Here is a 56,462-nt window from a genome sequence, read left to right on the forward strand (position 1 = left end):
GTTATTATCAGACCTGAGCCATGTGTTAAAGATATACCCAATGGGATGGTGATGTGTGTATGCACATTAAGCACTGCATACGATTACTGTGTGTGAAACTGTGTGTGTATGTGGCACGTGTGAGTGTATTACTAACCGCGGATGCTCTCCAGCGTCTTGGCTGCCGACTCCCTGACCTGATTGATCAGCTCCTGGCGTGCCTGCTCCGTGCGCAGGGCCTAACAAAAGACAGACAAGAGATCGTCATTAACAAAGATCTATCTGCCTGCCCTGTGGCTCACCTCTCCTCCTCCGCCACTTACAGTCAGCACTGCTGGCGGCACACAGAATATAGGCCACACAATGTGGACTATTACACTACATCATACGGCGCACAAGCCTCAGACGATAGTGCATCATTTTAATGATTGGCTGCTGAAAAGCTCTGCACTTGAGGCGTAGAGTCACAATCATTGATCATGTTATGTGAGAAACTTTCTCTATTTTTTTTAAATTTCAGAAATATTTCAGAATATTTTCATATAGAAAAAAAGCTCTCTATTAATATAAAAGATAGAAAGATTCATGCTTTATAGCTAGTCATGAAAGTTTTTACATTTGCTGTTCCAAACACCGAATGGTTGGTAGGTCTTTCCTGGGAAAAATCCTCTGCCGCACAGTAAGTGATGCGTTTTATGTTTGCAGCAGCAGCAACAGTGGTTTATTTGGAATAAATAAAAGAAGAACATAGTAGTTAGCATGAGCAGCCATAGCTACCACGGCTGAACAGGAGCGGTACCTACGGACCCTCACACTTCATCAACAATCTGTGCGAGTCTCAGTACCTGCTCCTCCCTGCTGATGGCGCTGTGCTTGGCAATCCTCTCCATGCGTCCGCGGTACACTGCGCAGTCCCTCTCGATCTCCTCCACCTCCTGCAGGGAGAAGGTGACAGAGATGCGAGGCACCGGCAGCTCCGACCAGCAGATGTAGTGCTGTGGACACACAGTTCACAGAAAGTTAGCTTGGCAGACAGAAACAGACAGGAGGTAGTTTACCTCACCACCAAAATGTCCCAGAATGTATTGACTTAAAGTGCCTTTCCTTACCCCAGGTCATACTAAAGAAGCCCATATGAACGCAAATCTTTATCTGTTACATGTGCAAAACAAACCTGTGGGCAGCAGATCTTGAGCAGGTTAATGGTCTTGCCGCAGACGTACACATCATTGGCAATGTGTCTCAGGAAAACAGGAACACAGTCCTCCACATCCTTCGAGATCAGGGTGTAGCCTTGAACCCAGAAGTGTTTGTCTGCAGAGATACAAAGGAGAGACCAATAGCGTGCTGTTCTATAATTTAGACCACGTAGTTTTGCTGTTCCCTTATGACTGATAACTAGCAATATTCAAAGTAAAACAAATAATAGTGGTGGAGTGATACTCGGCCTTTGCTGGGCCAAAAACTTTTCCTTATTAGTATGACTTACGGGGCATGGCAAAACTCTGGCCGCTTGAATTAACACTTGGAAATTGTTAGCGCTTAGCTCAGTGATCCTAAGCAAAAAGCAGAGGAGGACATGAATGCACCGGGCTTCCAGAGCTCTTTACAGAAAGCCTGCGGCTTGCCAAGAAAGCTTAGCCACTGATTGCTTCCCAGGCTGACAGACTTGGAGGAGAACAATGACATTTGTGTGTCCTCCAAAAAGCAGGAGCGAGGAGCGCATAGGGTCACTGCAGGAGTTGATGAGGTGTAGCCGATGAGCAAATGAACCTCTAAGCCAGACAAAGCTGAGGTGACGCTCTGACCTTGAATGGGGTGTTGCATGATGTACAATATTTGGACAGGCTATAATAATGGCTCAAATAAATACATATTTATGGAGGGCTGTCATTGTAAAGCAGACAGTTACACTGTATACTAGGGTCGGGAATCGGTAAGGTTTTATCAAGTTGATTCTTTAACAATTCACTCCTAATGATCCGGTGGTTCCTTAGCAGTTCCCTAATTGGTTCCTTTCTTGTATATCCCTTTATAGCACCCCAGAAATACTAAATTTGTAACTGAATTAATTGAAATTCTGCTACCAATTCCAAATGAAATTAATAAAAAACAATAAAACATTATTATTGACTGTTCATACCATACTGTTTTATTATGAGGACAGTTGTGGGAGTGTACACGCATCACACAACCAACTGTCCTCATGTAACACAACTGTGGGCGAGGTCAAGTCCACAGTTGGATTTATATTCACAGGACAAATTATCAGAGTTCTGACAGCAGTCATTACAAATGTGTGTGTTCGTATATTAAACAGAGTTTTAGTAACTATAAAATCTTAGTTAAAATCTTGTAACTATTCTAAAAATCAAATAGGAAATGCCCTACACAGCAGGATGAACTGGACAAAAGGAAAGATAACCCCCACACACAAAATCAGTCAACCAGTTCCTGAGGGTCAGAGAAGGGTCTGTATTCAGCCCTGCAACCCTCATCTCCTCCCGTCTCAACACTCCTTTCCTCCCTTCTTTTAAGAGTCAAGTCATTAATTACACTAAAAAAAGTTATTTCAGCCAAGTTTTGCAAAGAGCAATTATAAGAGGAAATTATAAGAGAAAACTTAGAAAATAGAGAAAATTTATTTTAGAAAACATTTTGTTTTAGCCATCATGGCGAACCAGCTCAAGAGTGTAAACTAACATTGATTTGGCGACAGAGCAAAGCAATGTCTGCTCAATCATTTTCGCTTGTCTATGGCTTACAGAGGGGAGATACCAAGGGAGATACGCTTTAGCCTACTTAGCTGCGACAGCTGAGGCTTTTCATTCAAAGACTTGCTGGCTAAAGCAAAAGCGTGTGTGTGTGTGTGTGTGTGTGTGTGTGTGTGTGTGTGTGTATGTGTGTGTGTGTGTGTGTATTCACCTCTGAAGCTGAGGTACTCCTCATTGACCTGGATCATGAATTCCCCGTAAACATCTCGAAACACGCCGCTATATACCCAGTCAGACACAAACCTATGCGTGGCACAATGAAAAAAAACATTATACTAAATGACCAACTATATTAATAAATAAAGTTCTGTCCTCAGGTTATACTGGTTTGTTTTCAAGACACATTTCTGCATGAGGAGGGCAGTGACTGACCGTGTGTAGGGCTCACAGCTGCTCTTGAGCAGCGACAGTAGCACCGGATAGTTCTCATTGCTGCAGTTACTCTGGGCTTCATTGTACAGGTAGGACAGCAGCTTCACACCCTGAGGAGAGCCACATTGCACTGAGCTGACATCCCATCTGATAGGCTAAACACAGCCGTGATGGAGGACATATTGCAGTCTGCAGATAAAATGAATACTCACCACAGGGAAGGTAGCCTGGCCGACACCTGAGGGTCCATCGACACAGCACAGTTCTGACAGGTACCTTAGATTAAACAGAATACAGATATTTAGATCTGATGAATCTGCATCAATGCACCGTCTGCAGACAACTATACAATGAGCTGGTTAAGGGACTGGTTCCAGAGTGTGAAATTAACACGAGCCACCAGCCAATTGCTAGTGAAGTTTTTGCTGTAGCTGGAAAGTTTGTCTACCATCAGTGGAGGGAACATCCGTGCTCCAGCAACAAGAGAAGAGGTGCAGCTTTAAATGTAAAAACGCATTCTAGGATAGGAAGGCGTGACACTCAGGTCTGATGAAGGTCTATTGACCGAAAGCTTAGCTGAATAAATAGTACTCTCTGTCAGAAGTGTGCGGATAGCATTTTTCTCTCTCTAGTGTTATGCCATAGCTTCCAGTACCTTCACGTTTGGGTGTGCGGTTGATTTTGTTTCATTATTGTATTTTTAAAAAAAAAATCATATTTGGCTGGCTGGCAAAATAGTGAAAGTGGTAAATTTTGGAATGTATTAGTCACTGAGGCCAGTCAGTAAAAAAAGTCAGTTTCCTGCCCTGATTGACTGGTTCCAATAGCTATCTGTACTTAGTCAATATGACTAGTGTGCAGTGACAGCTTGAATAGAGGTGTGATCTCACCTGAGCTGCCGGCCCACTTTGCGGAAGAGGAAGCCAATAGTCAGCAGGCTGAGGGTGGGCGGTGTGCTGAGAACACAAGCCCGGTAGTAATGCAGGTACTTCCGCAGACCGCCTGTAAAAGCCTTGGAGAGATACACTATTTTTTTAAATTTCATTGTCTATGCTGGTTTACTTTACAACCATCAATGATAGCAAAATTGGTAACACTTTTACTGTGCAGAACATGAGTGGAGAAGGGAGGGACAAAAACTAGTCTCTGCAGTATTAATGCTGATTACCCATATACAAACATACCTGAAAGACTAGGCCTCTCTTGTTGGCACTCTGCAAAGAAAAGCGGCTAAGCCTCAAGTAATGGGTGCCGTACTGGGCCAGCTCCCCCAGGAGACGAGACACACTCTCTGGGGAGGCTCCCGACACACACACACCAGGTCTGACGTCAAACTGCACACACTGTGAAGGAGAGCACATAATTACCAGCCCAAGTGTTAATGATAAAATTCAGCTGGAGAGAGCGTGAGAGGTAGTGCGAGAGAGAACCGGGATTCAATTCAGACTGTAAAAACTACAATAACAATCTTTATAGAAAATATAAGAAACTTTACAAGAGAAAGGCATCCTTGTCTCCCCTGTGATTTTATGTTCTGCCTCAGGTCTATTTTAATTTATTTCTCTTGTCTTTTATTGCATCTTGTTAGACAATTCAGTTGAGTTTTTGCCTGAAATTGTGACCTTTTATGGTCTTTTTTTCTTTTGATTGTTTTGAGGCGAGATATTTTTATAAGCCTTTTTTTTTTTTTTATTTCACACATGCACAAACTGATTGTTGCAATTGTTTGTCTTCTGTGTTTTTTATCATTGTATGCCTCCACCGTGTTTTAATCACTTCACCTATACTATATTTTATTACTGTGGTAATAAGTAAAACTAAAAATATAAACTGTAAAGTATGGCACACACCTCAGACTACAGATCAATTATATTTCATTACATTTTAGAGACTGATAAATGAATACAATGGAATGTACCTGGTTGAGAGGGAAGGTAGTGGATGCCACTCCGATCAGTACGTTGAGGAGGTCAGTTACCAGTTGGGTCTGGGAGTCCAGAGGTAGAGGCAGGAGGGGAGAGGGAGTAGTAGTGTTCACCACCCTCATCTCCCCCTCCCACAGCCGATAGAGCTGGTCAAAGGCCTCCCTGCCCCCCTCTGTTAGATAGGGAAACTCCCTTTTTCCTGGAGGACTAGTGGGGGAAACAGAGTGGCATTTGGTGTTGTGTTGGGGAGAGAAAGGAAGAAAGAAAGAAAGAAAGAAAGAAAGAAAGAAAGAAAGAAAGAAAGAAAGAAAGAAAGAAAGAAAGAGAGTGTTATAAGCAGCTCTTTCCAATACATTTTTAGACTTTGAACCCATTATAAAAATTAGGAACATCTTATTATGAGCTCCCCACTACCAACAAGCCATGTACCACCTCTAAGTATGTTGTATAATGATGAATGAAATTTCTACGGCACAACTGACACATCACCTACCAGCCAACAGACTCCCAGCAGCGGCGTCTCCCAGGCTCAAAAGTGCGGAGGGCCTCCCAGATATCGAGCTCTGGACTGGGGCTGGGCTCTGACTGGGAGTCTGGGGTCAAGTTGGAGGATGACTGGAAGCCCTCATCCTCAGACTGGTCAAAACAGTGGGGGACCTGCACAGAGAACCAATATGACTGATGATATATACATAACCACTGAGCCTTGAACATAAATCAAATGCTGAATGACAAATATGAACCCGTGTCCAATTGCTTGGTAAGTTCAAATTGAAAAATGAACTTGCGCCGACCTGGCTGTATAAAACTTAAACTCGACAACAGGCATTAACTTTGATACTAGCTGTAGCAGTGTAAGTCAGTCTCCTACCCTGATGGCCAGCCCCGTTACATCGACATTACTAGGAACAGGAGGTAGGTCCAGCCTGATGTCTATGTCTGAGGTACGAGTGTGCTGCAGAGCTCCAAACAGCGACAGCCTGGTCTCCTTCTCAAACCTCTCCTCCACTTCCAACCTAGTCCTTAGAGCCAGCAGCCCTGTGCCTGGAGGGGCATCCATCAGCCCCAGAGTGCCACACAGACTCCCCAGGGACCCCCATTCCTCCCCACACACTAGCCCCCATGCCCGGGCCTCCAGCCTCTGCAGCTCCTCACTCTGGTAGCCCCAGGGAGGAGGCCTCCGCAGCACAGGCCTCTCTCGTCTCATGTAGTCCCTGCTAAATGAGGTGGGTGGAGGGGGTGCTGAACCAGCTAGCTGTACCAGGAGCTCCAGGACTGAGTCCACTTCCTTCAGGCCAGAGGATGCCTCCTCAGGCAGCCTTCCCAGCTGCTCCTCCAATCTCTCCGCTTCCTCCTGGCACCCTGCCACCCTGAGGTCAAAAGAGATCATCAGGACTTTGTTTCTGGGTGGGGTGGTGGCTGTGGCACTTGGTCCTGCGGCAGGGCCTTTAGAGGTGCCATCTTGAAAGAGCTTGGAGAGCAGGGCACCATAGGCACGTTTTTTGAGGGCTCTGCGGACACCTTCTCTTGACACTCCCCCCAGGGCACAGCGTTTAAATGACACCCCAGAGAGGCTGCAGTCACACAGAGCACCCAGCAGCTCAGTGATGCTGCTGCTGTTGCAGTTGGATGTGATGGGGTTATTGGGGCTCCAGTACATGGTGGGAAGCTGTGCCACTTGCCTCCGCCTGTGTGAGTGAAACAAAATGACGTTAGATATTTCAGCAGAAACTGGACGAACTCACACTCCAACCAAACGTCTTAAGACAGAGTTCTTCTTTTACAGGGTAACGTTAGCTCTACTTCGTAAATTAACCATACGGCAGCACTAGCTAACGTCAACAGTCAGCTAACTAAGCTAACGTTAACAACCTACTCCTAGGCTACGGTATCAAATTGCACAGCGAGTCAGCAAGGTCCATGTCTCTGGCTAATATTTACCCTCACGAGGCGGTGTGTTACCAATGTTATCAATCAGTTGACAGTTTGAATCTTGTATCCACCCCAAGTGACTCCTTTCCTTGCATGCCAACGTTAGTTAGCGAGCTACTGCTAACGATAACTAGCGGTCCTGCTTGGTTTAGGTGCCTAGCAAGTGCAACCCAGTCAATCGACCATCGAAAGCAGCTCCAATGATGTTTGTAAACGCATCTGTGGTATCATGTTCCAGCATATTAATACCAGTTATACTATAATTTTTCACTCGCTAGCAAGGTAGCTAGTTGCTTCTTTCATCTTCTATTTCCCATCTGCCTAGGCTACAACAAAATAAAAACCCGCCCCCTTGGATATGATTGGACAACAGACTGAACTGTCTCCGATGATTGGCTGAGTATGCCACAGAGACCCCGATAATAGGCTGAACACGCTGATCAATCAGGGGACGATAATTGTCATTTGCCAGCGCGTTTTTTATGACATGCTGCATTCAAGCGCTATGGGAAAACACGGCACATACGAAGCTCCTGCTGGAAAATACAGTTTATTCACTTTTTAGATCGTGTATACTACTCGGGATTTGGCATGGAAATATTATATTATATTTGGCGGTGGACTTCTCCGACTTCCTGAGTTCACCAACAAGGATATACCTGTATCAATCACATAAGCAGTTTTGTGAACTCTTAAAATGCCATGGCAGGACCCTATGGGCAGGACACAACTTGCTGGAGTTTTCGTTTGTGGTCGACATTGCAATGTTTGGTTTGTTTTAAAACATAACAAATGTATCACTCTGAAGTGCATATATCTTAGCTGTGAAAAGGGCCGGCAACAACTGTTAAAAAGAACATGTTCGAAAGCGGGAACACTTTAAAGGCGTTGCTTTCAACTGTCAATCTGTCAACACGTTCCAATTTCCAACGGCAATTCCCATTGGACCTAAATGCAGCATAATTTCCGGCAACAATGATTGCGCGGGATTACCTACGCACAAACAGAGAAACAAGCACGCGGGCTCATGAACGCGCCAAGGCTGTCAGGGCTGTTCAGTGTGCTAGACCGAGGAGACACTTTAAAGGCTTTTGGTCGTTGGTGATTGTCCAATAATGAAAGTTTTTAGAGCAGTGGTTCCCAAATGGGTCCTTGAGGGGGTTTAAGGGAGTCCCAAGCAAAATGAGGAATAGTCAAATTTCATGGTTACTTCACTATCTAGAAGTTAGCACAAGAAGAGAATGTATAAGGATGACTTTTTATCCACGGTTTCACTCTCCCCACTCTTACCACCTACAACAAAAATCAAGTGTGTAACGCCATACATCTTCTCTCCTTGGGGCAATTCTTCTCAAATGGGGGTCATTTGTATAATGTAGATCTATCTGGGGATCTTGACCTGAAAAGGTTTGGGAACCTCTGGTTTGGAGGACTTTAAAATCTACTCTGAAATCATATTCTGTTAGGCTAACCCAACAGGATGTCAAATTTTACAGGTGAATGCAAGGTTTCCAAAGATTAAAAGTAGACCCAATAAAAAACTCTTATTTTCATTTGCTCTCAGGTTATCCTGGGACCTACGCTCTACAATCAATTCTTGTCAGCTTTTAAATTATTCATCAGAACAACTGTTTAAAATGACACCACACCGTTATTGTTTTTATTTTCACCAAGTTCTCCTCCTCTTCTTCCCCGAGGCAGAGGAAATCAAAGCCAAATCTCATTAGAAGGTTTGAAACATGTGGAGGTGCAACACAACCTGCTGGTAAACACAACCATCTCCTGCTGATGGAGAGGCTGGCTGCTGTGTGTGGGGCCTCCCAGGCAGGGAAACGGAGGCCAGGAGCATGCAGATTTTAACCCAATTTCTGCTAAGAAACCCTGCAAAGAGGCTTACTTGAAATAATTGTACTTGGTGTGCCATGTTGTATCATTGATTTGCTGGAGGTGGAAGTGCATGATAATTCGAAGTCTTACCATCAGAGCAATGCATGGCCAATATAGTGTTCACTCCCCTCCAAATTATGTAGGCCTAAGCTAAACATTTCATCAGAAAGATAATGCACGTTATTGCCTTTGATTTTCCATCAGTGATCAAGGATAGTGTGTACAGTATGTGTATAAGATGCAGGGCTTGCGATAATATAGTGTAATCACTCTTGCTTTGGCAGCAGCCCTTGAAGTTACTCTCGGGGTGCATATCTGGGGCTGCATCACTCTGCTTAGTTAGAAGTCGGCCTCCACGGGCCTCTGGTCTGTCTTTGATATCTCCACCCCTGCGTCGAGGTTTGTTAAGCAGCCAGATGAGGCAATTTTGCCTTTCATCTTTCTTTTTTTCAATTTCATTCTTAGCTGTCGGTACTTAATGTTTTCGCAGCAATTTTCAGCCTTCACTGGGGACCACGGAGATGCTCTGTGACTGTTTACATTATAATTCATTTCATGCAGACCTTGGTTTTCAGTATGTATTGTAAGTCTTGTGACAGGCACATGATGCTGGGTATTGGAAAAATAGATTTATCCAGCAACCATAAGATGCTGGAAATGAAGACTGATACTATCACACAATGGGTAGTACAAGATAATGTACAAGAACATCTGTTGTCAAAGTGAAGAAAAACTCATGTTGCAAGTGCTTGGGCATCTCCTACATGGTTGGTTTGTGTGAGAGAGTGATTATGCTTTTCATAAATCCAGCATTTATTACTCCTGCTTGTGTGTAAGCTCTTCAGTGAATCTAAGGTGGAGTTCAGTATCATGTTACTGAGCTGTACAGATGCCAAAGACCTATAGATTCAGTTCCTTAGACAAGCTGGTTGCTTGTGGTGAAGCAGAGATACTTTGTTGCCCGAGGTGGTTGTAAGTCATGCAATATGCATGAGAGGTGAGCGTGTCCAATTGAAACAAATCAAGGTTATGAAAGTGAAAGAAACACAGCAGATACAAAGGGCATATGTCTCTGAGTTTATTCACGGAGGAGTGTATGATGAAACCTGTGAGTAACTGCTCCGTCCACACACAACCTTTGGAGGAGTAAGTTCATCCAGTATAACCAGATCAGGTACAAGATCAACTTCTTCTGAGCTGCCTTGGATGGGGAGGAAAATGTTGGCTTCCATTAATGGTCCTGTACTGAATATGGAGTGTCCCAGTTTCTTTTGTCATCACGGCACATTCACAAGTTTCAAAATGGAAAAAAGGTCTCGACAACTGCACAAACAGGATTTTTTTCCCAGGACTCAATGCATAGGATTATACAGTTAGAATACAGTATTTCAACATTTTTTACAAAGGTTTATATGGTATAGGAAACAAGAAATAAAAATAATAACTGCACAGCAGTAAGAAAGGTAATTTGTCGAGTATAGATAGTCATTTATCATACACACTGTGGAATAGCTTAGAAACACAGGGCAAAAAATAAACACCATTAGAACAATTTTGCGCTTTACTCAATAATCTACATAAGGATACCCTTTTGACTTCAGACTAATTTAGGAATGCCAGACATTTTCATGGGAAACCCAAATCACATTGGCCACTGTTTTACATTTATTCATTTGGGCTTTTTGCCTTAGCCACCAAAGTCCTACTACTGTAAGCACACGCCACAGACACCCAAAGGAAATGCACACATCAAAACTGCAACCATAAAATAAATCATACTGAAATGTCTTCAGCCTATTGGCACGCAAATGGCTGCAGCAGGGCATCTAGCATTTTTGACAGCACACAAAATATCACAAGTCCAAATACATTGCTGTGTCTATAGCACTATCATCATCATAATCACCTAGGTTACCAATAGAATAATTTAGAAACAATATATATGTATCATCCTATCCAATAAGGCACATTTTTGGTTAAAGAAAGGCTCTGAAAGAAGCGTCTTGCATCACTCTGTCAGTGAGAGGAGTCAGTGGTAAACAACAGCGGCGACAAGGATGGAGTCTGCAGTCGGCATGCAATTAAGATCAAAAGCCTCCCCTGCTGATTCCATTATACAGAGTGCCACTCTGCACTGTGCTGAGTGGGCAGTGCCAAGTGCTGTTGGTCGGGATGCCAGGACGCCATGCTGAGAAAGCAGGCAGGGAGACAGACAGGCAGGCAGGCTCAGGCTCTGTGCAAACCTCACTTTAGCCAAGGCAGGAATCGCTAACATTCTGGGGTCATTATGTTCTGTCACTACACACATCCATGATCAGATACAGGGAGCACAATTAAATCATTTGTCAACAGGAGTATAATCTACAATTTGCAGATGAAATGTAGTGGCACTGAATAGCCCAAGAAATATCAAACAAACCATCCCCGCCCTGTTGACCCTTGGCGCTGACATTGACATATCAATATTCCAATTACTATAACAATTATGTACATGATTGAACCCGACCTCCACAACATCATACCAAGGCTAAAACAATTATTACTCGTTCAAAACGTACCATTTAAGTACCAACTGCATCTCTGGCAAATTATTAACATCAGCAATATTTCATAACAGAGGAGGCAGAATGCTTGTTGATTATTTGGAACATTACAAGGGTAATACTATAAAATGGCACTACATAAATCATAACACTGCAAATACATGAATCATTAAGACGGAAAATTTCAATGCAATGTATTGCTGAATTGCTACCGTAGTTGAATGTGTTTAGTAAGATAATGTCGCTGTCTAATGTACTGGCACTACAGCGTTGTGGCTTATGGTACATTGACATTATTGCAGGGCTAATATGAGTGACGTGGCTCCATGACAGAATATAATTGTTCTTGACACAGCGAGACTTACATAACTAGTTTTAAAACTTTTTTAGCAAATAAAAATCTTTGAAAACAATCATTTGACAACTGAACTGTCTTTAAAAACTTTTGAAATGTATTTCTGTGCTTTAGTTGGAGTGGAATGTATCGTGGCACTGTACAATAAAGGGAGACAGACTGTGCTATTATCGATTTCCACAAGCACAAACCGCAATCAAGCTTGAAGCAAAAGTGAGTAAAAAAAAAAACACAATTGAAACATTTTTGAAACTATTGGTGACCTGTCATTCATAAGAGCCTGTGCATTGCTAGATTGGCCAATGTCCCTGTCAGGACCCTTTGGTCTCTGTCATATAGCTCAGTGAGAGCGCAGGCTCCTGTGTGTCACTGGGTATGGGGGATTAAAATGACAGAAAGCGGGCGTCCCTTCGCCCTCAAGCCTGACAGTAGGCATCCTGTGTGTGCACATACATCCACATACACACACACACACACACACACGCATACAAGTGCATGTAAACACGCACTTAGGTTTAGGAGCGCACGCGCTTGCTCACATGTTGTACTTCACATGCACACATACATACACGCACACACAGGCTAATAGAAACACTATCCGCACCACAAGGCGATCCATTTAAAAAGATAATTTTTTCCTTATAAAGCTTTCCGCATAAAGACTGCACGATAAAAAAAATATATAATACAATTCTTAAAACCATTTCTACACAGAAGAAATTGAACATCTGATTATCTCCTGTGCCAGTGCTGCACACAGGGGCTTAATTCTCAGAGACTTCTCACTGCACTGCATTCTGGGAACAATATTCAGTGAAGCATGAGTGAGCGCACAGACCTTCAAGGTTTGGCAAGTGAGCTTTAAGGCGTACCTATGACAGCGTAACCCATCATTTTCTCCCCCTTTCACTCTCTATCTGCATTTCATTAGTCCCTGTTACTCCACTGTGCAGACACTTAATTGTCCCAGGGTTAAGTTGTACAATATATGTGCCCGCGTCAGTCCCTTCTCTCCTTTCCTTATTCCCTTGTTTCCTTCTCTAACAGAAGAAATAAGCCCCTGTGGACACTGGCGGTATCCTACATTTCCCCTCCCTCCCTCTGTCCCTCCCTCCCTCTATCCAGTGGGTTAGAGATCAGTCACTTTGTTTTCCAGGGCGGCTGCTATCTGCTGGAGCCGCAGGGTCAGCTGTTTACTCTGGGCAGCTGGGTCGTCGTCTAGGGATGCGATGATCTGGAAGGGGAGGTGGGAGTGGGTAAGAGCGGGGATAGGAGGACAGAGAGAATGTAGGAGAACGAGGGAGAAGGAGGAATTAATGAGGAAAGAGGGAGAAGGGGAAGAGGAGGGTAAAAGAAGAACGCCGGAAAAGCAGAGAAATAGGGAGAGAGGGGTAGATAAGAGAAGGCACATAGGACGAACAGAGAGAGAAAAAAGGGTGGGGAGTGGGAGGAGAGGATGCCGTTATTTGACATCAACAGTCATGTCATATAAGCTGTTATTGTTTGTGAGCCCCACTCAGGGAGACTGACAGCCCTATTTGTTTATCCAACTCGTTCATTAGGTTTTGTTTATCCCCTTTTTTTGACCTCAAGTGGCAATGCACAATGGACGCTTAAAAATCAATTCCCAGAGCAATTTTCCAATTCATGTACCACAGAAATGCTTTCAATTAAAATTTCATACAATCACTCTTCTGGCATATCAAGAGTGGAGGGAGAAAAAAAGGAAACCAATAATATGGTGGGCAGTAGTGCATTCAGTGGAATAGCCTCCTTTGGGTGCGATAGGGAAGAGAAGGGCCTCTTACCCCATCATAGTATTTGCTGGCATACTGGTAGAGCTGATGGAGGGCCACTTGTGTGTTGAGTTTGTCTGTGTGAGACTGGAGAACATGGAACGCAATTTAAAGTTAGGTTAGAGAAAACTTAAACTACTTTTTATTACTATGTTTAAAAATAAAAACATAATATCCAAACAGTGAATAGACACACTAGCCTCTGCAAAAAAAATAACATTTTCGTTTTCATTATTTACCATCAGGCATCAACAGCAGTGTACAGTAACTGACAGTGAGAGCACAGAAAGTGACAGCTGTGTTTCTTACCCGCGACACCTCAGCCAGATGAGTGTTCATGTCCTGGTCACTGACCGATACCATCTGCCTGATGCCCTTGTAGTAACTACAAACACACACACACACACACACACACACACACAGACAGAGGAGAGAAAGAGGTTAGATGATTATCACTATACAATTGATATTGACAAACCTTTCACAAGGTATCAGCATTTTAAGCAGGGACGCAAACAAGAGATGAGATACTGATTTGTGCAGTGCTGGCAGGACTTACTCATCCACCATCTTCTTATAGGTGGAGATCTCCTTTGCATAGAGTAGTTTGTTACTTGGAGAGTCCTGGGGACACAAAGAAGAGACTGTGAGAACAATGACACTTCAGATGCGTTGACCTCTGACCTTCCTCTTCCCACTCCTCTTAACTTCTCATATGACCTGGTTCTCCTCATCCTCCTCTTTTCTCCCCCTCTCCCCTCTTGCTCTTTAGCCCCGTATCTCCTCTTTCCTCCTCTCCTCCGCCGCTCCCTCCTGCTCCCACTCACCCGGCTGAGTTTGTGCTCGCTCTTGGTGCAGGCATCCATGAAGGTCTGGGCGATGACGGAGAGCGAGGCGTCCACCACTTCCGTCACGTGGACGTCGAAGATGAAGTGGGGGTTCTTGAGGATGTTTACCCAGAATCGCAGAGGCAGGCTGGATGGAAAAGGGCGAGAGACGAGTCTATCATTATGGTTGTTATTATTACTACTATCGCTGCCGAATGGGAGGAAATGTCATCAACCACATCACAGCTATAAATTTAATTATATCATGCGGCATGGGTCCGGGAGGCATTTCATGTGTGAGAGCGCTTGCCTGAGGCGCAATTGAGTGCAGTACAAGATAATAGCGAAGATGTAGAAAAGCCTTTCCTGATGGTGTCAGCGTATTTACAGCAATTCCCCTCAACTGGCAATTACATTATTATTTCATATTATACTGACCTCTTATCCGACGAGAAATGCTGTTCAATGTAAATTAAACATTGCACACCAAAAGATTTTTTTTTTTCCTGATTCAAAAGGCATGTAGTAACAAAAAGGGATCTATGCTAAACACTCTTAATGGATTCTTGTCTAGTCTAATGAATGGCGATTAGAAATGCTTAAGTACCGGCAAAACTTTGACCTTTCAAGTCCTCCGTAGCCTGTAACAACCTAAAGCACTGACTACATAATGTATGCTTGAGTACTCGCACTAATTTCCATTCTGAACGCATAAACACAGGCTCCATACAATTCTTCCCAATACCATGTGAACCGTGAATTCCAAAGAGCTCCTAAATAGATTCCGGAAAATTCTCTTCCCTGATCGGTGCGAATGCCATGCCATCTGAGACACGGAATATACACTGTATAAATTCATACTGGTTTGGTACCATCTCCGGGGATGGTTGCAGTGAGAATACAATAGAAGTGTAAAAAAAAAATAAAAAAACGCGATGTTGCTATAATCACAGAATTAAATTAGCTAGGGACATAATTACCATGTTTGTTTGTTGTTATGGCTGATACACACACATTCATATTTAATACATGGCTCTCAGTTGATTTGATAAACAGAGCGGGTGGACGGAGACTGTGGTGTGGAGTATAGTAAGTAATTAAATCGCTCATCTCCTGTCCTCCTTGTGCGAGGTGCTCTCTTGCCAGCCTTACGTCAATCACTGGCATCTACATGCAACACGTCGTCTTGTATGCTTGAGCCTTAGCCAACGTGACACTAATTTATGCACTTAAATGTCACACGGGAGCATGGGGATTGCAAATGCAAACTAAGTGAGCTGAAATTGTGCATTTGTATTCAGCTGTTTCTTGGATAAGTAAGTTTTATTTCTTGGAGAGTTATCTCAGGGAGTGGGATTTGTGCGCGGGTCTGCCAGTGTCGGAGTCAGACAGCTGTGCGTATGCGCTTGTGTGTGTGTGTGTGTGTCTGAGTGTGTGTGAGAGAGTAATAAAGAGTAGAGAACTTCTCAAATGCAGTATGCAATACATACAAATGCGTGCATACTTTACCTATTAGTCTTCCAGATGTGGATAGTCTCCTCATCCACATTGTCGTGTTTCAGCGCCTGCTCGTCTAGGAAGTCAAAGAAATATTTGACGGCCGGTGGCACGACTGCCCCGGAGCACAGCACGCTGCGGAAGAAGTCATCCACAAACTGCTGCAGCGTTCCCTGAAAGGAGCCACAAATAATATGAGACAGAGCAGAGCAGAGCAGGAGAGCAACGGAAAAAGCCTCAAGACTCCCAAGACATTGCCATTTTGCACGCAATATGAAGGTAGATTTGTGGCCCGCCAAGGAAAAAGGCATGTTACTCCTAATTGCAGCAGAGGAAAGGCTTTTCTAAAGGTATGTTAGCATTTGCCGCACCATCCAAATCTGGGCATAATTAATTAAACATGGCTTTTCCGACTTCAAACCCTCGCTAGAAAAGCAAAAATTGCCGTATCTGCCAGAATCAGAGAAATTAGCTGTCAATGACTTCCGTGGCTGAATGAAATATTTAATAAATGTCTGTATGATAAACTCTGTGTACCTTGACAGAGAGGAGTCGTGTCAGATAGATCTCTGTGATGGCTTTGGTCATCGACTTGTCCTTCATGCTGCCTCGCTTAGACTTGATCTCATCCAGTTCATCTGCCGGCCTCACCAAGTGGAACACCTTGTCGTCATCCAGCAGGGCATTCCCTGTGGGGGGGAAAACACCATTTAAAACTTTCCTTTAATAATTCTATTTTGCTAATTTATTCATGCACAGTTGAGCAATCCACACAAAATATTCAAAGGATAAAAAATAGCAAGGTGTTTGTACACTGAATTTGAATGCAGAGAGAATATCTAAGTGGAAATGTTGAAAACAAAAGACTATTTTCAAATGTACACAAAGCAAGGCGGAAGATAAAAGTGCATCTTATTAAAGGCGGAATCTCAAAGTGTGATGCTATACATAAAACAACACATATTAGCATGTTAAATGAGTGTGGGGATGTTAACAAAAGCCCTGGGGAAAGACGACGGAGACGGGCATTATATTTCCGAGTTTACATCTGATGTACGCTTGTTTTGCTTCAGTGAGAGCGCAGTGTGTGTGTGTGTGTGTGTGTGTAAGTTTGTGTATGTGTGGAAAGAAACTTACTCTCTTCATGGTTTTCCTGGTTCTGGTCATAGTTCTGCTGAGTGTGAAGCACTTTGGACAGGACCAGCGTGGCGTTGTCTCGCACCTGGAACGCACAACATGCAATAGTGTAATTTGTTTGCGGTGTTTTTTTGTTGTTGTTGCAGAAAACACACACAGATGCACTCCCACAAACACTGCTTTTCAAAAAGTCTCCATCTTGGCCCAATTCACATATGCATGCATGCACACATCCATGCCTGTGCACAAGTACACTTGCATACAACACACTCCTACCTCATCACACACACACCTTCATTTTAATAGGCACTGTCACTGAGGTCAGCCTCTTTTAACTAATTCATAATCAATGCCATTGAGTGAATAGCAGCATTGGGTCTTTATGGGGCATTTACTGGCCATTTTCTTTGGCATTCACTCATTATTGACTCCACAAATACTGTGATTAGCACTACTCTGACCCAGCCTGAATCTACAGTAGCAAGGCTTTGATCCAAGAACAACTGCAAGGAGATCAACGGAGAGGATGAAAGGAAGAGGGAAGAGAACCTTAGAAAGAAGTGGATCTAAGTGGACAAAAAGGAGGACAATTAGGTGATATTTGTGGGTGACCTCTACTCCCCAAGAATCAATATGATGTAAAGTAGATTTAGTGGTGTGGTGACACTATGAGAGCTGAAGAGGGCAAACCAAGACCTTGCACATCCTATTGTCTAGTCTAGTGCTGGAGTGGCGGGTAAGGAGGTTACTAAGTTGAGGCGGGCAAATGGTGAAGGAAGACAGCTATAATGTGCTATCTTATATTTTTCATTTGTAATTAGACTGATAGGTGGAGACACTACCAGTCAAAAGTTTGGACACAAGCCATTTTGATCTAAAGGCTTATGCTTTAATGTTTGAAATTTGTTTCTTAGACAAATATAAATAGTGAAGTTGATGCCCATGTATGATTTTTTTTCCAAAGCCTTTGTCTTTCCATCAAGGCAAAGGGAGGCTGTAAAGAATCTAAAATATAAGATAGTTTTGATTTGTTTAACACTTTTTTGGTCACTGCATAATTTCATTTGTGTTATTTCATAGTTTTGATGACTTTACTATTATTCTAAATAATAATAATAATAATAATAATATGGAAAATAGTAAAAATAAAGAAAAATGTGTAGTGTCCAAACTTTTGACTGATAGTTTATACCCTCGACTACACAACTGCTATTATCTTGTTTTTGTGAATGCTCCATCTTGCATCACACACACACACACACATGCCATAATACACATACATATAGCAGCACTTATTCCAATAAAATGTAAAGTTTTAGAACTGGTTTAGCGGTGGTGATAGGCATACAAGAGTAACAATCAAAAATCATAATTGTAACCTCTGACTAATTGGAGTCTGCTAGCAGGGTTGAGTTTGAGTGTGAGAACATGCAGACATGCAGACATGGATCATGCACGCGCCACCCAGTGTGACACAAGACCAGACGCACCGCCCCTGGGCGAAATGGTGCCAGAAGAGGGAATCCTTTTTCTTTTCTTTGATGTGAGTTGAATCAGGACGCTCAGTGGTGTCAATACTCACATTGTAGTGTGCCAGGGTGTTGATGCGTTTCCACCTGCCCTCCTTCTGGGAGGTCAAGTCCAGGTCTGACAAGATCTGCCCTGTTGAGCCGGGGCGCCACTCTGTGGTGGAGGCAGGAACAGCAACTCAATCAAAGTTGAAACCGTCTCTTATTTATTACAGTGAAAGCAGGAAGTGTGCTGCAATGTTGGGCAAGTTATCAGCATACTTCTGTTTTTTGTTTTTCTATTCAATATTATTTGCATTTCCTTCATCACAGATCAATGTTACGGTTACCCACGGTGTGTGTTCTGAAATGAATCCATTTATCCATCCTACTGTCTGCCCTGCTCTTTCCTGGATTTTAACAACACACCTCGGTTGCCTTTGGGTAGGAAAGTGGCAGAACAGTCCATTATGGCAATTCTGAATAAAATGAGTGGTTTCACCATGTTCAGCTGGTAATCACCATGACATTACCACAATTTGGAAAAAATCTACACCATTGCAGACCTAAGCTCGACACCATCTGCCATATTATTAATTTACAAGTACCACCAAATGTAAGGGGGTTATCTTTCTTATTCATCATGAAAGAAGATGGATCTCTCCTTATCTAAAATGTATAAAGGAATGAGATCTACAGCATGCGTGGGAATAAAAAAAGTCTTTGATGTTGGAAAATGTCTATAGAGCTTTAGCCTTTCAAGTGAGTCCCCAAGGTTTCTGACTACAGTAGCGAGCAAAACTTTGTTTAGGGATGAAGGCTTTCTTCATGTTGCTGACACTGAATAACTCTCAGAAATGCCTTTTGCATTCCACAGAGAGAGAGAGCAAGAAAGAGTGAGAAATAGAGAGATCGTCTTTAAATTCATCAATTAAATGAAATAAATAATTAACCAATTATGTTTATTTATTTAAATAAAGACATTCTAAATAAATTAAAAATGTATTTCACTCAGTACTGAAATAACTCTATCCCATTTGACATCCTCCACACTCCCTGTAACATTACATTATTCATCATTATTACATTTTGCTGCTTCAGCTGCTTGTTCCACTGAGGAGCCCCCCCCCACTCACCCAGTGTAACACTGTCCACTTTGGGCCGGAGGGAGTAGGGAAGGTTCCTGTACACCTGCTCTATGATCTTCTCCTTCACCTGGGAGATGGTGTCGCAGTTCAGCACCTTGACTGGCGTCACGTCTGGACCCTCGCCGTGCACCAGCACTTGAAGGGTCTGGCAAACACACATACACACACATGCGGTAAGGACACAAGGTAAGAGCGTGTACAGTACATGTGCACCTATACATATGTGCAAACACACAGATATTCATACATGAGCCAGAGCACCCAATACACACATCAACCCACCCACCCATGCACACACACACACACACACACACCAAGTCCTTCTGTGGGCATGTTGTCATGGCAACCAGACTTTGTAAGCACACACAGACACTCTGTGGTGACACCTGACAGGACTCCAGTCACCTTGGCCAGCTAATGACCAAGGCTCGGTGGGATCGAACTCTGACCCAAGTGACACAGCTCGCCTCTCACACTCTGTCACTCTGTCATAAATAACTCACTGACCACTCCACAGCCGGAAACAGGAGACAAGCAATGCAACCCTAATGGCGACCGCCTAAGTCTGTCTCCATGTGACGTGAATGGGAAGAAGCCTGCTGTGAGAGAAAGTGAATAGGAAACATTGGGTCTGCCTGTGAAGTCTAGCTCGTCGCGTTCTCTCCCTCTGTAACTCAATCACAGAAGGCGATCTATCACAGTGGGAGACGTGTAATTCAGCCTAATTTGATAATTGTCCTCGACAACGCCATTACCCATGGGTCTCTTTATTTGTGCTGACTTTAACAGAAAACAGCTGTGTTCACATTAGCTTCCATTACTGAAACATGACACTGAGCGAAACACAGGCTATTCTGACTCCCAACAGTGGTGTAGCGCCCAAATGGATACAGCGCAGGGGAGGTCTGGAAGGTCGAAAAGGGGTCGTGGAGGCAGCTTGTACACTATACTTGTACTAACTTGTCCTACTGGCACCTAAGCAATGCATTTTCAGTGCTATATTGGAATGTGTCGCCTGTGTCGTTTCCTAGCTGAGAACATTGACACTGAAAATGGATGTCACACAAAAGCGGGCAGTCGCCTGGGGGGTTGTCGGTGGTTACCATGGCAACTGCACAGTGTGTGTGTGTGTGTGTGTCTAAGTGTGTGTTGCTTACCAGGCACAATATACCGTGCAATCTCGAAGCAGTGTGTGCAGTGTTTTTGACTGTGGGTTTTTGTGTGTGTGTGTCTGTTTGTGTGTGTGTTTGTGTGTGTGTGTGTGTCCATCTCACCAGGACACAGTACTCTACGTCGTCGCCCAGCAGGCCCGTGTCGTTGAGGGTGTACTTGGCTTTCTTCACTCTGGCGTCCACGGGCCCTTTCTCGATCTGGTGCTTGATGGCTCGGAACAGTTTGTACAGCGGCTCGCCTGCAGAGTCCTGATACACACACACACACGCACACACACACACACACACACACACACACACACACACACACACACACAGCCATAGCCATTCAGAAGTTGTCTCAGAACTTTGTCAAATATCTAAGTGCAGTTTAGATGACAGATGAATGACCATAATTAATACCAAGCACTAATGGACGAAGTGGAGAGTTTTAGTACGTTTTATAGCCTACATTAGCATGTCCTTTAATATACATTAGGCACAGATATACTGTGTTGCTAGTGAAGTGCATCAAAAATACAAGATGAATCGCCACCGAATTAATTCACCTGTTCAAAAAGTATGTACGTATGTGAAAATAGCCTTGTAGTTATGATTAGTACAATATATTATCAAATGTAAATTTCTGATACATTACATTAGACCCAAAACCGATGTGTTACCTTCAAGAACTGGTAGAGGCAGATAGACATCCAGTTACACAGCATCCTCTCCACCACCGTCTCCGACCTGGAAAACACATCAAGCACACACTTTAACGTCAGCGGTTATGACCCCTACCCTTATTTTAACACTAGGAGAGCCAGCTGATTTGGGGCTATAGGTGGGGAATAGTAGGATAGTATAGCAGGGATTCTCAACCTTTTTCATATCAAGGACCCCTAATTTAGTCCACATTAGAGCCACAGACCCCCATTTGATGAGATGTTGTCTCTCGAACCCAAATCTGAGAATATTTTTATTGTCAGATATGATTTTGTCCAGAATTCCATGACTATCTGTATTTTAGGTAGAGAGATGACAGTGAAACTATGATCAAAATAATCGTTCTTCTACATTCTCAAATTGTGTTAACTTCTTGTAAATTAAATAATGGTGAAGTTTAACAATTTATCTATTAATTTATATTATTTGCTGGGGACCCCCTGGAACCCCCTCAAGGACCCCTGGTGGTCCCCGGACCCCACGTTGAGGACCACTGTAGTATAGGATAGTAACCAACAGTCACACAGAAACCACTGTTCATATAAACAAGTTTTGCAAATGTAATGACTTTATTAAACTGTTTTTTTCGTTTGTTGCTAGGCTATGTTGCCTGTGTATCAGTCTTGCGTGTCCTAGATCACTTCACCTATTCAAATCAGTGTTAAAACCAACATTCCAGATATGGGTAGCTTTTCAAATACAAAAGTGCACAGGTTATATCCGAGAAAGATAAAAGGACTGACAAAACGGGATGCGTTTGATCATTTATTCCAAGTGCAGAAAAAATTTAGTGAGTACAAAAATGCAGGCAAGCAGCAATAGGACAAACTTACAAAATCCATAGATGTGAGCTATTGAGCTATGAGCTTCTGTAAGGATATATTCATTTTTAAAGCTCTCCCAAGTTGTTAGCACTTAGAGAAGTAAGACCCGCTGCAGGTGGATATCTCTGTAATGTTCCTATAGGGACTTATAGCTTGTCTGTGATACTAAATAATACGTTTATAATGGCCTTTTATCTCCTATGCTATCACTATAATATTCCAATAGTGACTTATAGTTTTGCTGTGATGTTCATCTAGTATCCTTCTAAAACGTATCAAGGGATTACTACATTTGTTATTCGCAACCAGGGTCTTATTCAAACTTTCAAAATTAATATTAGATAGTTTATATGGGAGCATCCTCTTTCATATCAACAATGATGGTGATAATTGCCTCACTGATGACTTATTACCGGCAGTTTCGATGGCTGGGGGAGGGTATGTTTGGGGTATAGAAATTATAATCAGTTTTATAATGGCACCACTTTGCTCAAATAATCAACACAATTACAAGCCATTAGCCTAGCTTTCATTGTGGGCAAAACAAGACACATGAACAAGAGCACCTGATTAGAAATAGACAAATAGGCCTTCCTGTGGATCTCCCTCCCCAACACACATCTGAGACTCTACTTCACTCCCCACTTTCAAAATAAATGTCCCTCAAAACCCACCTGTTCAAAATTGCTTTTAATATCCGACTTACTTTCTTCATGTTTCTATCTCCTCCCTTTTTGTTTTGACTGCTGCTTTCTTATTGTTTGTGCTGTGTAATTTTTGTGCCTTGCTTTATTTGTCCCTTGTTTTTGTTTGTTTTTATAGTTTTACATAGCTGTTTTTTATAGTATAGATGCTATGTATTGTACTCTTTTTTTATGCAAATACTATTTCTTGTAAAGTGACTTTGAGCATCTTGAAAAGCACTACACAAATAACATGTATTATTATTATTATTATTAATATTATTATTATTATTATTATTATTGTTGAATAAATAAATTACACCCACACAAATGTATCAGTTTGTTTTCATTATTACTGAGCAGGAATTAAAAACTGAGCAGGAATGTTTGATAACTAAATCTAAGAAAAATTTATAGAAATCAATGTGTGAAATGTTTCATTAGTATTTTCCATACCATACCATACCATTTTCATAATTCAGAAGCCAGAAGCTAAGCCTTTAGGTTGCTATGAAAATCCTGAGAATCAGTCTGGCTCGCTGAGCATCAGAGTCCGTCTCTATGGAAACTGTCTGTCAAAACGGAGCCATCAACAGCTGCTTGGACATTTTCCTTGTATGAGTTTAAAAATTAAAGACAGTGCTTCTTAGAAAAGTGAAGAAGGGAAATTTCTGCACAGCTTATGAATGTCAAGATATTTCAATTCAAAAATGAAAAAAAGAGAAAAGAAAAAAAACGTCACCTGGCGGGTTGGCCTTCCTAATGTTAAGTTATCCATTGGTGGGGCCTATTGTTAGCTGTTAGCATGCCTAATTAGCAGTCTTGTATATAGGAGGCCTGTGTTGGCACAATGGCCTAATCAGCATAATGAGCCTCTCCACTGGGGGATAATTAGAGATGTGTACTTGCATAACAGCCAGTCGCAGCCTGCCTGGGCACAGTTGACAGTTCAGATTGCATAACCCTGCCAGCATTGATGAGCAACTGTACTGTAAGGCAACAGAGTCCTGCTGAAGGTGTGTGTGTGTGTATGTGTGTGTGTGTGGGTGTGTGTGTGTGTGTGTGTATGTGTATGAGGGGGATTATGGCCTCAACATAATCATTACAGTGAAGAAAGTAGTAAAGAAAAAAAATGACTCTGAAGTTGGAGCGAGTTACTTTTCTCAAGGCTACTCAGACTTCGACCCATTTAATTATCTGAATGTCCGAGGACACAAGACTACTTTGGAATTACTAGATATGGCAAAGGGAGAAAACACTGAGCAATGAGCATCAGGTAACCTCAGTAAAAAACTGTCAACAATAAAACTGATTAATCAAGTCACCAATGAAACAATCAAAACTGTCTCTTTGACAAGCAAAGATCTTAAAATAACCAATAACTGGATATCTCATTTTGGAATGCAACTCTATAATTCTCCTCTTGGTCAAATGGGTAATTACTGAATTGGAACTTGGGTCGTCATACCATAGCATGGTTAGAAATTACTGTAATGCTGTAATTAAAGTAATGCTATGAACTAGCTGTTAGCCTAAGTACTGTAGATGAGAATAGTTCTGATCAATGTTGAACATGGGACTTGTTTATGCCATAAACAAGACCCAACAGTAAATTGGACATCGTTTTTCATTAGGGATCTCCACTGAAAAATCATCTTGATCAAGGATTAGTCTTATTATTCCAAGTGTGAGAAACCGGCCCATAGATAAACACAAGCCATACGGCTATGTGTGGGTAAAGCCAGCTAGCTTGCAACGCAACCAGTCTATTTTTATGGCTGTCAGCATTACAACATTATTAGCCCTTTTGCAGTCTGTTGAGATAGGAGACAAATATAAAGGTCAACATGACTAACATGACAGGCTATCTGACATGCAAATCAGGTTTGGCTCACCAGTGATCTAAAACATTGGTTTCTATAATGGAGAATCAGCATGTACTTTGCAGGTGCATGTGTGTTAGTGTTGTTATGATAACCAAACTTTCAGCACTACTTCAGCACTGTTGCAAAAGATTCAATTCAATCATTTTATAAACAACGTTCAATATTTTCTGCAAGCTGATTTTCCATTTCAGCGTTGTATATGTGCAGATGGAACATGGATTGGAATAGTTTAAAGGAGGAGGAGGAGGATTGGAATAGACAGAGCTGCAGTCTGGCTCTTGACGACAGACCGCAGCAGTCAGAGTCAAACAGCTGAAAACATGGCAACAGCGTCAAACAGTCCAGCACATCTTGAACTGAATCCCAGTCCACCTACTGGTTGACAAAACTGGTGCCAGGAGTGAAATATGGAACTATTTTGCTTACAGAGCAAACAATCAAGGACATCCAAACACCCTGTCACAACCCCTGGGCAACTGTTGCTAAAAACTGTCCAAGTGTACATTGCTGGATGGTTTTTCTTGTTTGCTGTGGTATCGTAGTAGTATCGAAATCTTAGATATTAAAGTCCCCATGACATTAACTCCCATTACTTTTACTTCCCAGAAAACAGAGTATCTTTCATGGTGACCTCATGCTGCACTAGTAGGATTAAATATAAATTTCTAACCAATAAAACCATCAGATTTTTGAACAATTTCGCCCCTCCGCACCCCTCCCATTAAATAAAATTGCCTTTCTCTCCCTGACTCATATTCCACTGGTTTAGACTTTTGAATGATTTTTAAACTTAGTGCTGGTATTGAAGTCATAATTCTGGCATCATTGGTATTATATGACAACACTAGTATGTGTCGAGCGGTACCGTGCTGCTGCTGACTCACCTGCGCAGCATGAGTTTGGGGTTCTTGCTGTGGACGTACTCCTCCATCAGCTCCAGCAGCAGCGTTCTCATGATGTCGGTGTAGTACTCCAGCTTGCCATGCAGAGCCACCGTCAGCAGGGAGGCAAAGTACACCTTGGCCCTGGCGTTGAAGTCTGGACGGCCTTCCAGGGTGCGGATAAACTATAGACACACACACACACACACACACACACACAGGTGACGAAACACAAAGAAACAGAAATGACACGTGAGAAATGGATCAGCCAGACAGAAACAGACACGCAGACAAACACATCCAGTATAATATGCTTTTAAATAAATCATAAGACTAATTCTAATCCCAACGATAATCTAGGGCTGCAACTTTATTTTCATTATCGGTTAATGTATCATTTTTTTGATTAATCGTTTAGTCTATAAAATGTAAAAAATAATGACAAATGCCCATCAGCAAGTTACCAGAGCCCAAAGTGATGTCTTATAATTGCCAAAAAACCCCAAAGTATTCATTTTATGAAATGAAACGGAGAAAAGCAAGCAAATCTTAGCATTTGTGAAGCTGTTACCAGTACACGTTTGGCATTGTTATAATTATTATCCCTTTATTTTCTATTGATCAACTAATTGATTAATTGACTAATTGTTTCAGCCCTACAATAACCACCAAGGTAAATTTAAGTGTGCCCTTTTAAAATATTATGGCTTATAACAGATACGAATGAGTGGAAGAGGAATCAGCCACACATATGTAGCCAACACCTTTCTGCAAGAGCAATCCTGTCTTATTAGGAAAGTTCACACTTCTCCTTCTGCTATTTCTTCTTTTTCTCACTTCCGATATTGTACTCCACTCTGCCAGCAAGATCTCAGTTTAAATGAAGAGAGACTGGATCTAAAATAGATACTGAAAAAGGGACTGATAAATCTGTGTTTAAGGTACATTTTGAAACATGCTCAAAGAGAGTGGGAGAGTGTGGATCATGGCTGTGGTGAAGGCTAAACGCAGAATTATCCAACTTTTTGATTTCTGAAATAAGAGTTTACTCACCTATTCTAAGTCTTCAGGATATACTGTATACTATATTGCATACTGTAATGTATAATGAAACTATGATCAAAATACTCATTCTTCTACATTCTCTAATTGTGCTAACTTCTTGTAAATGAAATAATGGTGAACTTTAACAATTGATCAATTTGCTGGAACCCCCTCGAGGACCCCTGGTGGTCCCCCGGGCCCCACGTTGAGAACCACTGCCTTACGTTAATGAGGAAGGTCTTGGAGTTCAGAAGGTTGGAGAACTGGTTGAGTGCCTGGGTCACGGTGGCCCGTCGGGACTCGGGGATGTCCAGCTTGCCGGTGATCATCACGTCGTTGGCTCCGTCCTTGGAGGGCAGGAAAAAGACGCGGTCGGTGTAGGTCTTGTAGTCCAAGAAGGGGATTCGTCCCTCGCTCAGGTCGTTGGTGTGGTCCTCCATCTCAATCATCAAGTCTGGGAGAGGGAAACAAGTAAATAGCACCTCGTTCCTTTTTAATAAGAAGCTTTTGTCATTTGCGCGCTCCTCGTCCGTCTCAATCATTACGTCTGCGAGAGGCAGAGAAGGGAGCGCACTGCCGGAAAATAATGTCAACTGTGAAAGATTGTTTTTTATTACTCTTACCGCAATACTGCTCCTCATAATGATGATAACATGATGTTAAGCGGGAAATTTATTCAATACACTGCAGCACAATACATCAAAGAAATGTAATCGGAGCTATGAAGCACTTCATTATGTTATGGCTTCTTAGAGCCATGGATCCTTGGCGGGGCATTAGCGGTATTGCTGTGCTGCTGCACTGGTGCTACCTGTGAATTCCTTCTTGCAGCGGTCGCGTACGCTCTCCTCCAGATTCTCCAGCTGGTGTTTCACCTTCTCGTACTCCCTCTCCGCCTGTTGACTCTTCCTCCTGTGCAGATGCCGTATCACACACACACACACACACAAACATCACACACACATCACAAACACATCACAAACACATCACTGGTGTCATGAAAACAAAGATGGTGGAATGATAGCCTGGGGAGGACTTTTATTCTCTTTGAAGAGGAAATTAGTTCTGTGAAATCATTCAAAGACTGGGTCAGGATCTATTGGCGATTCATGAGACAATTAAAATAGGCCACAAAACAATTCTCAAGACACAGATATCTAAAGCTATTGGCTATGCTATACTATACTATGCTATACTAGCAATGTAATCTAGACTGGTATAATTTGGGAATATATGAGATATGTAGGGCTGAGCAAATAGGTTGACTTGTATGTTCGGATGTATATTTAGTAATGTTGGTGTCTTGCTTGTATGTTCTGTTGGCAGGTGAGTAGATATCAACTACCGTACTCTGCTTTAGTGATTTTGTATTTGTCTTTTCTAATCTATGTTTGGCTGTTTTGTTTGTGATCAACGTATGAGATGTCATGGTTTGTGTCTACATTGAAACTAAAATAAAATCTTATAAAAAAAAAAAAAGCTATGTAATCTAGACTGCATAAAACACTGAAGGTTTGTAAGTTATCAGTCTATCTGGGTGAATTTGGTTCACCCAGCTTCAGCTGCAAGAAAAAAAACCAATTTGGAAAATGTAAGCCTCCCGGAAAACAGTTTAAAAAGCAATGGGTGGGTTAAATGACCCAAAAAGCACCGAACCAGCGAGGCTGCAGTGTTATAATGTGATATCATCTGACTGCCTGTCAAACTGGCTGGGACTACTGAGAACAGAAGACACAGAGCTTCCGAGAAAGGCAGGTTTGTCTTCTCCTCTACTGTCGAAAGTAGTAGTCCTACTTTATTGTCACGAAATTGCAGCTCTTTACAGTGAAGTAAACTAAAATAAACTAGTTTTGCATGACAGCAGCGTACCTGTAGCAGTAGACAGAGATGGCGATGATGAGGAGCATGGGCACGATGACAGCGGGGATGATGATGTAGAGCGGCACCTCGTACTTCCTCTCGTATCGCACCGAGCCCACCACCCACTCCCCTCTCCCAAACTTGATCTGTGGGGAAACGCAGACAGGGAATTACACCATCTGGAGAAGTAAGCCACAGATCTATTCAGGTGTAAAGTAAAGTGTGGACAGTGTTGGACAGGAGAAAGAGAGGGGGGGGAGAAGCTTCATAATTGGCCACGATTCGACTCTCCCTTGCAGTTGCAGGACATTTCAGTGTTTTTAAAGCGGTGGAGCTACCTGCAAGATGATAAGGCCACATCAACTGAGTGAATGAATAAATGTTATGAGCCTGACACTTAATGATCAAGCACTTTTTGTACGCAGGTATCCTGTGCTATTGATGCTATTGTCTGCTGGTGCCTTTTCTTTTTTTTTTTACGCCGCACACAGTAATTTCAGCCAGACAAATGAAACAATAGCTCACTTAGAGGGATTAGCAGGGTAGTGTATTCATCAAAATTGTGGCTGGGCTGTAATTAAATGTAATTATGGGCCTGTAGCTACATGAAAGTTGTCCAAGCAGTGAAAAACGGGGTCTCAAGATGTACAGTGGACACGCCCCCAAACGCACGGTACAGATTCACAATGTGTGTTCTAATCCGTAAATCTGTGTGTGTGCTTTGTCTTTGTGTGTCTGCGTCTGTTCTGACCAGCAGGTCCAGTGGCTCGGAGCTGGTGTCCCGGCGGTGGCGTTTGGAGCGAGCGCGGGGCTGGGTGGAGGGGGGGTCCAGGAACAGCTTGTCGTCCTGCAGGGTGTTGACCAGACAGGGAACGTCGCCCACGTACGCCTGGGCCTCCTTGGCCGTCATCGCCCTGGTGAAGCCTCGACCCTACGAGAGGGAGACACGCTGTAATGTGATCGGAGTAGCGAGCAGTGAGAGTGAATTGTATCACGATGCTCCACTCAGCGGGCTGTAGCCCCGTATTTGTCATGATTGAACTATATGGATGTTAAATTAATTGTTGCGTTTATACACTATCAAGATGATGCTCTTGCTCGACTTAGGAGAATTGTAATATGATCATACGCAGAGAGAAATATTAGGTTAGTGTCTTGTTTAATGTTTTGCACTGCTCATCACTTTGGATGCCATATCGTTATTATGAACACACACAGCATCAATTTTCAAGGCATTTTCATTTGTACTGTATGGGAAGGTAGAAAAAACTGGCAGCACTTTTGTAGATGTTCCCCCCAGATTAAGATTATGTTAAACAGTCATTTTTAGAATTGTAAGTATTTTTTTAAATGCAATTATTTTCTCAGTTTGCTACCCTGAAATCACAAAACAAGATCTTTTTTCAGGTAAACTTCCAGTTAATGCTAGTCTTGGCATTGTAATACACCTCTTGAAATACTGCTGTACACTGCACTGCTCTAGATTATTCTGGTGCAGCATCAAACACATGAAAGGTGAAATGAATGCAAGTAAACCAGGGTCTGAGTAATCAAACAGCCCACAAACCATTATGCTCCTGCTACAGAACAGAACAATAGACATGGACCGATTTGGCAGATGCTTTTCCCAACTAATTTCCCCAAAGAGTCTTACGGGAAAATTTAAGAGGAAAAGCCAACTGCTACCCTGGCCCATGTCTTCAGTCCTGCAGCGGGAGCCTGACATGTTCAAGCTGGTTTCATATCTCAGACTCTTGTTTACTTGTCATCGGTAGGGTAATTTGCAACAGAAAATTAATAAGATGACATTAAACAGAAAAAGATGTAAGCAATGACTGGAAGAAAACCTGAAAATAAAATCTGAAGAGCATGGTGGTGTTGCTTGGTTGTATATTTCTAGAAGTCATTGCATATTAAGGATTTTTGAGGACACACTTGAGTGGTCACTGTATTTAATGTATTTTTTATCTGTTCATTCAATATGGATAGAAATTTAAAAAAAAAAAAAAGTGTCCTAATTGCAAATCATGCCTCAGTTATGTAATTTGACATCCAAAACAATAAGAGCACAGAGCCAAAATATGAAATGTGTTGCTATTCACATATTTTTTCAGCTCATTGTGTGTGTGTAGTGAAGCCTATCATAATATAAGCAGCTGAAGTGTGAAAATCTTGTAACTGCAAGTCTGCATTTTCTCAGTTTCTTTATTCTTAAGTCAGAAAATAACAGCGTTTATCTTAATTCCTTTACATGGAGAGGCTGACATTTCGGAAACACAAGGCTTTCATGCTTGACGGGAACCTGGGCAGCCTGTACTCACGGTGACGATGATGATGCTGGTCTCGGTGATGAACTTCTTGCGCAGCTCGTTGAAGAAGGGGTTGGGGTGGTAGACGAAGTTCTTCAGGTCCTTCGGCCAGTTGTCCAGCTGGATGTAGGTTCTGAAGAGCTGGCTCTCGTAGGAGCGGTTCACCGTTGGCGTCAGGAACTGGATGACCGTGTCGTTCTTGCTGTGGGCCTCCTGGCGGTACTGGAGGAAGAATAAAACCACAACAACTGGACATAAACAACACAACAAGGTCTACAGCAGAGTATAAAACACACACAAAAGTAAAACAAGATATATCAACAAAGAATAAAACCACACAGGACAGTGTTTTCAGCGTTCATAATATAGAGCAGGATTAGAGATAGAAAGCAAACAGTGGGCTTTGAGAGCTTTTTTGAAAGAGGCAGTGAATTACTGTTTTTATTGTGTGAGAGGAGAGAGGATCCAGGGAGTGGGGTGGGAAAAAAAAGCCCTGTTTGGTAAGAGGGGGAAGGAGGTCAGACGGTGGAAACAAGTGTCTGTCTTTTTAATCACTGTATTAAAACACCAATCTGCCATTGCAGAATGGTTGAATCACAACCTCTGTTGAATCATCCCACGACTGGCTTTGTTTATTATGTCTTTGATTCACTGGACTAAGGATATTTTTGCCACTCTGAAATTGTTTGACAGAGCTTTTGATACAGCGCTGACAACATGTGACAGCTGAACCTAAGTCCTACACGCGTATTGAAGCTTCAAAAAGACTTGCTTACATCCGGAGTGTTTTGAAAAAGTAAAGCTGACCTATATTTTGAGTTAGGCTGGTTTGAGTTGACCATCTTTTGTCATTCAGTGGAACAGCAATAACACTTTGTTGTTGTCCTTGTTAATTTCTTTACACACCACCTTCACTATCACAGTTCCAGCAGCTATGACATGGATTTGTACCCAGCTCTGTGCAGTGCGGTCACGTTTAGCTTGATTTTAGCATGAAACACTGTTGTGTGTTTCCATAAGTGAGTGTAAATAGTGTACGCGGGTGTATGTGTATTTAGGTGTATACCTAGCTGTGTGTAGTGCTCCAGTTTGGCTTGATCTGAGCATGAAACACTCTTTATTGTGTACTCACAAAAGTAAGCGTAAATAATGTACATGGGTGTGTGTGTGTGTTAAAATCAAAGTTAAGTGCTAGAGGGCTTCTGCAGCAAAAAGTACATGTGAGATTCTTTGGTGTGAGCCGCTAAACTGACCTGCAATATAATTAACGTGCCCTTACCACGGACCAGCAGCCATAATGACTCCAAATATTTGAGTCTAGTTCAGCGGATAGACTCCCACCAAGAGAAGCTTATGAAGTTGACCTGCCAAGGCCTTTGAGATAACATTTTGCATCCGCTGCTAGTTTGTGGGAGCTACAAGTCTTTCCAAATCTCTCCTGTCCCTGGGTGGCAGGGACTGGGGACTTGGACGGGAGTTCAGCAGAGTAGAGCAGAGCGGTGCAGAGCAGCCTAGTCACATAATCTTCTGCAACCTTAATGCCTGTATTAAATTTAGCCGTTAAATGAAATGAACAAAATGTCTACAGCTTAGACTGCCCAGTACACTGGAGGGCAGGCGTCGGCAAGCGGCGTGCAGCTCATTCAAGTTCCCTGGCAGAATCAAGCCGAGTTGATTAAGCTGGACGAGCAACATGGTTCTTTTTTTGGTGAGGGGGAAACGGTGTTGCTGCTATCTGCAATCTTACAGGTTTAAGGATTTATGGTTTAAGAAGTGAGATGAAGTAATGTTGGCTTATGGAATCTCACTGATCAGTGGAAGGAAGGAGGAGTGGAGATGTGTGTGTGTGTGTGTGTGTGTGTGTGTGTGTGTGTGTATGTTGGGGGGTGGGGGGGTAGGACTGAGTTTGAATGAATCTCCACTGAAGTAGTAGCAGCGGTCTCATGAGATGCAGGGAGATCGATGGACAGCGCTGGTGCTGCTATTAGGGGAATAGGTACAACGGATGGAAAGGAAGAAATCATCAGGGACAAAGAGAAGATCATGGGAAAGAGACAGAAAGGGAAAGAATGAGTGAGAGCAAAAAATGATGTTTGAGAGAGAGAGAGATGGATGATCAACAGGCAGGAATGTAGAAAGAGAAGGCGGTGCACACACACACACACACACACACACACACCTCAACGGAAGCTGGTTCTCCAGTCAAGTCGTCTACCAAGGGCTTGACCGTCATGATGGCAGCCTGGATGAGGTCAAAGCCGGAGCCGGTCACCACAATGGTCCTCCCTCCACTGAAATATGCAGAAACACACACACACACACACACACACACACACACACACACACACACACACAGAGAGAAACAAATGTATGAGCATAGGCGTACATACACAGAGAGACAGAGACAAGCACATAGGGAGTTTTAAAGGATGACAGACACAGTTCTTAAATTGCACCTGGGGTAATTTTCACTGGAGATGAAAACAAATTAGTTTAGCCTGCAAGCAGCCTATTTCAAAGTTGTCTGTTGTTCCAGTCTGTATGCCTAATCACACACCATAGTGCTTTCAATTGCAGAGAAAAGCAAGGTAACCGTCTGATGCATCCATTTTCAACAGTCATCAAGCAGTTTGTTACAACATCAAAGACTAGCATTCACACCCCTTTCAGCCAATCAGAAGTAACTGTTCAAAATATTCTGCGCACACACACACACACACACACACACACACACACACACACACACACACACACAGGCATACTCAGCAACTCTTGGAGGACAAATAATAAAAAAAACCAAAAAGGTTCTTGCCATTAAAGACCTTTATCAAGGTTGCCGACAAGTATAAACTTTCAGTGCTCAGACACAACGACATGATGGGGCTTTTCTGAAGTGTTCCATTCCCCCCCAGTTGATCGACCTTGTGATCAATGTCACATATCAGTTTCTTTTTATTTTTTTTTTACTTTTCTACGATCAAAACAGTGGCACAGCATACTATGAAATGTTTCTTGAGAAAGCACAGCAGTAAAAACACAAAACGGGAACAGAAGCTAAACAGCTAGCATGTTGCTGAATTAAACTGACCAGTCGAAGCTGCCTTTGGGTTCGTAGTCCAGCAAAGTGGGGTTTTCCAAGAACTGAAAGGCACTGGGGATGGACGTTGTGGTCCTCTTTCCATACTTTACTGTGACGGCGAGGAGACCGGAGGGCACCTTCTCGTCCCGGTAGTCTCCCGTCCTGCAGGTGATCTCCGCTCCAAACCGCTCCCTGCCAACACAAGGACATAACTCAGCGCTGGCTGGGGTCGCACAAGGTCACCGTGCAGCGGAAGCCAACATGGCAGCGCCCTGACAGCTTGTTAAATCCTGGCTTTGCTGCTTCTATAGCTCGTTATTTTCCTGTTACCTCAGCCTAAAATGTCACCACGGACTGGTTTCGACAGAATACTCGTGGTCACCACTGCAAGGGAAAATGGGCAGGGAAAAAAATCCTGCTTCTGACACTGAAGTTAAGGTCAATTCCATTTTCACTTCAGGAATGACGGGAAAAAAATCAATTTGTGGGCTTCAAAGTCTGCGTACAGTAGAATTTGCATAGAGTACAATGTCTGAATAACAAGTAGTACTTATCAACTGAAGAGAGTGAATTGAAACGGTCTTCGGCATGAATGACAATTATTCAGGCAAGAAATCCTTACACAGTGCAGTCCACCCTTCCGACGGTAACCTGGACATCATCCTTAGTGCCGGTGTCCAGGTTGGTGCCAGAGATGGTGATGAGGGTGCCCCCCGCTTTGGGACCCCTAGCAGGCTGCACCGCCTGGGGAATCGGGTCCTGGTAGGGGGGTTCAAGATGCAGCATAAATAAACACAAGCCATCTTTCCCCTGCTAGGATTTTAAAGCACACACACGCTCCAGCCCACAGGCAAACAGCCGCTTGCATATGCAAGAGCAACACACACAGACAAACATACTTGTGCTCTGTCATACACACTCACATTTTCTCTCGCCCCCTTGATCTCTCCCTCTCTATCAGAAACACACACACACACACACGAACACACATGCATACATGCACCACATCTGCCTCAATTTGCTGAGCAAACAGTTAGGCGGAGCACTCCCCTGTGGGGAAGCTTTAGCGGAGCCAGAGATATGAAAAGCCAGTTAAATAGCTACGCTGTAGCCTGTTAAAGTATTAGAAGGAAGCGGGGCCTACTGCACAGCATCTGGTTAAAGAGAAATGCATACATATTCTGGCTTATCGTACAGTGCATTACCATTGTAATACGACAGCATCTATGCGCTTAATTTACCAATACATTAGGGTATTGTATTTGTAAATTCAACTTAAATGACACGCCCTTGGTATGTTGCGATAAGGGGCTCTCTGCAGCTACGAAATGGAAAATATAATAGAGACCATAAAACAACCAAATCAGCTGAAAGCTTTTGGACGTGTTCATTTTCTGGGTCAAAAGTTCTACGCCTCTATAGTGGAAGTGCAGTTTAGGAGAGTGTGTGAGAGAGAGAGACAGAGAGAGAGCGAGAGAGAGTGTTTACCCTGTAGGTGAAGTAGATGGAGGAGGTTCCTCTCTTCCCCCCCTCTACCTCCACTTCCACCTGGCCCCAGTGGGCGTTCTGCGGGTCCAAGGGGCCGATCTCACACACCACACTGGACAGGAGGTGGAGGAAAAAAGGGAATAGAGAAGACATTTTAAATCTGTATTCCCAGTGAACACTCAATTACACCCAATTTATGAAAACACATATTCTATTCCTATGACTTGGGCAATCCGATCACTATTTATGAACCTAAACAACTCTTGCAAACCAAGACTCTAATCTGTATGACTTGTACTTCCTCACAGCCTAGAGCTGCTCCATTGGTAATGAATGAGAGATGGGCTCAAATGTTTCTCCAAATTTACACATTCAAGTTAGCCATTTCTGTACATCAGATATAAGAGATGGGGGGGTGCTTCTCTCTTGATTCAAAGTGGTGAATATTACTGCATTATAACAGTCAGTGTCCACTTTATTAGTTACACCTCCCATTTATGCAAACAGCTCTCTGCTCCAGACAGTGATATTCTTGTGGCTGTTGCTCAGTATATAAAGCGGACAAACATGCTCAAGAGGTTCAGTTAGTGCTCGACTAAACCTTAATGACTAAGTGACTTTGAACGTGGCATGATTGCTGGTGCCAGATGGGCCGGTTGTAGCATCTCAGAAACGGACCCCCTCCTGGGATTTTAGCACACTATAGCGTCTGGAGTTTAACGAGAACGGTGTGATAAACGAAACGCATCAAATCAGCTGCATTCCTGAGGCCAAAAATCGAGTCGTTGATGAGAGAGGAAAATTAAACTCCTTCAAGCCAACAAGTATGCAAATATTAGCTCAGTACAGCAGTGGTGTGCAGAAGGGCATCTCAGAACGCAAAACTACGTCAAACTTTGAAGTGGATGGGCTACAGCGGCAGAGGACCATCTTGGGTTTCACTCCTGTTAGCTAAGGACAAGAAGATGAGGCTACAGTGGGCATGTGAACACTGAAACCGGATAACTGAAGAGTGAAAAAAAAAAAATCTACCTGGTCCAACGAATCCCGGTTTGTGTTGGAACATGCAGATGGCAGGGTGAGGATTTGGTGTAAACTCGATCCATCCTGCCAGGTGTCAACACTACTGGCTGGTGGTGGAGGTGTAATGGTGTGAATGTTTTCTTGACACACATCAGGTCCTTTTGTACCAACTGAGCATTGTTGGAACACCACTGTGACTTTAGTGCATTTGAGTGACTTTAATGTTAGTTGAATGTGCCACCGAAAAACCTGCAGCAACCGCGTGATGCTATCAAGTCAGCGTAGGCCGGGATCCCTGTGGAACATTTCCAGCACCTTGGTGAATTCATGCCTCGAACAATTCAGGCTGTTCTGGAGGCAAAGGGGAGTCCTACACCTGATAAAGTGGCCACAGACTGTATTTCAAGTAGCATTCGCCTTTAAGAGAGTGCTTCTGTTTCTGAATCAACCTCTGTCTGGAGACGTTTTTCCCCAGACTTCAGATCGATAGAATGGGCATAATGAGCTAATTAAAATATCCACCCAGGCTACCTCAAGGAAAGGCAAAGCTATCATCATGCTGATAATGTATCCAAAAGGTAACTTGTGATGAAACCTGTCCATACAGTGTGTGACTAACGGCCTGCCATGGGAAGTGTGTGTGTGTGTGTCTGTGTGTGTGTGTGTGTGTGTGTGTGCGTCTGGATGAATACGTCTGGCTGCATAATTACCTAGTGGAGACAGAGTACTTGTCCTCCTGATGGATACACGGCTCCCCCACCACGCTGATGCTCTTAATGTCTTCCTTATGGATGCCTAGGTTGGAGCCGCGGATGGTGATGGAGATGCCTCCCTGCATGGGTCCAAAACGAGGGATGATCTGGATGAGGAGATGAGGTGTGGGGGTGGATTTAGGGATGGAGAAGGAAGGGATTTAAAATGGATTTTAGATTAAACAGATTAGTTGAGCAATAAGAACATACAAGAGATTTACACGGTCTGTTTAAGTGTGCTGTATAACAGAAGCTAAAATGGTTGGTATTCAAGGACGAGGTTGAAAATGACGGCTATATTGTGTGTGTGTGTGTGTGTGTGTGTGTGTGTGTGTGTGCGTGCGTGCATTATGCGTGTGCGTGTGGCAAACTATCTGACATTGACATCAACACAATTACTGATGGATTCTTGTCAATGACAATGAGGCACCAACAATCAACTGAGCAAAGAAAGAATTGATCCAATCTAGACGCATTCAAGATCAGCGCATCGCACCCTCAAGGAGAGGCAGACTTTGAACTCCTGCGTCGACAGAAAGATGAAACCCAGCCAATAATCCGTTCCAATCAATAATCCAATCACCAAAGTCAATTTCCTTTGACAGCTAATTACACGTCAACACAGCATGTACTGTTTCCAGTTCAACGGACAACGACAAGACATGACAACATCGTAACGACTCACATCAGTGATCTGGGGGTCTGGGCACGCCGTGTCATGGGGATCCTCAGACCCATTCTGGTCAGAAGTGCACAGCTTGTCATACACACACGCCTTCCTCTTGGTGCACCACACACAGTTATACTTGGGGTCGGCATTCTTACAGAGACTACAGTCCTCCCTTCCCACGGAGCAGTTGTAGAGGGTAACTGTAAGGGAAGAGGTGAGGGACGCATTCAGGGGGGAAAAAACATAAAGTCACATTTTGTATTGTATTGATTTCCTAACATCTGTGTGTGTGTGCATGCGCACGGGTGTGTGTGTGTGTGTGTATTCTGAATGAATGATGAGATGTCTGTGTTCATATCTGATGAAGTCATTTGGATCTTGACAGGGAAAATGTAAAACAGACCTCTCAGTCACTTGTTATGAATGCCATTGAATACTCCAAAGTCTGTCAAATTTTAATTTGATGATTTAAAATCATGTAGTCATTACCAATCAATTCTATGTTTAATTTTCAATTTAAGATCAAAGGCAGCTTCCTCAAATCCAACCAGGGCCCCACACTGGGACTCGGAGTGAACACACAGGGCATTCTAAGTAAGGACTCCCCATTAAAATGTGAGAGCGTACCGTTGAGCGTGCTGTCCATCTTCTTGCCCGACTCCTTGTCCTTCACGTAGAAAAGAACATTGGTCTCCTGTGACTTATCGTAGGAAAACTAAGAAATTGGAAGAAAATGAATTATTAATACAGAATCCAGTGATTAATGGCACTTAAGCTCTTCTCAGCAAACAGTGTGGGCTGTCGCTCCCCCATGCCAAAGGAAGAAAGAAAAAAATTCATACCCAGTTTGGCAGACTTTCAGCAGAAGAAATCAATGTTAGAAAAGAACATAGCTGGGGGCTAGGCACTGTTTGAGTTTCCCAATCACAGAATTCACAATTTAAAGATGGAGCTAAAATAACCCAAATGAGGAGAGTCTGTCCATTAGAGGGAGCTAGAGAACATCGGAGGGACTGTACAAACCAGGTAAAGGGTGATTTGATTTAAGCCTGGAACATAATGTTAATTATTTACCGTTTAATGACTTTTTGGGGCATTGAAACAATTGCAACTAAGTGGTACTCATAAATGTATTTCACTCTGCAGAGCTGAACTACACTGCAATGTGACAATCTGGTCCAAAAGTCTGCCATAGTTCAAGGACCTGGGTTGAGTGGAGGGCAAAAATTGGGCAGAAGCTATCGAAGCCAACTAAGTAAATGCATAAATCAGCACTTCAGTGTGGACAGAGACGCAGTCAAGGGCATGCATTACTAAAGAACTGTATGTCAAGCAACTAGCAATCAGCCATACTGACATTGAAGCCACTGAAGCTGTAGAATGGCCCAGCCTCAGAAAGAAGATCCTCCTCCATGTTTCTCATCAATTCAGTGCCAATGGTGAAAGAGCGGCCCTGGAGAACCGGACAAATAAAAGAGGAAAGATGATGTATTCACTATGACAAATTGTGTGCAATCTGGTTCACCGTGACCCTGCTGACATGCTCAAATTCCAACTGTTTAAACAAGTTGAGTAGTCTGTAATATCCACAAATACTGTAAATTCAGCTGCCTGTGCCTTAATACCTGGTACAGGTCCAGATTGATGCCCTCGAAACTGATGGTGGTCTTGAAGCCCACGGGGATAAGCACGGGATCTGGATTCTCGAACTGAGGACACCACGCTCCCTATAGGCAGGCACAGAAACAAATCAGATACTCCCACCTTCCGTCATTTACATTTTAAATATGCAAACCACTTAACGGACACCCTCATCCGCGGCGACAGATAAGTGTATCGCTGGAACATCTGCTGACTTGTAAATTGATATCCTCCACCCTAGAACATTTGTCACGCAAGATGGTGGCAGCTGATACTGGGATTTGAGTTTTTTTATTAATTTTTGGGGGGGGGGAATTTGGATCACTTAATTGCCATGTCAAGTGTGGTAATTTGGTGTCTCTCTAAACTTTTGGCAGTGTTTGTCACACACTATCAGAGACGGTTGCAGTTGCAGTAATGATGCAACATGCCTGGGGTTGGGGTGCGGTGTCCTTGTCACTGAGGCCGCGGCCACACTGATCCGTCGGAAAACAGACAGAATTATTGACGGATAGATTTCTGTCCGCTGGTTTGTTTTGGAATGTCAACATGGTGGGCGAGGCAGAAGTACAGGGAAGTAAAGCTTTGTTCATAACAGACTATAAAGTATAAATGAAACAAGAAACTGACCAGGAAAAACTACAGTCATCCCAACGTTATACCAGGCTTTCTTCATTTTAGCATTGTTTTGGTTATACCGTTTTGTCTGTGATCGCCACTATTTTTTCCACAACAAATGTAGGAACACCTCTGATTGGCTAAACGAGCACTGAAAATTAATTGAAATGAACAGAGACGGACAGACACGGCGAATGAACTTTTCTACCCAGTAGGCTACTGGGCCACCATAATGGAAATTTGACCCTTTAGGTGGCTAACCTGACGGTGTTTGATGATGTTGGGCCCCACCACGGCGTCGTCCATGTCGCTGCAGGTGTGGTCACGTGTGTTCCACTGGCAGCCCCACGGACTGGCCACGCATGACATGCACCTGAAACACACACAGAAACACACACACACACACACACACATAAATACACCCCGAAGATAAGAAAATGCTTTCACACACATAATTAGGTATGAGCACACAAACAAAAACACACACACAAACAAAATCTAAACATGCAAACTCATCAAAGAGCGTCCGGCACAAAATCTATGCTGCTGACAGTGAAATGGATCTCTGCAACTTCACATAAACAAAGCTCGTTCATCACAGATTCCTCTGGATGGAAAAAAATAAAAAGAGTGCGCACGGAAAACAGAGGGGAGCGAGGCAGAAGGAAAAAAAAATAGGGAGATCGACTTTCATTTTTTGATTAATGAAAAGGAAACTGAGGCAATTTCCTCAGCTTGGTAATACAAGGGGGAGAGAAAATGCAAGAGGTGCATTCAAACCTACCATGCATCACAATTTACACACAAAGCAATCCGCTCTCATCTGTTCTTGCGCTGTGATTCATTTGCATCAAGGTTGTCAGTTGATGCTGCGTTCTGTCTCGCTGTGTTTTTTTTTCCAGCGAGAGACAGACAGAGAGAAAAAGTGAAAGATTAAGAATATGACTCACGGCGTGTTTTCAGCTTTCCTCACTGTGGCAGCGCAATTATAAAACTTGAATTCCCGCGTGGCCAGCTCCACGCTCTCGTTGACAAAAATCTTGACGGGCACTGCCACAAAGTCTGAGGGCACAACAAAAAGAGGGTTGAAATGTATTACATGAGCTGTGTGTGTGTGTGTGTGGAAGGGAGGGGGTGGGGGTCGGGTGGGTGAGATGGGCAAATATATAACACATTTATGAATGGGGCTGGCGGTTTTTGGGAGTGTTTCTGAGTATTTCAAATAGAGAGGATGACTTAAGGGATAATATATAACCAGATAACCATGTCATTTATCCATTTGAAGACCAAATAATACAGGAAAAATTCTGATGGATAAGACATGGCCTCTAAATCATTTCTGACAGGGAACAACCTAAAACACCCTTAAACTAATTATGTATTAATTATAATCTTTAAAACTTTCAGAGATATAATGGAGAGCGACAGGCAACTGCCACGCCAGAGGCAGTATAAAAAAAAAAAAGAGAGAGAGCAGGTTAATTATAAAGGCCAAACCTTGGTCCTCAGGTGTGGGTGGTATATCAGAAGGGTGGGGCAAGGCACAGGTGACCTGACCGGAGTCGGACATGGTGCCGTCGCTCTGGAAAGACCGAAAGACGCAGCGCAGGCGGTCAGAACCCCCAATGGAGGGGAGGGAGGGGATGTTGATCTCCACCTGGACAGAGAACAAAAACAAAAGGAATGGGAACACTGCCGCGGCTGAAATGGACTGGTTTTAACAAAAAGCATTATCTCTCGTTACTTGTTCGCCAAATGATTTCACATTAAATTAATTTCTCAGCTTGCTGCGTGATTCAAGCATCACAGTAGAGCTGAGAGGTTACAATACAGTCTCTGTTTCCTTTTTAAGGCTCGAGAGAAAATGGAAATTGAGGGAGAGGGAGAGGTATTGTAGATGGGAATAGAAGAAGAATGAGTCAGAGAAGTAGGGGAAGAGAAGTAGTCAGGAAGCAGAGGAGGGGGGGGGAGAAAAGTTAGAGAGAGAGAGAGAGAGCGAGCGTGCACAAGAGAGCCTCTCCATCTTCAGGCAGCGAGCACAATCAGCCAGGTGGGTTATAATAAGCCAGTTTGGAGTTTTCTGGATAGATCAATACAGAGCAGAAAGACCAAGAGCCCAGGGTCACTGATTCACAATGGAAACAGTGCATTACTGGCTGTGCTTGCTTTGTTTGTGTGATGTGCATGAGAGTAGGTATGAGTGTGCCGCAGAGAGAGAGAGAGGGGGAGAGAGAGAGAGAGAGAGAGAGAGAGAGAGAGAGAGAGAGAGAGAGAGACAGAGAGAGAGCGACAGAGAGACAGAGAGAGTGAGAGACAGAGAGAGAGACAGAGCAGCGAGAGAGTGAGACAGAGAGAGAAAGTGAGAGAGAGTGAGAAGAGAGGTGCTGCTGTACCTGCTGAGTCTTTTTACAGGAAAGGTTGGGGGGATAGAAGGAGACGATCTTGACACACTGCTGCCTGGGGCTCCACAGCCAGCCGTTCTTCTCCTCCGCCCGTCGGCACTCAGACCTCCTGGTACACCTTCAGACGAAGGATGAACAACTCCCATCAGCCACTGTTCCACATCCCCTAAACACTTTCGCAAGGCCTCAGAAAACAATGCCTATGGCCTCTAATAACAGATGTGCTTTTATAAATAACAACCCATGCCCAAGTGATATCAAGTATGGTCTGTGTTGTACAACTGAGAGAAGGAAAATAAAGTTTTGATTAGATCAGAAAAAACGTTATGTCCTCGTTGAGCAATTTGTTTTGCAGTTAGAGCAGACAAAAATTCATTCAACACACAATTATATCACATGGGAGAAGTGGAATCAAATAAATTAATGATAAATAATAATAACAAATGTTATATTAAAATATGTACTGTACAATAATAATACAGCTTCAGAGTTTCAGTGCTTTGTTATCAACCCTCAGGTGACACATAAATATAGATATACACGTATCAAGTACACACTATAAAGTGCATACAATATAGCACGTACATGTCCCAATAAAGTGCATACTATTAAGTGCACACCATATAATGTAGCGTCACATTTAAGTGCAAAACATCTCGAGCACAAAAAGAAACAGAAATAATGGTCAAGATAAAAACAAGAAAGCTAAAGTTAAGTGCATGTAGTCTTGGAGTTAAAGTTCATATGTTTTAAAACGGTTGCAGCAGTGTGGCCTAGTGGTTTGACAGGCGGTTCATAACCAAAAAGGTCACAGGTTTCAGGTTCAAAGCACAAGTTGTTCTGGATGAGAGTGTCAAATAAATGCTTAAAATGTAAAAGTCAAATTCAGGGTTCTCAGATGATGACCAGTGATCTAGAAAAACTTCTTTCATATCGTAATGAATTGTTCATCTATGACCTGGCCAGTGATCTCAGCCAATGTTTGTCAAAACTAATAACAGGAATATTGATCCGTAAGCTTCACCTATGTTTACTATATTTTTCTTCAGGATTTCGTTTTTTTTAAAACACAAAATGATTCCCAGTTATTTCCAGAGGGAGACAGCCATTTTCTGTTCCTGATCAACATCCCTGTAAAGTACATGATACAAACGACCCGAGTGCCTCTACCCTCCAAGGCCTGATAAATATAGGCTGATGGGAGTAAATTGCACAGACTACCTTCACTGCATGAGGCTGACAAACAGCTTTAATTCCTTACGGCTCTGCGGACAACGGGAGATGGAATATAAACACCGAGGGGTACTGAGAGAGTCAGCAATAAAACACTGAACAAATACCCTGCTGTGATTTACAGATGGAATTGTGTGTGTGTTTGTGTTAGTATTTGGCTGTGAGCGTCTATGTATGTATGTGTGCATGCATGTGTGTGTGTGTGTGTGTGTGTGTGTGTGTGTGTGTGTGTGTGTGACGCTTACCTGCCCTCCAGGACACACCAACCACAGTAAGGATCCCTCAGTTCCACGCAGGATTGGCAGTCAGTCTTCAGGTGGCACGTCTGCACCGGCACCTTGGTGATCTGGCATATTACAACGTGAAATATTATTAAATAGCACACCTTAGGGGAGATGCTACACAAAATATAAAGCACTTAAAGTACAGCTAGCAATATTCCTCGGTTGGCTGTAGGTGTGTATAGTGGTCAGTGAGTCCTGTCACAGCATACAGGGTCACTTGTTTGCTTCCCACATTCCATTAATCAAACTAATTCCCTGAATCCAAGCACTTAATACCATGTGCATTATATCCTGTATCAAATGAATAGCATTGGTGCAGGCCATATTCGACCAATCATATACCGACTGAACTTACTGGCTCATTGTTCATGAAACAACTTGTATTATTCCCCGACCCCCTCCACTGCTACTTCACCCTCTTTCCCTCAGGTCGCAAATAGAGGACACAGGTGCAGAAGGACTCGCTTCGGCAAAAGCTTTGTTCCCCTCTGCCATACATGCACTCTGTATGGAATGTTATCTTGTCTTATCTGTACATGTATTCGCTGCACCTGAGTGTAGAAAGAATTTCCTCTCAAGGACAATAAACTACCTATCCTATCCTATCCTTATGAGGTTACTGGTAATATGTAGCTCAGAGCAAGGCACTGAGTAAGTAATTTAGACGTACTAAAGCTCTGGTCATGTAGTCGCTTTCTCATGAAAAACATACTTATCTCTGTCTATCAAGACCGCACGACCAGGACATACTAAGGAAATACATATCAACTTCCTTTGTGGTAAAGAGAGTCAGATATATAATCCATAATGTCTTCCTTCAACATCGAATAGTCAAATAGAGTTACAACTCACAATATCAGAAAGGATGTTGGTGCTAGTGAAGAGCCAATTATCAAATGCCTTGATTTTAATACAGGCAAACAATCAGTGGGAGACGTTTTAGAGAAGGCCGATGGCAAACGCACCTTTTTCTCTGTGGTGATGTAGAGGTGGCTGTGGCTGAGGTCAAAGAAAAGGTTCTTGTTGACCTTCTCTCCAATGGTGTCTCCAGGATTCTTGCTGTATACATCTGGGTTGGTGGTCAGGTGTGCCTGGAGAGAGAACATAATTAGAGGATAATACTGTGAGACATGAGGTCGATAGGACTGCTAACCTCTTTGAAATGGGCCACTACAGAGTACCAACTTTTCCTTGCTCATCATTTTCACCACCTCCTCCAATTCCCCTGGCCTCCTTCCCTTAAGTAGGAGTAGAGAAGAGAGGAGAGGAGAGGAGAGGAGAGGACTCTACCTTGAAGACCTCTCCCTGGCTGTTTCCCAGGAAGGCGATGGTGTGATCGTTCTCCACAGCGATGGCTACAGCGGTCAGTTGGCCCTTCTTGGTCACCACAGCACTGGCCTCTAAGGCAAAGTCTGGCTTGCTGGCCAGAGGGGAGGGCAGGAAGTCTGCACCACACTTGAAGTTCTCCAACGTATCCTTCTACAAAGAGAAAAGGCATACATTTTTAGAGTGAGTCCAAGTAGGAATCAAACCCCTAGCCCTGGTGGTGTTGGTGCTACACTCTACTAAATGAGCTATATAGGATGATTTGGGGTGGGTTGAGGGTACTGGGAAAAGAGAGATGGAGGAAAGGGAAAAATGAGACACAGAAAATGCGAGAAAGAGAAAATAAGAGCAATAAAAAGATCTGCAGTTGTCTTACAGAACAAAGTAAAAAAACTAAGTTGTTAAAATAAAAAAGTGACACATCTGTGCATTATTGATTACATGAAGAGGAATTCTTCTCAAACAAATCTCCTTCTGTCTTTTATCTCAGATAGATTCTTTGAACTAAGTGAGCCAATGAGGCTGACACAAACAAGCACTTACGGCAATTTTAGATGAGCAGAATTCGTCTGTCTTGGATGAGTAGGGGATGTCCACAGCCGCCCTACCGGCAATTTTCCCCGAGTCGCTGTAACAGGCGCTGATAATGTCCAGCAGCCGCTCATTGATGAAACTGAGCGGGTACATGCAGAGGGCAGATTCGGCGGCATCGTCTTCCGTACTGGCCACGATGAACAGAACTTTGTTCCAGGGGTAGACTTTGCCGTACTGGCCCGACTCAGTCATGCCCCGTGCCAGCTCCTTGCCCGGAGAGGCCACGTACGCAGCCTGAACTTTGTTGTATCGGTTCTGAGGACCGCAGTCCAACTGGAGCTCCGTGTGGGAGTAGTAATGCTGGTCGTCCTCGCAAAGGCGAGACACAAAGGTCAGGTTTTTGTTGTCATTACCGTCAAGCGTCCGCGAAAACAAGAAGTAGACAAAACCATCCTCTTTGAAGGCGTGGCGGAAGTCGTGCAGGTACTTGGGAACAAACGGTGTTGTCTGCACCGTAGATGCCTCGATGATGCTCTCAAACACTACCCAATCACGGTAATCCTGAAGGATACGTGTGCTGATGAGTTTTGTACTGTCCAGGCTTCCGTAGCCCTTCCCAACAAGGAACACACTGAAGTTGTGTCCATCTTTAGCATAGGTGGACATAACACCAACCACATTCACGTTGTCCTCTATGCTAGCCACATAAGTCCTCTCTCCCTTACTGTCACTGTAATACAACTGCTGTTCCACATTGGTCAGGTTGAGGAGGGAGCAGATGCCTCGGTAGCGGCTGCCACAGACTATGAGCGAACCGTTGGATGGATGGACCAGCAGGAGTTTGTTGAGGTTGGGCATGGGCTTTGTGTCCTGGCAGGCGGAGGCAGGAGGCGTACAGGTCCGGGCATCCTCCTTGGGGCCCGTCTCAGCACGGGCCTCCGGCTGAAGCGATGGCCCCAGCTGGAAGATGGTGTTGACCGCCCCCAGGTAGATGCGACCGGTCTGGGGGTCCTGGACCACGTTGTTGATGGCGGTCTCGGAGGAGAAGTCAATGGGGACGTTGTGGTTCTCCTCCTGGCCTTGTGAGGCCGACAGGCAGAGGAGGAGGAGGAGGAGGAGGGAGACCCAGCTTGCCATCTCTAGGGAGAAGAGCGAGGGAGAGAGGTACTTCATTATTAATGTAGTCAAACGCACACACAAATACACTCATTTACACATGCACATACACATACACTGTCAGGAACACAAAGATTACAGAGTAGGTGTGGGGGAACACACCCATCCATCCACCCACGCATGTGCGCACACACACACACACACACACACACACACACACTCACACAATCTGATCTGGTCAGCTATGGGTCAGTCATTAGTCAGATGCTAATGGAACGATCATAAGGTTGTAAGAGCACTACAGCATAAGTAAAGGACATCAAGATATGGAGTCAGGCTATTGGGATAAAACTAATAAGAGACTCCCTGCAGCACACAAAGCATGTTATTGTATGACTCAATTCTCTGCTCCAGTTTTAACAAGGGTGTTATTTTGGTTTTAATTGACTTAATATCAGAAACAATCATTAGAAAAAAAAAAAAAAACTCCTGTGTGTGGGGGGAAAGAAAGATTAATGCCAAGAACTAGATCTCAAACCATAACACACAATAAAGCCTATTTAAAAAGCTTGGATCGGTTCCAGCTTCGTTCCCTCATTGCTTTTTTCCACAACACCTCCAAGAATAATATGCTCAGTAAGGATATTGCTTTGTTTAGGGAAACATGATCACAAAATATCCCTGTAAACTACAGACCGTCTCATGCGCTGGCTAACAGCAGGTGCCGGCGGCGTCCTCCTCACTCACTGCTGTTTGCCCAGGCTGTGGTAAATATGGAACTGCAGGTGGCTTTGAGGCTGCTATTGCCCACACATCAAATGTGCATCTATGTGTGTTTCTGGCGGTATCAAGCCGACACAATACCACACACTCACCACAGAGGTATCTTCCTTCTCATTTCACTCTGCCAGTCAAGCCCACAGCCACACTTGTCAAACTGAAAACCTCTGACGAAGCTTCCTGGGAGTCGGCCACCGAAGCCATGTTTTATTATGTTAACCTGCCTTCCCTCACTGCACTAAGTGGGGAGACCACTGATTAGACATTTGCCCAGGGGGCCCAGTTAATTTCACCAGCAACTCCCATTTGCATTAAAGTGTCCACTCCCCGATTCCCTGATTTTATTTTGCTTTTCATTTCGCGGCCTCGCTCTTCTCCCTAAATCCATTTCACTTGGTAAATCTATCTTGCCCTGTTCAATTCATGCCCTTACTTCCATTAAAACTGAAATGGTGCAATAAAATCCCTGGCTGTGCTTATTCAGGACAGGAGTGTGTGTGGTTGGTTTTTACTGTTTAAATTAAAGGGGAAGAGGGCGGTTACCGTATTTGCAAGGGTTAACGAACAGCTGTACTTTAAACAACTTAAAAATGCATTACTTCATAGTAGGGTTGTCACGATACTAGAAATTCTTTTTTTTTTAAGATTTATTTTTGGCATTTTTTATGCTTTATTGGACAGACACAGTGAGAGAGAGACAGGAAGGCATGGGAGAGAGAGAGCGAGGGGAGGACATGCAGCAAAGGACCGCGGGCCGGATTCGACCCCGGGTCGCTGCGGGAAGGACTGAGCCTTACGGCCGAAATACATGGGACACGGACGCGACGCGTCACGTAGGCGGGGCGGAGCGGGGTTTTTTACCTGCTACACAGACTCCATCTTTGTAGCGTGTGGTTGCGTGCCAGCCGTGGTTTTCTGAGGAGATATCAAGTTGAGTTTTGCCAAGTGATAATGCAGTTGGTTATGCAGGGTTTGGAAGTGTAGGCTATATTAACTGGTACTGAATTAATTAACTAGATCGTTTTAACTACAGGATCATGGATACACATTGATTTGATTGATTTATTTTAATGTGCAATGTAAAAGCACCCACAAGGTTGCTCTGCTGCGTCACATTGCCTCTGGTACAATGAGGTATTTATTTTAATCATTTTTAAACAGATTGTACTCGTTTTTTACACAGTTCTATGGAGTTTTTACCTGTTTGAGGGCCGCGTAGCCGCGCGTAGAGGGGAAAAAATAGACCAGACGCGCAAAACTAGAGATGAGCCGCGCGATGCCCGCGCGGCTTCCGTGGTCCGTGTAGCAGCTTCAGTTGATTATACTGGAAGAGCTCTGCTGCGGGCATTCTGCGGCAGACGTGTCGCGCCGCGTCCGTGTCCCATGTATTTCGGCCGTTATGGTACGCGCTCTACTTGGTGAGCCACCGGGGCGCCCCACGATACTAGAATTTCTAACTTCGATACAATACCCAGGAAAATATCGATATGTGATACCATTTTCGATACCATGGGGGAAAAAAATGAATTTTCAATCTTTTTTAAAAAAAGTATTGTTTTCATGTTAAAATTTAAAATGAAAACAATATTTTAAAGTTGTCTGAGATCAAACAAGGTGTCGATCGCCGTCATGATTTGCTCTTTTTTATTGAGGGGAGTGAGCTATACTGCACAAGCATGTGAAACATCATATTGCCTCCTGGCCTCTGCAGCATAGACTGTAAGCAACTAAGCACAGAGACCCAAACTAGTCCCTTAATATCCGACAACGCAGGAGGAAATCCCGGTGCAAACGAGACAGATGGACGGACAGACAGACAGACGCACGCTTCTCCATAACGTAGGCCCGATAAAACTCATTCAAAACTAGTAAGTAAAACTAACTAATTAGCTTGTTGAAGCAACAGATACCCATCAATGATAGGGAAAAATCAGCAGGGCTAGAGTTAGTGGATTATTATTGACAGAATGATTTTAATCGGACATTTCAACGTCCGGTCGAGCCTTCTGACCGGGCCCGGACAATGCATCTGAAAACCGGACAGTTCGGTCGAAAACTGGGCATCTGGCAAACCTACATGATAACGTTAGCTAGCTCTGTAGCTAACGTTTGGTTTGCTAGCTAAACTAAAACGGATGATGTGCAGGGTACGTTAACATTTATGATAATGTTTAATGCGTCAGTGATGTTGAAACGTGAGCTTTCGCTAACCTCTCGAAATTCTTTATATAGACTGGCGTGTCGGTCCTTCAGTTTGACGTGTTACCCCCTAATACATCCATGGTTACCCCACCTAATACATCCATGGTTACCCCACCTAATACATCCATGGTTACCCCACCTAATACATCCATGGTTACCCCCCTTCATCGGCACCACTCTGTAGCATTGTTTTCTGACTGAGGCAACAACCCAGCTGACTGCTACTAAGTTAGTGAGAGGAGGGGCTGTGGGCAGCGGTGGAGGGTGTGTGTGTGTGTGTGTGTGTGAGTGTGTGTGTGGCTAGTGGAGGCGTAGAAATAATATGTTTGATTTTTCATTAAGAGAAAGCACTGCTGGTATCGATACTGTTGCAAATGAGTATTGTATCCGTTTCAAATTTTTAGTATCGATACTTATCGAAGTATTGATACTTTTGACAACCCTACTTCATAGTGAGTTTCTATGTGCCCACTACAGGGGGTGGACAAAATAAGGGGAACTTCAACTTTGAAGTAACTAAATCACAAATTCAAAGGCAGCTACACAGGCGCGTCATATTAAATTGAATGATTTACAAATCAGCATGAGGCAACTAACAGAGCTGCAATGAGGCCAAATATTTGGAGCCCGAATTGCAGGTGCATCAGTCAAAAGAAAACGCCAAAAACTGCTAGAATTTATTTAATTTGGCAAAAATCATGACAACATAAGCCAAACACAGACAAACTGCATTGGCAAAGACTGGTCACAGGTTGAAGCTTACCAATGGGAACAGATAAACACCACAAAACTATGGCCTCAAAAATTACCACAGAATTGAATCAACACCACTGTGATACAGTCTCAACAAAGATTGTGCATCAAAGCCGGTATTTATGGCAGGGCTGCCATTCAGAAACCACTTATATCTAAACTTAGTCCTGGAGCTCAGAGTATGAAGCAGATTTCCACCTCCTTCGTCACTCAAAGAACTGGCGGCTTTCCTTCTTCAAGAACGGTGCAAAATCCCACTAAATACAATTCACATTTCAAGGAGGACTGAAGGTGTTTTGAATGCAAAGGGTGGCCCTACTGCTTGTTATGTCCTTGATATTGTACGTTGTTAGGCGTTTATTATTTTGTCTACTCCCTGTATGTTCGTTTCATTTCACATACGGAAACATCAAACTGAATGAGCTAGAATGCTGGTGGGCCTTCTATAGGCATGACTTCGAGCTTCCTGGAAAAATCAATCAAGCCACAATAACATGAAGGCCCGAATGTATTGCTTGTGATAATTGACATGCGTCATTTAACGCTCCTAATTTGCCACTGCTATGGTGCACAACAGATGGGAGCTTTGAGGCATCAGAGGCACTGGCACCTGCCTTTCATCACAACAATTTGTTACAACACCGTATCATCCTTTCTTCAGAGAGTGACAAAAAATGCCCAATGGCCTATTCTACAGTCTGCTTCTTATATTTGGAGACCAGTTAGTAGCAAGACTAGAGAATTCATATTTTGTCCATACATCTACACATTTCTAAGTAACAAGCTAAATTACTCACTTAGTTTGTAGTCCTTGTATTGCATTTTTTAAGCCTCTTTTAAGCCTTTTGCCTCAAAATAGGTCAACAGTCACCAATGCTCCAGATTCAAATAAAGTTCTGAGCGGACAGGTCAAGGTAGTTTGACATGCCACTTGACCTTTCAGTGTGTATTTTTGCCAGCGGAAACACCTGGCACTTCCAATGCTTTTGTACTTGCTCCTGTACATCATAATTACACCTAGATCTGTGCATTGTAATGTTGCACAGAAGGCCAGAAACAAACAACAGCTGTTGCTAACTATTGCTTGGCCTTTTTTTGTTTTCACTGTTCTTAGTGGTTTTGTTTTGAGTAGTGTGTACTACGAGGCAGACTAGTGTCTAAATATTCAATGTAATTGTCATATGCTGGCACTTTATAATAAATATGGACTAAAACTGATAAGCATGACTGCCTCTGTGCATATGCTTCTGATCTGTGCCATCCTTAAAAAGCTGGTAATATCCATATCCCCATCAATTCACTTGGCCATAATACAGACAGCACTACAAACCTCCTCCAAGGTGGATTACGCAAAATGTCAATGGTTTCTGTAACAGAGAAAATTACTTGGCTCCTTTGACTTCCTATCAAACATACTGTGACAAAGCAACTTTCTCGGACTATGATGTACAATGCAAGTGCAATTGTCTCGGGGTGCTCATTTAGGTTACGGAAAACTCCAGTTCCACTTACTTCCATGACTTCAAAGAGTCTTTTTCCTATTCATGCAAATCCTATAGCCTGCCCCCATCCAAAAAAAAAAAAAAAATCTGTTATACACATTTCCCTCAGATGCTGCGTTGTGGGTCAGTGCAAACGAAATTCTTAACATTTTTCAAAGGAGCTCGTGCTCTCCTAGGATGTCTCCTTCCGTCGCTCTATCACTTTTCATCCTTTTTTCATGGGCCTAATCCTGAACGCTGGAATTAAAGAGGCTTCAAAGAGCTGAAGAGAGGCAGACGTCTGGTGGGGGCGACACAGGTGGAACTGGGCCCATGTCTCCCCAGACCATCCCACCTCTCTTTTCTCAACATGTCTCTAAGCTGCTGTGAGGGACATGGCAACGAGGCTTGCCATATAACACGTGGCTATTCTGAATAAATAAAAAGCTGCTAAATTTAGAGGCTGCGCTGCATCAGCCTGCAGCTAATGAAGCCTCCAATGGCTTGGTATAAATAATAATGAAACACACAGCGTGTGCTAACGAAGCTGGCACATCTGGAAAATGTAATCCTGATAAAGACGCAATTGTTGAATTAAAATTGTCTTTTGCAGAGGTTGAGCTAACCTGAAGTTAGTAACATCAACTAATTCCTCCATGCCTCTTTCTCTTTAGTTCATAGTTACAGAAGTTAGGCAACTGCTTTTTCTGCACCGGTTTATCTCTACACTAGGATGGAAAGAGAGACATTAAGAGGAATATTTGTTGAGGTGCTACATGCACAGGCTTGAAAATCAGGAGACGGAAAGGTGTGTCTTTGTTGGCTGGCTAGTCGTCACACACACACACACACACACACACACACACACTCACACTCTAGCTGACAGTACCTTCTTCTTCACCCATCCCCCCCCCCACAATTCAGGACATGTCTGGACAGGAAAAGCAGCTCTCAGCAGAGGAAAATGAAAGATAATTGAAAAATGGCAGGTGTGCGCATGGACACACAGAGATTTGTAGACTTAGAGATGCGCGCGCACGCACAAACAAGCACACACGCGCACAGCTTGAAGTGCTGACAAGGTAATCCCACTCCGACCACACAGAGACACTTCTCTTCAAACTGCCATGTGGCGTTCCTTTGACACCGGGGCACTAAACCCAGCGTGGCAGTCCACACAAGTGTGCGTGAGGGAGACAGAGATCAGGAAGGCGAGCGGGGAAAAAGGAGAGTGAGAATGTGTGTGCGATGATTAGATCACACACACACACACACAAACACTCCCGCAACTGCTGATGCGGCAGGTTTCAAACCAGCATGAGTGCTCCTCTCACTCATTAAAACAGATATGGAAGGGAAACTGATATAATAAATAAAGAACAGACACCCTACCCGCAAAACATAATAGGATATCACCCCATACGAAGATCATTCATATTCAGCACTTTTATATCGGAGAGCTGGCTCTGACAGATGCCAGGGTCTGACAGTGATGGGATGGGGGAGGTGAGTGTCTTCATATTGGAGCGGCTTTCACTGTTACACGCTGATAAAAGTGAACTGCCATTAAATTAGTCGCATGTCCCCAGAGAGCCCGGGGCCGGGCAGAGGGGTGAGCGAGGGGTTAATGCTCTATAGCCAATCTTCCCATGTCTCTCGCAGCGCGCAAGTGTGCTGAAAAGGCCTGATAAAGTGTGTACAAGGCAACGTGACAAAGTGGGTTAGGAGACACACAAGGAGCACCGCCGGAAATGAGGGGCGGATCCTTGTCCTTGTTTCCCCCCACCACCATCAACAGAAGGAGCAGCAGAACAAGCGGCATTGTTAAGATGAAACATGAAGTGGGAGAGTGTGGAGAACTCCCTCTTTCTTTCCATGTCTCTCCCTCTCTTTTCTGACGTGCATGCGCTCTTGTCCAATCCTTACAGTGGAATTGTTTCAGGAGTGCAATGGGAGGCTGGTGTGACGACGGCAATCCAATTTCCATATGAACAATTACCCTGCCGTCAGGGTTGGCAGTTCATTTATTTCAATTTGACTGACTGGGAGAACCACGCTCACCAAGGCAGCCAGCCCAGCCATTGTATTCAGGGCACCAGGCGCGGACGGGGATTGATGGGCCTGGTCCACTTCAGAGGGAGAGTGGACCCAGCTGCCCTGGCCTGAATATGCTAACACCTTTAAAATGGCTTGTGACCCAAGGAGCGTGCGAATCACACTTGGCTGTCCCATTAGTCTCTCTGTGTGTGTGTGACCCCATTTTCATGTCCGTGTGTTTGTGTTTCTGTTATCATGTGCCCGTCCTCTTGTGCATGTGTGTGTATGGTGAGTGATGTATGACTGGGAATCAGGGGTTCTAGCACACACCCCCCACACACACACACACACACACACACACTCGGCATCCCTTCAGGCACACCGCTTTCCTCATTAGGACTGATAGCCTGTTTGTGTGTCTGTTTACCGCTCCGTCACCGCTCTCAAGGCTCCTGCTATCTCCCTCCTGCCAGCTGGACACTTGAGCAGGGAGGGTGCAAAACCACAAGCACACACACATGCAGACATGCTACTCGGGCACAGCACATAAACACACATACTGAAATGTGCTGCATGCGCACACACACACGCGCACACACACACACACTAACCCTAACCTTCATACACCTGTCTCGCACCTTTCTCAGCCACCACCCTCAATGTCTCTTTTAATCTCTCACTCTCTGTTTGTCTCTTCCCCTCATACACACACACATATACACCCTCCCTCCCTCTCTCTTTCTGGGCAGCAGCAGGTTGGGCTAATCTCCCAATGCTAACTGGCCTCCCCCTCCCCAGCTGGATGTTGGAGCTCTCCAGCGGGACAGAGTGGCTGTTTGCTGTGTGGACACAGCTGGCGGATGTGGGGAACCTGATTAAACCGCCTGGCCTGGCGGAAAAGAGGCACTTTCAGGAGCCAATGGCTCCTCCGACGCCGCCGATACACACAAACAGTTGTCGAGATAGGCGTGCGCACGCAGGCTCACTAATCAACTCAACTCACAGATCTACATGTGAGATCCAACACAGTAACTTCATACAGTATGCATCATGTTGCCCTTACCAACAACTCTTTTTTGTGATACTTGATTGATCAACGTGGGGAAATTCTTTTATCGCTTGCCCCTCTCCACAGGGAGGTCAGAGGTCAGAGGTCAGCACACCTGGGGCTGGCAGCGATTCAGTGTCTTGCTCAAGGACACTTCAGCAGGGTGAATGCTTGAACCTGGGTGCTCTGGTTGAGGGGCGGTCTCCCTCCTCACTACGCCACCCTGCTACCCTGCATCCAATGCACGCTCACCCAACACCTACATATACAATCAGGTTCCAACACATACGCACACACAATTAAGAAGTCAGGCAGGCAGACTGACTGGTGGGAAAGAATCCATTACACACCTTATTGGTTATAATGATTTCACTTCGCCGGCATAAACGCCAATGAGCCATGAAGGTATCTTGTAATGTGGTTTAGTCTCACTGCCCAGCTTTCCTTTGGTTTCAAGGGGAATACTGATCTTATAGTGATTGACTGCTTGCCTGACCCATTATAGGAGTCCACACGAGTCGCACAAACTACATACCAGTGGATTAGGAGTTGCACCTGAAGCTGCTAGCTGCTAATCCCCCCCACCCACTCATGTGTTTATAGTGGCTCAGCCTTAAACACAGGTAGGGTGCTGTTGTGTACTGGATGTGAGAGGATCCATTGTGTGCAATTGTGAGAAAGGAGAGGCTTTGCGCTTTTGTCCAGGCTTGTGAGAGCTGAATGGGAGAAAGAGGTAACCCTAGGGAAGAGGGCAGAAGAGCATGGAAGGATGTGTGTGTGTGTGTGTGTGTGTGTGTGTGTGTGTGTGTGTGTGTGAGAGAGAGAGAGAGAGTGTGAGTGTGAGAAAGAGAGAGAGAAAGAGAAAGAGGAATGGAAGGAGAGCAACAACCTACACATACACACTACTGACTGGGTTTCAATAGCGCCTTTGTGTGAGCTGGCAGGTGCCTG

The 56,462-nt window shown here is 43.7% G+C and overlaps 2 protein-coding genes across 2 annotated transcripts; both read right to left on the reverse strand.

The window, feature by feature from the left end:
- Nucleotides 1-122: 122 nt before the first annotated feature.
- Nucleotides 123-6,710, reverse strand: LOC144538308 (gamma-tubulin complex component 6-like). The gene is made up of 11 exons (XM_078282372.1): nt 5,922-6,710; nt 5,544-5,707; nt 5,044-5,257; nt 4,310-4,468; nt 4,016-4,137; nt 3,338-3,401; nt 3,126-3,235; nt 2,905-2,996; nt 1,154-1,293; nt 825-974; nt 123-218 (listed from the first exon to the last, which is right to left on the reverse strand). The coding sequence occupies exons 1-11, from the start codon at nt 6,708-6,710 to the stop codon at nt 132-134; spliced, it is 2,091 nt and encodes a 696-aa protein (XP_078138498.1). The 3' UTR covers nt 123-131.
- Nucleotides 6,711-12,830: 6,120 nt separating this feature from the next.
- On the reverse strand, nt 12,831-47,231 carry LOC144538307 (plexin-B2-like). Its single transcript, XM_078282371.1, has 35 exons — nt 46,104-47,231; nt 45,525-45,713; nt 45,200-45,325; nt 44,196-44,296; nt 42,709-42,835; nt 41,813-41,972; nt 41,266-41,377; nt 40,577-40,688; nt 39,682-39,783; nt 39,414-39,509; nt 38,684-38,771; nt 38,072-38,256; nt 37,345-37,493; nt 35,612-35,723; nt 34,746-34,882; nt 34,133-34,315; nt 33,224-33,335; nt 31,057-31,266; nt 29,487-29,666; nt 28,745-28,881; nt 27,687-27,787; nt 27,100-27,329; nt 25,835-26,016; nt 21,515-21,581; nt 20,955-21,101; nt 19,669-19,825; nt 18,607-18,707; nt 17,025-17,109; nt 16,425-16,576; nt 15,900-16,060; nt 14,391-14,538; nt 14,123-14,187; nt 13,873-13,948; nt 13,576-13,650; nt 12,831-13,001 (listed from the first exon to the last, which is right to left on the reverse strand). Exons 1-35 carry the CDS (start codon nt 47,229-47,231, stop codon nt 12,897-12,899), a joined length of 5,598 nt encoding a protein of 1,865 aa, XP_078138497.1. The 3' UTR covers nt 12,831-12,896.
- Between the last annotated feature and the right edge of the window lie 9,231 nt (nt 47,232-56,462).

This window comes from Centroberyx gerrardi, unplaced genomic scaffold, assembly GCF_048128805.1.
Source record: "Centroberyx gerrardi isolate f3 unplaced genomic scaffold, fCenGer3.hap1.cur.20231027 Scaffold_101, whole genome shotgun sequence".
NCBI classification, from domain to species: Eukaryota; Metazoa; Chordata; class Actinopteri; order Beryciformes; family Berycidae; genus Centroberyx; species Centroberyx gerrardi.

What these genes read in the sequence shown, in the direction of transcription:
- LOC144538308 (XM_078282372.1), bottom strand. Translation starts at nt 6,710, where the DNA reads ATGTACTGGAGCCCCAATAACCCCATCACATCCAACTGCAACAGCAGC. An exon ending in AGAGAGGCCTAGTCTTTCAG is followed by an intron (nt 4,138 to 4,309) that starts GTATGTTTGTAT and finishes TATCTCTCCAAG; the next exon opens with GCTTTTACAGGCGGTCTGCG. An exon ending in AGCTGTGAGCCCTACACACG is followed by an intron (nt 2,997 to 3,125) that starts GTCAGTCACTGC and finishes TGCCACGCATAG; the next exon opens with GTTTGTGTCTGACTGGGTAT.
- LOC144538307 (XM_078282371.1), bottom strand. Translation starts at nt 47,231, where the DNA reads ATGGCAAGCTGGGTCTCCCTCCTCCTCCTCCTCCTCCTCTGCCTGTCG. An exon ending in CTGCAAGAAGGAATTCACAG is followed by an intron (nt 27,330 to 27,686) that starts GTAGCACCAGTG and finishes TCCCTCTCCCAG; the next exon opens with ACTTGATGATTGAGATGGAG. An exon ending in GCGAGCACAAACTCAGCCGG is followed by an intron (nt 14,188 to 14,390) that starts GTGAGTGGGAGC and finishes TTGTGTCCCCAG; the next exon opens with GACTCTCCAAGTAACAAACT.